The sequence below is a fragment of the Nicotiana tabacum genome, chromosome 15, assembly GCF_000715075.1.
Source record: "Nicotiana tabacum cultivar K326 chromosome 15, ASM71507v2, whole genome shotgun sequence".
NCBI lineage: Eukaryota > Viridiplantae > Streptophyta > Magnoliopsida > Solanales > Solanaceae > Nicotiana > Nicotiana tabacum.
In genome coordinates this window covers 92261227-92333315 of record NC_134094.1, presented here as the reverse complement: position 1 = coordinate 92333315, position 72089 = coordinate 92261227, and the positions used below count along the sequence as shown (strand labels likewise).

Below are 72089 nucleotides of genomic sequence, written 5' to 3'. Positions count from 1 at the left end.
GCTTAGGAACTCCCATCTCACTCTAGAGCATTTCCTCACTCAAAAATATCAAGTTTTTACCTTACAAATGGTCCTTAACATCTATATATCAAAATAGGGTCGGGTTATAAAAACCAGAAAATGGACCCTCCGAACACCGCTTTGCGGTGACAGAGTGAACCACAGGTTAGGTCTGCGTCCCACAAAATGGACCGCAAAACCGTCCCAAAAATTGGGTTGTTCTGGTCCAGTCTGCGGCCAGGTCTGTGGCCCGTATATCACCTATGCGGCCGCAGAATGGACCGCAGAATCTCCGTCCGAAAATCTTCATGTTGGTTCTGCGACAAATGTGCGGCCTGCAAAACAATTATGCGGTCATATAGTTGACCGCAAAACAACCTCCAAAATTGGCCCATTTCTCTGCTTCACTCTGCGGCGGATCTGCAGTCACATAATGAACCGCAGAATGCCATGTTCTACAATACATTAGCCTACCTAGGCACTATGAAACCCCGGATTTTAGGTGAAATTTTTACGCGGACTTACAAAAGGTATAGATTATCAGGAGACTTTCTCTCCAGTTGCAAAAATGGTGACAGTTAGGACTGTCTTAGAAATTGCAGCTTATAAAAAATGGCATGTACACCAAATGGAAGTCTATAATGCCTTCTCACAAGGTGATCTCCATGATGAAATATATATGGATCTTCCACAAGGATTTAAGAGTTGGGGGGAGTATAAACTAGTATGTAGACTCAAAAAAATCCTTTTATGGGCATAAGCAAGTACCAAGACAATGGAATGCAAAGCAGATAGAAGCCTTACTAAAGTTTTAGTTTACTCATAATCCATTTGATCATTACCTATTTGCAAAGAAAATGGATAGTAGAACTATTGTAGTGTTAGTTTATGTAGATTATATGCTTTTAGAAAGAGACAACCTAAAACTGGTGCAAGACACTAAAGAAGCTCTATAGCAGAACTTCAAAATGAAGGACCTAGGGGAACTAAAATATTTTCTTGGGATTGAATTTGCAAGATCAAAACAAGGAGTTCTGATGCATCAGAGAAATACTCCTTGAAGCTTATATCTGAACTTGGATTAGCAGCCTCTAAACCTATCAGCACACTTATTAACATAAACATAAAGCTCACTATAAGAGAGTTTGATGAACACTTCTCCAAAACTAATCTAGCAGAATATGAGGTACTAGCATACCAAGGAAGCTATCAAAGACTCATATGTAAACTGTTATACTTAACAATTACTAGGCTTGATATATCTTTCATTGTCCAGACCCTCAGTCAATATCTACAACAGCCAAAACAATCCCACATGGAAGTTGCATTAAGAATTGTTAGATATATCAAAAGTCAACCAGGATAAGGCAGTCTATCGTCCAACAACAACAATGAAACTATTACAGCCCTTTATGATGTTGATTGGGTAGCATGTCCACACACAAGGAAGTCAGTCACAGGATATCTGATCAAGGTAGGTGATTCACTATTCTCATGGAAGTCCAAGAAACAAACTACAATATCTAGAAGTTCTGCTGAAGCAGAATACAGGAGCCTAGCATCTACTATTACAGAGTTAACATGGTTATTGGGGTTAATGAAGGAGATTGATGAAAAAATTGATCAGCCAGTTACTATTTTTTTAACAGCAAAGCTGCTATAAAAATAGCAGCCAACCCAGTTTATTATGAAATAGCAAAACATATAGGAGGAGTGTTGAGGAAAATGTCACTTTACCAATAAGGGCATTTTACTCATTTCACACTAAGTTAGTTAATCTGTTATTTATATGTAGCCATGGGATCGTGTGGCACGCCGTCCACTTATATATATATATATATATATATATATATATATATATATATATATATATATATATTCACATTATACACCATATCAAACTAACTTTTCAATAATGAAGATTCATCTTTTCTCTCTCTAACTTCTCTCTATCGATCTGCTCCTACTTCTCTCCTCTTCTTCATTCTCTTGTTCTTAGTTTCATCTTCTGTACTTCAAATTTGAGAAAATTCTATTTTGGTTATTTCTTCTGCACATATTTCTTATGGTGTTTGAAGTGCCTGATCTGATTTATAAGTTTATTAGATGATCCATCGCAGGTTTCCTTTGTGTTTTCATGATATTTGATAAATGAAAAGATATAATATGGAGAACCCATTTTAATGTATGAAATATTGGTGAATTTACTTAATTTATTGATGAGTTCTCTAAAGAATTTATCATATACATGTATGAAATATATAACCTTTGAACAACTATTCTTTGACTTTCTAAAGAATTTATCATATGCAAGTACAAAATTGTAACGACCCGACCGGTCGTTTTGAGCCCTAGCGCATCGTTCAGCAGTTTGAGGCTTTGAGTAGCTTCGCTTCAGGTATTATGACTTGTACGTGTGGTCGGAATTGAATTTTGAGAAATTCGAAGTTGATTTGGAAAGAAAACTCTCATTTCGAAAGCCTTAAGTTTGAGGTTCCAATATGTTCGTATGATGATTTTGGACTTGGGCGTATGTCCGGATCGAGTTTTGGATAACCCAGGAGCGTTTCGACGCCTATTATGCAAGTTAGCATTTTGGAAGAATTTTATAAATTTGGGTTGAAGCGCATTTCAATGTTATCGATGTACGTTTGGGATTCCGAGCCTGGGAATAGCTCCGTATGGTGATTCTGGTATTGGGAGCACGTTCAGATGTGGATTTGGAGGTCCGTAGGTCATTCTGAGGTCATTTGGCGAAAGTTAGAATTTGAAGGTTTTTGAGAAGTTTAACCGGGAGTGAAATTTTTGATATCATGGTCGGATTCTGATTCCGGAAGTTGGAGTAGGTCCGTAATGTCAATTATGAATTTTGTGCAAAGTTTGAGGTCAATCGGACGTGAATTGATAGGTTTCGGCATCGAAGGTAGAAGTTTGAAGTTCTAAAGTTCATTAAGCTCGAATTGGGGCACGATTTATGATTTCAATGTTGTTGGGCATGATTTGAAGGCTCCACTAAGTCTGTATTCTGTTTTAGGACTTGTTGGTATAAGTGGTTGAGGTCCCGAGGGCCCCGGGTGGATTCCGAATGGTTAATGGATTGAATTTGGCCTTATGAAAATGCTGCAACTTCTAGCTTCTGGTGTAGCGGCACCTGCGCAGGGGCAGCCGCAGGTGCGAGCTATGAGCTGTAGAAGTGAAGGAGAGGAGGCTGGCCAGCATCTGCAGGGGCGGAACATTCGGGCGCACCTGCGATGGCGCAGGTGCGAAGTGGGCAACGCAGGAGCGGACGCGCAGATGTGCTACATGGGGCGCAGATGTGGGACTGTTGGGCCGAGCTGGATCCGCACCTGCGATTGAATTTCCGCAAGTGGGGAGCCACAAAGCGGCTATTTGACCGCAGGTGCGTAGGTCGGACCTGGGCAGTGTTCTTTTAAAGACGGGGGATGGACTCATTTCCACCCCATTTCTTCATGGGAGCCGACTTTGAGGACGGTTTTGGAGTACCATTTTCATCGTCAATCATGAGGTAAGTGATTTCTACAAGCTGTGAGTTAAATACAAGGTTTATACATGGATTTAGACATGAAAATTTGTAGAAATTTGGGATTTTGAAGAAAGACCTAGAAATTGATATTTTTGCATTTTGACCACAAATTTGGGCATTGAATTGGGAATAAATCATATATTTGAGTTCATAGTGTTATGGGTAATGATTATCTTCAAAAATTCTCGGTATTCGAGCACGTGGGCCCGAGGGTTGCTTTATCAACTTTTCAAGCGGAGTTGGAAATTGTTGTAAATTGAATTATAATGAGTATTAGAGTATATATTTATGGATTTGCACAATTATTGAATAGTTTCGGAGCGTTGGGCATCGAATTGAGACGTTTGAAAGGCTTGGGAGCCGGCTATGTAACTTCGGAGCGAGGTAAGTTTTCTTACTAACCTTGTGAGAGGGAATTAACCCCATAGGTGAATCAAATCATTATGTGCTTCTATTTGGGGGGGCTACGTACGCACGAGGTGACGAGAGTCCGTGCGTAGCTACTATTATGCTTATGCCTGGGTAGTCTAGGACCCATATCATGTTGTACTTGCGATGTTGCGCCCAACTTGTTAAATTAATTATTTAAAATAATTAGAAACTCGATTAAGGAATTGTAAAAACGTTAAACTTCATTTACTTGACCGTTAAATGGGAATTTGAAAATTTCTGAATATTTGCCCCTTAATAAATCTTGAATTGGTTGTTTAATGTGCTTTCTTTTTTGTGGAGCGGGCCGAACGCCTCGGTAGTAGATAGATGCATCTATGGTTCATGTCGTTCAACATTTGGGAGTGCACAGTTTAAATATTTATGTTGGATCTGGCCGTATGACCTCGGCATGATTTGCGCATGATTGAATTGTTTGTTTTGGAATTTATGATAATTGATATTGCTTTATTGGCCTGAGATACAAAATGATAAACGATGAAAAATAAATTTGGAAATTTCTTATTAACAAAAGAATTGTTTACTTATTTCATGATATTGAGTTTACAGTCGTTCTACATAATCCATGCTAAATTATATCATTGGTATTTTATTTATAGCCCATAGTAAGTAGGGGTGGGCATATTTCGGTCCGAACCGAAAAAACTGACCGAACCGAAAATATTTTTATTTTGGTTTCGGTTATTCGGTTTTTTCGGTCGGTTTCGGTTTAAAATTTTAAAATTTCAGTTTTTCGGTTCGGTTTTCGGTTATTAGTTTATTTGGTTCGGTTAACAGAAAAACCGAATTATTAGCAACCCAATAAATTTTCGGTTGGTTTCGGTCTAATTTACCGAAATTTTGAAGAAAACCAACAAATTCGTTAGTCTAATTATTACATAGAGAGAGCCCAATATGATAATGTTCAAACCGAAAACCGAACCGAAATAAACCGAACCGAATTTCTTAAACCGAACTGAACCGAACTTATTTCAGTTCGGTTTTGGTTACTACCTTTACAAAACCGAAAACCAAATAACCGAACCGAATTTCTTAAAACCGAACTGAACCGACCGAACGCCCACCCCTAATAGTAAGTGTCAAAGCCGACCCCTCGTCACTACTTCTTCGAGGTTACGTGGGACACTTACTGGGTACGCGTTGATTTAAGTACTCATACTACACTTGCTGCATATTTTTGTGCAGGTACATATATGTATAGTGGCCTTGTAGGCGCAGAGGTGCGGTTATAGCGGGGACTTAGTTGAGTTGCACTCTATACTATGATCTGCAGCCAGTAGAGTCTCCTTCGGAGTATTTATATTTTTCCTGTCCAAGTTTGTATTCTGGACAGATGCTGTATTTTATTTTACATTTCTAGTTGATGCTCATGCACTTGTGACACCGGTTTTTGGGGTGATTAAGGGTTGCTTTGTATTGAAATTGTTAAAAATATTATTATTTACACTGTAAATGCCATCTTTTTACTATTTAATTTAAGGAAATATGATTTTAAAAAGTATTAAAATGAGAACTAAATTAAGTATTTATTTTTGGCTTGCCTGACAGCGGGGTCCAGCGCCATCACGACCTTTTATGCCTTCATTTCCTTCCTATTTAATCTTGTGCGACCTGAAGCGCTTGTTGTAAATTCTGAATAGAGGAATTTTAATGGCACTACTGATGTGGAGAAGGATGTTTCTCCCTGCGTATTCGATTAGGCTAATGTCGTCGCCTTGTGGAAGGGTGTTCTGTCATCTTAGCTCAGTAGCTGTATTTCTGATGGTTTTGGGGCTATGCACCAATTGCTATGATGTTCATGAGTTGTTATCGCACAATATTAAAGTAATGGTAGGAGACTTGTCTACGTGTAGGGGCAATGAATGAATCGAAATGAGGTGTTTCTCAATGCATTATTCAGAGGTTCAGTGTTTTATTTCCAGCAGAGGAAAGGCAATATGACTAAGAATGTTCAAGCTGGATTGATGGAGTAACAAGACTTGGTATCTTTGAGTATGGTGGAATCTTCATCTGAGATCTGGTGTCGTCGTCCTTGATTGAATGTGTTAAGTTCACCGGTGTTATGGCCTTATTCAAATCGCCTTTGGGGTAGAGTATTGAGAATGGTGCCAGGAAAGCAGTTGTCAGATGCCGCAGTGTGCTGTGGTTCAGAATCGAATCAGTAATCCTAATGTTGATGGCTCAAAGAGGATGATCTTCGGCGAGGTTTAGAGTTGGCGGTGATCTGTTGGTTCAGGTGCTACGGAGATGAGTTTTGAGTTAAGGAAACAACTAGGCAACGAAGGATGAGGAAGGACATGAGGGAGGTGTCTGGCAATGGATAAAGGAGTGAGTTTGACCAAAGTGGGATAGTGACTCGGTCTACGGGATTAATTTGGATTATTGGCTGCTATACTAGGGAGGTCGAATACAACAGAAAGGAGTTGCTTGATATGAAGAAGGATACAACAGTACTTTGGATTGGGATGTATTGTCGCACCTTTAATTGATGTCCATGAGGGGTGAATGGACTTGTACAGCTGGTGAATGAGCAAGGGCTCAGGATAGGTTACTGATTTCGTAGTAATTGTACCCAGTGCAGCGACACTGGATGATGTCGGCATGGAATTTCCACAAGTGGGTTATCTCTTGTGAGCAGATTAGCGGTTGTGTGGTGTTGACGAAGCTCTTATGAAGAATTTCTTCTGGCTATCCGGTAAGAGGTCGGATATGTAAATGTGGCTAGTGATTCAGAATATTCATGAAGTGTTAATAGAAGTATTTCGAGGAATTTGGCGGGTTGATTATGCAAAATCATGTCAACGGGGGATAAGGAGTCTTGGTGGGTCCCAGAGTTGTGCAATGATAGCTCCAAGCTAAGTGGGAGAGCCCCACCGTCTACAATTGGATTGCATGGTTATCTACTTATGAGGTTTCTAGTTATCATCATGTTGGTGGGTTATTACGACTAAATAAAGAGAGCATCAGTGGTAATTTGAGCAAAGGATTTGAGGAATGTGTGTTGTAATTGGCCTTATCGATTCATGTTCAGGCTTTGGGAAGACTCAGAGTTTATGCTTCGTGTAGATGTAAAGTACAAGAAAAGTGATCCAGCTGGGTGCTTCTTTGAGAGAGTGTTCATGTGCTAGCAAGGCCTTGGAGTTAGTTATATTCGGGACCAAGCCAGAGTGGGTGACTCTCAACAACGGTCCTAGTGTATTCAAAAGTTAAAGTGTGGTGCCTCAGGATTTCGAGTCTGTAGTATGGTTAAGTATCAAGCTTTTGTAGTGGATTATGAAAGGGGGCAGGAGTGTTCTACATTATCTTCGGTCTGCGGTGTAGCATTGGAGGAATTAGGGAATGTAACTTAGGATTCGTAGAGGATTTATCAGAATGGGTGTACCAGTTGAAGATGCGATTATACGCACAAGGAGGGTATGAGATGGTTCGTGGGTTTTGAGACAACGTGGTCTCGTGAAATGAGGTCACTCAAGATAAGTGCGGATTCAGGTTCGTTATGTTTTGAATGGAACCATTATTATTCCTAAGGCAAGTCCAGAGTAAATTAGAAGAAGTCGGATTGGTTAGCAATGGTTGAATTGGCATGATAGTGGCAATGATCAGTTCCGTCAGCGTGTTAAGTATACATGTGACTTGTGGCGGTACGTGCGATGCTTGACGGTCGTCGTAATTGATTTTATTCGGAGGCATTCGAGTATTATGGCCCGTTATATGTAGATGGATCCCGGAAGAGTTATGGTGGTTTAGACCACTACTTGAGGTTTGTATTTTTTGCAGTTATGTGAATTCACTCACGTGTTGCAATGGTTCTCTTGAAATGAGTCAAGTGAGAGGTTCCTATATAATGAAGTGTGTATTCTATTAGTGGTTCAGGAGTTATGATGAAATTTTTGTACTTTTGCGCATTGGCATGATTAGGTGTAGTGAGTAACATGGGTATTAGAAGTTGAGGATCAAGGTTGCGGTTCGGTGTTGACAAGAATTCCACAAGCTCGGATGAGCAGGAAAAAGAATTCATATGGTTAGAGTAAGCTGGTATTGTCTTTAGCGTCACTTGAGATCGGTGTCTTGTGTAGGAGGCTTTGCGTACTGATTGCAAATTCTTGATTTGCTTTACAGCATTGTTGTCACTGCCCAAGTTTCCCTCTGTTTGGTATCGTGATGGCACCTAGTCTTAGGGACTAGGTAAGCCTAACATTAATTGAAAAAACATTATTTAAATAACATCCAACAATTTGAAATAGAAATCTCTTAAAATTTACAATTCCCAAAATCGGTAATACAAGTCATAAGCTCTACAGAGTGTTTGCTAGAAAACTTCTAAATACAACGGTCCAGAAATAAGAATAAACAGTGCAAAATGAAAACTTGAAGGTGACTCCAAAGCCTACAAACGCAGTAGCAGGTTTACCTTGAGTCTCCACAACAACGACCCACACAGCTACTATCGAACAAATACCTCAATCTGCACAAAAATGTGCAGAAGTGTAGAATGAGCACATAACAGCGGTGCCCAGTAAGTATCAAGACTAACCTCGGTGGAGTAGTGACGAGGAGCAGTCAAGACATCCACTGGTCTAATAAACTGAACAAGTATAAGTATATGAAGAGTAGAAATATGATATCTACATAAGGACTATGCAATATGGCTCACAATACAGTAATGGCAATATGTAATGACCCGACTTGTTATTTTAAGAATTTACACCCCGTACAGTAGCTTAAGGTCTCGAGCAGCCTCGCAATATGTATTATGACCTGTGTGTGTGGTAGAGTTTGATTTACGGATAATTCGGAGAGATTCGGGACACTTAGTCCCTGAGATGGAAGCTTAAGCCTTAGGATTTTTACCGTAGTCAGAACTGTGTGAAGACGACTCCGGAATAGAGTTTTGTCGGTTCCTTAGTTCTGTTGGGTGATTTTGGACTTAGGAGCGTATCCTGACTGTGAATCTGAGGTCTGTATCCAATTTAGGCTTGAAATGGCGAAAGTTGATTTTTTGGGAAGTTTGACCAGGGGGTTGACTTTTTGATATCGGGGTCGGAATGCAATTCCAAGAGTTAAAATAGCTTCATTATGTTATTTGGGACTTGCCTATAAAATTTGAAGTCATTCTATATTGATTTGATGTGTTTCGGCACAAGTTATAGAATTTGAAAGTTCAAAGTTCATAGATTTTGATTTGGGGTGTGATTCGTCGTTTTGATGTTGTTTGAGGTGATTTGAGACTTCGAATAAGTTCGTATGATATTTTAGGACTTGTTGGTGTATTTGGTTGAGGTCCTGGGGGCCTCGAGTGTGTTTCGGGGTAGTTTCAAGTTGTTTCGGAACTGCTATATCTGGTATTTGACTTCCTTCTTCGCGAACGCGAATAGAGTCACACGAACGCGAAGAAGAGTTTTGAGGCTGCTGGGATTTAGCCTTCGCGAACGCGAAGGTATGCCTAAAGAACCTAAGCAAATGTGAGGGGCCAGTCGCGAACGCGTAGAAGGAAGGAGGGGACTGGGCCTGGAGTCATCAGCCTTTGCGAATGCGAAGCTTCAACCGCGAACGCGAAGCAGTAGGACCTGAGTGCATTGCGAACGCGAGAGCTTGAATGCGAACACGATGATATGCATGGCAGGCCTTCGCGAACGCGACGCTGGTAACGCGAACGCGAAGAAGTATTTGAGGCAGCAAGCTTTTGGCCTTCGCGAACGCGAAGCAATGGTCGCGAACGGGAAGAAGGCCTATCTGGGCAGAATTAAAAGTCCCAAAAATAGGGGTTTGAGTTCATAACTCAAAATCTAATTTGGAGCTCGGTAGAAGGCCATTTTTGGAGAGATTCTTGCATGGGTGTTTGGGGTAAGTGATTCTTATCCAGTTTTGATTAATTTCCATGATTATGGCCTTGAATCCATCATTTAATTCGGATTTAATGGAGGAAAAATCAAGATTTTTGTAAAATCTTCCAAAAATAAAAATTTAAGATTTGGAAGTCGAGTTGTTATTGGAATTCGATAAATTGGTATGGTTGAACTCGTATCGGAATGGTTGTTTGGATTTCATGAAAATTATGTCGGGTTCCAAGAGGCGGGTCCCGCATTGACTTTTGTTGACTTTTTGGAATAAATTTTTAAGTCGACGTATTATTATCCGAAATTATTTCCGATGAATTTTAATGAAGTTATACAATTAATTTGGATAGATTTGAACGGCCTGGAGTTCAATTCAAGCAAGAAGACGATTTTGGAATATCGGCATAACTTCAAAGAGATAAGTGTCTTGCTTAACCTCAAGTGGGGGAAATTCCCCTTAGGCATTGAGTCTTATGTGCAACTTGGGTAATTGAAAACCATATACGCGAGGTAACGAGTACATACTTGGTTTATATATGCAAATATTTATTGAGTTAAAGTCTTGAGCATATTGTGTAGTAAATTTGATAATTGTTGGCATATATTTAATCATCTACTTGTCGTGCCTAAACCCTTGTTGTTGACTCTGTTGTTATATGACAATGTGATGTGATTGTTATTTGATTATTTATGAAATTTCGTGAATTTGCTGGTTTGATAATTATTGGAATTTAATTTTATTTTGAATTTTCCCCTCTGCAAATAATTAATTAAATGAGCTTAAGAAGAGGTGTTTATATAATTATTGAAAATTTGATCTTTTATGAAGACTTTGCTTTATGTTGAGTAATTTCTATCTCTATTGATTGTTTTTGGGTGTTGTACACATTGTGTGGAACATTTGGCTATTTGCTGTGAAATTAATTGACTTGGTTGTAGCTTTGAAATTTGGTTGTGGCCATTGGGCAAATTGTGATATGAATTGATTTTTGTTATGTAGTTGTGATAATTTCCCGTGTAAATTGTTGTGTTGTGTGAGTTGTTATTTTGGGGAGATAAGGGTGGCATTTCACCGTTGATATTATGTGGTTATAAGGGTGGCATTTCACTATTGTGTTTGTTGGCTATTGATATTGTCTGGGCGGAGCGATAAGGGTGGCTATAGGAGTGGTAAGGGTGGCTATTGATATTGTCTGGGCGGAGCGATAAGGGTGGCTATAGGAGCGATAAGGGTGGCAATAGGAGCGATAAGGGTGGCTATTGTCAGGGACGATATGTGATGATGTGGGGTTGTGGTGTTGACCATTTTCATGTGATGTTGTGATTTTCTAGTGTTTATTTTTATACCTTGTGCAACTTGTCTTGTTGTTAGTAAATTGATAATAATCTGATTTATGTTGAAATTGGGAGCCTGTGGCTATTGCCAGGCGGTTTATAAAATGAAATGTGGGCATGAGGTGCCGTGAATTGTGATATGAAATGGGAATATTGGCACATGAATTGTTCGTGCAGTTGTGATATAAAATGTGGGCACGAGGTGCTGTGATGAAATGATAATAATATTTGGCACGTGAATTGTCCGTGCAATTGTGATATGAAATGAGGGCACGAGTTGCCGGGCAAATATGATGATTTAATTATGGGCACGAGGTGCCGCGGAAATATGAAAATGGGCAGAGACCCGTATTTTGATGATTTTAAAATGAGGTGTCATATGGTGACTTTTTAATTGAAAGAATTATATTCAAAATATTTATTTGGAAGGATTTTTACTTAGAAAGTATTATATAAAAGAATTATATTTTGGAAGATATTTATTGAGGAAATTGTATTTGAAAAGATTTATTGAAAGAATTATATTTGAAAAATAATTATTTGAGAAAATTATATTTGAAAGAGAGTTATCTGGAAGAACTATGTGAAAGACATTTATTTGAAGGGCTTGATTTAATTGAGTGTAATTGTGTTTATTAATTGTTAAGTGATATTATTGGTATTCTTGTTGCATGTGGTGCATATCACTGGTTGTTTTATCTTGTCTTTATTATTATTTGTTTTCTATTATTTTGAATATTATATTGCACAGGTTATTAGACTAGTGAGTATCTTGACTGAACCCCGTCTCTACTCCATTGAGGTTAGTCTTGATACTTACTGGGCACCGCTGTGGTGTGCTCACTCTACACTTCTACACATTTTTATGCAGAGCCAGGTATTGAAGATAACGGACTTGAGTAGAGTTAAAGCGGGATCGTAAGGATTCAAGATAGAGCTGCATGGTCGTCGCAGTTCCTTGGAGTCCTTTCATTTCATTGTACTGTTAACTTGTAATCAAACAGTATTGTATATTCGGTCCTCATGATCATTCTATGTATTCAGTTAGAGTTCCTGAATCTGTACTACCAGTCTTGGGAGGTTGTATATTCATATTTGTTCCGTTGTCAGTTTTGATTATATATTTATTAAAAAAAAATGGCTTCAAAAGGTAATTGAAATCGGCTTACCTAGTCTTAGAGACTAGGTGCCATCACGACGCATGTGGTTGGATTTTGGGACGTGACAAGTTAGTATCAGAGCTCTAGGTTCATAGGTCCTACGAGTCACGAACGAGTCTAGTAAAGTATTGCGGATCGGTATGGAGACGTCTGTACTTATCTTTGAGAGGCTACAGAACTGCTAGGAAATTTCCATTTCTTTTATTCATGTCATGCGAAATTTGTTAAATTTGGAATTTGAGCCTTTGTATCTCTATTCTCTCACATATGGTGAGGACACGTGCTACCAGGTTAGCTGAGCAGGCATCCGCTCATACTGCTAGGGCTGCAAGAGGCTGGGGCCGAGATAGAGGCCGAGGTAGAGGTCGAGGAAGGGCACGTGCTGCGACTAGAGCACCTGTCAGAACAACAATTGAGGAGCCACTGGTAGCTCCAGTTAGGGGACAGGTACCAGAAGCACTTGTTGTCACCCTCGGACTTCAGGAGACCTTACCACAGTTCCTGAGTATGTTTGGTACATTAACTCATGCGAGATTGATCTCTGTTGCACCAAATATTTCGCAAATTAGGGGAGTAGCACAGACTCCTACCACAACTCTAGAGCAGCAGGTTCACGTTGGCCAGGTTCCGGGTGTAGTACTGGTACAACCTGTTATTCTGGTTCGGCCTGAGGTCAGGCCCGAGGCATCAGAAGAAGAACAAAAGAGACTTGAAAGGTTTAAGAAATATGATCCACCAACTTTCAGTGGCACAACTATAGAGGATGCCCAAGAATTTATAGAAAATTATCACCGTATTCTCCGCACCATGGGTATTGTGAAAGTGAGCGGAGTTGCCTTTACTACATTTCAACTGTCAGGCATGTTGTATCGGTGGTGGGAAATCTATGAAGAAGGTAGACCAGCCAATGCCACACCACCAACTTGGGCTTAATTTTCGGAAATATTCTTGAAAGAGTTTGTTCCCCAGACTCTCAGAGATGCATGGCGCACAGATTTTGAACGGTTGCGTCAGGGTACTATCACGATGTCAGAATATGCTATCAGATTCAGTGAGTTAGCCCGTCATGCACCTATCTTAGTTCCGACAATCAGATAATGGGTCCGCATATTCATTGAGGGTCTCGATTATGATATTAAAATATGTATGGCTCGAGAGTTGCAAACTGATGCTCCATTTCAACAAGTAGTGGAAATTGCAAGGAAGATTGAGGGCGTTTTAGGCGAGAAAAGGAAGAAAGGTCTCGAAGATCTGGGGGGTTCAGTGGATTTTACTCTTCAGCTAGAACCCATTATAGCGGAGACTCAAGGAGTCGGTCAGCTCAGTCCGCACATCATATTACTCGGAGTGCTCCAGTTTATAGTGCACCACCGACACGAGATTGTTACAGTGGTTATTTCAGTTATCCGGGACAGACTCAGTACGAGCAGCCGCAACCTCAAAGGGGTTGTTATGAGTGTTGTGATACTATGCATATCATGAGAGATTGTCCCAGACTTGGGAGGGGTGGATTTCATCATAACACTCCAGCTACAAGCTTTATTCCAGTTGATACTCCACATGCACGGTTAGCTAGAGGTGGAGGACAGGCGGGTAGTGGGTTCCTAAGAGGTGGATGCCCGACCCGTTGATTTAATCACTATGATTTGGCTGAGGCCAATACACCAGATGGTTTCGTTACAGGTACGATCCTGATTTTTATTATAAAAGGATATTTCTCTTAATTTGATTCGGTTCTGAATATTGAGGTGAGTCCTCCTATTATGCTCCACTTATGGGTGAGCTTCGTAAATTTGTAATCCACTTATATGTTTATCCCTGTTGGGAGATTTGGGGGTGTGAGCCCGTGTATGTCATTTATTTTTATACACCATTGAGGGTTATAAGTCCAAAATTAATTTTTATTATTCATTACAGTGGGTTTAATGTATTTCGGAATAATTGATTCTAATTTTTATGAATTATATGCCCTACCGGTATAAGGGTTCATTATGTGTTGTGAAAACTATCTACGAAATTTATTGAAAAGAAGAAAGAAAGGAAATTGAAATTTCAGTTGGCATAATGTGTAAAATACTTGTGATTCGGAGTTGAGGACGAAGATCCTCGCATTTTTATATGATGTGAAATATTTGAACCGGACTACAAGTCACGGTGGAAATTATATAAGGACGAGGTCCTTGTGGTGAAATATTTATGAGTTAAAAAATTTTCGTGTGTGAAATTTAATTTGTACAATAATATTAATCTGGAGTCATGCCTGTTAGGCTTATTTGATAATGCTTGTATATTTTATGTTCATATTCATCCATTTTTGTGCTGTAAATATTGAGTTTTAACCTATGAGGTGAGTGCCCAGGTGGTGTTAAATGTGACTCATTAATCCGAGTAAGTAATCATGAGGTCTTCATGTCTCACATTCTGTTGTCAGTGTTGTGAAAATTTGAAATGAGGTGATGATTAATATGAGATTAATTAATGATATTGGAATTAATTATGAACAGCTTTTAAGACCAGAGATGTGATGATGAGCATACATATGATGTGTTTCATGTCCTTATATCATTATGATCTGGCAATGCTGAGATTAATGTTATTAATATATACCCTGTGGTATTTTGTTGGGTTGTGGATATGTTGTTAGGAGTTGTTTGGGTGTTACTCTGGCAGGTGGATAGGCCCAATTATAGGAGGGAGACTGCCGAAATTTCTGAAAGATTTGGGAGTTAGTAAAATTTGAAGGATTGAGAATTGCAAAAGAAGAGACAAATTATGTTATGTGTTTGAGGGCAAATGATCCTAAGCGGGGAATAATGCAGGACCCCAAAAAAAGTTTTGAATTACTTCAACACTATCGAGAAAATTGATGTGTGCATAGGCACGAGTTGCTATAGCCAGTTGAGACTAATAATGTGCGTTGTTGTGAGAAATCAGGCCTTTTGAAAATATTGGAGCGTAAGAAAATGGCCTTAAAGTTTACAAATATGGATAAAAGTAATAATCTCAAGTGAAATGATGTTATCGGGCTTATCTCAAATGCGGTAACATAGAATCAACTGTGAGTTTATGTGTAAAAGTAAAATTACCAATTCGGTAACCTCGGAATACGTTCGAGGACGAACGTTTGTTTAAGAGGTGGAGAATGTAACGACCCGACTTGTCGTTTTAAGAATTTATGCCTCGTTTAGTGACTTAAGGTCTCGAGCAGCCTCGCAATATGCATTATGACCCCCGTGTGTGGTCGAGTTTGATTTACGGATGATTCAAAGAGATTTGAGACACTTAGTCCCTGAGATGGAAGCATAAGCCTTAGGATTTTTACCGTAGTCGGAATTGTATGAAGACAACTCCGGAATAGAGTTTTGTTGGTTCCGTTAGCTCCGTTGGGTGATTTTGGACTTAGGAGCGTGTCCGGACTATGAATCTGAGGTCTGTAGCCAATTTAGGCTTGAAATGGCGAAAGTCGAATTTTTGGAAAGTTTGACCGGGGGGTTGATTTTTTGATATCGGGGTCGGAATGCAATTCCGAGAGTTGGAACAGCTCCGTTAAGTTATTTGGGACTTTCCTGCAAAATTTGAAGTCATTCCAGATTGATTTGATGTATTTCAGCACAAGTTATAGAATTTGAAAGTTTAAAGTTCATAGATTTTGATTTGGGGTACGATTCGTCGTTTTGATGTTGTTTGAGGTGATTTGAGAATTCGACTAAGTTCAAATGATGTTTTAGGACTTGTTGGTGTATTTGGTTGAGGTCCCGGGGGCCTCGGGTGTGTTTCGGATCATTTCGGGCTGTTTCGGAACTGTTGTATCTGGTATCTGACTTCTTTCTTCGCGAACACGAAGAGAGTCACGCGAACGCGAAGAAGAGTTTTGAGGCTGTTGGGATTTAGCCTTCACGAACGCGAAGGAGGTCTCGCAAACGCGAAGGTATGCCTGAAGAACCTACGCGAACGGGAGGGGCCAGTCGCGAACGCGTAGAAGGAAGGAGGGGACTGGGCCTTGAGTCAACAGCCTTCGCGACCGCGAATGCGAAGTAGTAGGACCTGAGTGCATTGCGAACGTGAGAGCTTGAACGCGAATGCGATGATATGCATGGCAGGCCTTCACGAACACGACGCTGGCAACGCGAACACGAAGAAGAAATTGAGGCAGCGAGTTTTTGGCCTTCGCGAACGCGAAGAAGGCCTATCTGGGCAGAATTAAAAGTCCCAAAAACGGGGGTTTGAGTTCATAACTCAAAATCTAATTTGGAGCTCGGTAGAAGGCGATTTTTGGAGAGATTCTTGCATTGGTATTTGGGGTAAGTGATTCTTATCCAATTTTGATTAATTTTCATGATTATTCCCTTGAATCCATCATTTAATTCGGATTTAATGGAGGAAAAATCAAGATATTTGTAAAATCTTCCAAAAATAAACATTTAATATTTGAAAGTCGAGTTGTTATTGGAATTCGATAAAATTGGTATGGTTGAACTCGTATCGGAATGAGTGTTCAGATTTAATGAAAATTATGTCGGGTTCCGAGAGGCGGGTCCCGCGTTGAGTTTTGTTGACTTTTTGGAATAAATTTTTAAGTCGACGTATTATTATCCGAAATTATTTCCGATAAATTGTAATGAAGTTATACATTTAATTTGGATAGATTTGAATGGCCCGAAGGTCAATTCAAGAAAGAAGGTGATTTTGGAATATCGGCATAACTTCAAAGAGATAAGTGTCTTGCTTAACCTCGAGTGGGGGAAATTCCCCTTAGGCTTTGAGTCTTATGTGCAACTTGGGTAATTGAAAACCATGTACGCGAGGTGACGAGTACGTACTTAGTTTATATGTGCAAATTTTTATTGAGTTAAAGTCTTGAGCATATTGTGTAGTAAATTGGATAATTGTTGGCATATATTTAATCATCTACTTGTCGTGCCTAAACCCTTGTTGTTGACTCTGTTGTTATATGACAATGTGATGTGATTGTTATTTGATTATTTATGAAATTTTGTGAATTTGCTGGTTTGATAATTATTGGAATTTAATTTCATTTTGGATTTTTCCCTCTGTAAATAATTAATTAAATGAGCTTAAGAAGAGTTGTTTATATAATTATTGAAAATTTGATCTTTTATGAAGACTTTGCTTTATGTTGAGTAATTGCTATCTCTATTGATTATTTTTGGGTGTTGTATACATTGTGTGGAGCATTTGGCTATTTGCTGTGAAATTAATTGACTTGGTTGTAGATTTGAAATTTGGTTGTGGCCATTGGGCAAATTGTGATATGAATTGATTTTTGTTATGTTGTTGTGATAATTTCCCGTATAAATTGTTGTGTTGTGTGAGTTGTTATTTTGGGGAGATAAGGGTGGCATTTCACCGCTGATATTATGTGGTTATAAGGGTGGCATTTCACTGTTGTGATTGTTGGCTATTGATATTGTCTGGACGGAGCGATAAGGGTGGCTATAAGAGCGGTAAGGGTGTCTATTGATATTGTCTGGGCGGAGCGATAAGGGTGGCTATAGGAGCGATAAGGGTGGCTATAGGAGCGATAAGGGTGGCTATTGTCAGGGACGATATGTGATGATGTGGGGTTGTGGTGTTGATCATTTTCATGTGATATTGTTATTTTCTTGTGTTTATTTTTATACCTTGTGCAACTTGTCTTATTTTTAATAAATTGATAATAATCTGATTTATGTTGAAATTGGGAGCCTGTGGCTATTGCCAGGCGGTTTATAAAATAAAATGTGGGCACGAGGTGCCGTGAATTGTGATATGAAATGGGGATATTGGCACGTGAATTGTCCTTACAGTTGTGATATAAAATATGGGCACGAGGTGTTGTGATGAAATGATAATGATATTCGACACGTGAATTATCCGTGCAGTTGTGATATGAAATGAGGGAACGAGGTGCCGGGCAAATATGATGATTTAATTATGGGCATGAGGTGCCGTGAAAATATGAAAATGGGCTGAGACCCTTATTTACGAAAAATATGTAAATGGGCCGAGAGCCGTATTTTGATGATTTTGAAATGAGGTGTCACATGGTGACTTTTTAATTGAAAGAATTATATTCAAAATATTTATTTGGAAGAATTTTTACTTAGAAAGTATTATATAAAAGAATTGTATTTTGAAAGATATTTATTGAGGAAATGATATTAAAAGATTTATTGAAAGAATTATATTTGAAAAATAATTATTTGAGAAAATTGTATTTGAAAGAGAATTATCTGGAAGAACTATGTGAAAGACATTTATTTAAAGGACTTGATTTAATTGGGTGTAATTGTGTTTATTAATTGTTGAGTGATATTAATGGTATTCTTGTTGTCTGTGGTGCATATCACTGGTTGTTTTATCCTGCCTTTATTATTATTTGTTTCCTATTATTTTGTATATTATATTGCACAGGTTATTAAACTAGTTAGTGTCTTGACTGTACCTCGTCTCTACTCCATTGAGGTTAGTCTTGATACTTACTGGGCACCGCTGTGGTGTGCTCACTCTACACTTCTGCATATTTTGTGCAGAGCCAGGTATTGAAGATAACGGACTTGAGCAGAGTTAAAGTGGGATCGTAAGGATTCAAGGTGGAGCTGCTTGGTTGTCGCAGTCCCTTGGAGTCCTTTCATTTCATTGTACTGTTAACTTGTAATCAACAGTATTCTATATTCGGTCCTCGTGATCATTCTATGTATTTAGTTAGAATTCGTGACTCAATACTATTAGTCTTGGGAGGTTGTATATTCATATTTGTTCCGTTGTCAGTTTTGATTATTTATTTATTAAAAAAATCGCTTCAAAAGGTAATTGAAATCGACTTACCTAGTTTTAGAGACTAGGTGTCATCACGACGCCTGTGGTGGGATTTTAGGTCGTGACACGATAAGAAAGGAAACAGCAAGTATCAGCGAAATACTATAAAAATGACACAAAAAAGTGAATGGAATACAACCTAAATCTGGAATCACAAATACAGCAAGGACAAGTAATAACTCAGCAACTACAACCGCTTTTACATCAGGTTTTAGTCATCAAACTCCATGAGGTACCGAACCTCGGACAAATCACAACTCACGGGTCTCAATACCTGAACCCTAACACTTGGCATCCTGTGCCCTCATTACATTTCATAACCGCACTGGCGACTCACGTGCCAATAGAGCCATTCACATAGAAGGCAAGTAAACAAAGGTGAGCATTTATGCTCAACAATATCAAGAACACCTCTTATCCGATAAGAGTGCTTAACTACGTGTATGCTTGTGCAAGTGTCCTAACATAGTCTATACCTAAGGAAAAAGAACGGACAGCACGTAGAATATTTTCTCACAGCTTTCACAAGATAAAGCTCACATAGGTAAGTGTACCACTACACAAATATTAAACACAAGAATGCCCTCGGGCCATCACAAATCATCACAAATCAATCCCTAACACAACCCACCTTGTCTCGCCATGTGGGCAATAGTAAAGTAAATGCCCGTCTTGTCTCGCCACACGTGCATAATAATGTTCCCACCTTATCTCGTCACATGCGCAACCCACATATAAATATATATCCCGCCTTGTCACGCCGCATGTGCAAATATCAATAGTAACAATAGCATGACAGAAACCTCGTGCAACCCCATAAAAACAACCGCACGGCAGAAACCTCGTGCATCACAAAAACCACAACCGCACGGCAGAAACCTCGTGCATCACAATAACAACAGCCGCACGGCATAAACCTCATGCATCACCACAACAAGTACAACAACAACAATGACAATAATACAAAGTACGACAAGTAAATCAACTCAAGAACCTTAATTCACAAAGAAACGGTAGAACCAATTCACAAAGGATAACTACAGTAAAGGATGTTAGGCGTAAAGAGAACAGCTCCACAAGGGAAAAACTAATATGTAGAAACGATCCCACAATATATATTTCAACAACAGGGAAGCTAACACGAGTCAAATAATTCCAAATAAAACAAGTCGACTAAGATGTAGGATATCTAACTTCTTTTAAGGTTGAGAAATTATGAAGGATATTCAACAATTCAATTAAGGATAAGCAGCGAAAAGATAATCATAACCTCAATTAAGACTGAACAATTATAGGGTGAAATAATAATAATTCCAAACAAAGATAAGCAGTTATGAAAAGATAACATGACAATAGAAGAGGTAAAATCTTCAGTTAAATCAAATAAGAGTCAAATAGGCAATAAGAGTGAATCCTGAAGTAATTAATTCAAATTAAAGCATGTAGAGGTGCAACTAGTAAATAGGAACTTAATCATATCAAGAACTTCTTCATACTTAGTGAATATAAGGACCTAAGAACTCTAAAAGGCCAACGTTCCACAAATAAGTCCGAGTACGCACTTGTCACCTCGCGTACATGGACTACAATCAACATAGAAGACTCAAATCCTAAGGGAAAATCCCCCACACAAGGTTAGGCAAGATACTTACCTAAAAAAGATAAATTGATACTCAAAAATGAACTTCTCGGATGAAATGACCTCCGTACGGCTCAAATCTAACCAAAATAACTTCAAAACATAAATAAAACTCATAAGGAAATATTCCGGACCATAAAGCATCAATCTTTATCAAAATCTAAAAATCGGTCCAAAAGTTGACCCCCAGGTCCGCACCTCGGAACCCGATAATTTTTACAAAACCCGAACACCCATTCCGATACGAGTTCAACCATACTAAAATTATCAAATTTCGATACCAATTCGTCCCACAAAACATGATTTTTTTCATTTTGAAAGTTTTTTTCAAAAACCTCCATTTTCCTCAACTCAAAACACAAATTAAATGATAAAAATAAAGATACAATCATGGAATATATTAAATTCTAGGTGAAGAACACTTACCCAATCGATTTGCTTGAAAAACCCATAAAGAATCGCTCAAAACCAAGCTCTAAAACTACAATAATGGTGAAAATGGAAAACCCTCGGAATAAAGGACTTTATATTCTGGCCAGGTGTTTGTGCATCGCGAACGCGGTGAAAGGGACGCGTTCGCGAAGAAGAAAAATTAAGGCTGCCAGGAAGTGCTTCGCGAACATGAAGACACGCTCGCGAACAAGGAGAAGAAGAGACAGAAACCTACGTGAACGCGTAGGGAAACATGCGAACGCGAAGAGTAACGATTTCCAGTGCTCAGGGCCTGGTTTCTACTATGCGATTACGGAATGAAGGACGCAAACATGATGAAGGAAATATGCAGAGTTACGCGATCACGAGGCATACTACGTGAACGTGAAGAAGGAATTTGAGGGGATCAACAGAGACACTTCGCGAACGCGAAAGGAGCTTTGCGATCGCGAAGAAGGACATCAGATACCATAACCAGAAGTTCAAAAATAGAAGGAACTGACCCGTAGCCCATCCGAAACACACCCGAGGCCCCTGGAACCCCATCTAAACATACTAACAAGTTCCATAACCTAACACGGACTCGTTCGAGATCTCAAATCACATCCAACAACTCCAAAAATACAAATCGTACCACGAATCGAACTTATGAACTTCCAAAACTTCCAACTTCTAAAACTCGTGTCGAAACCTATCCAATCAACCCGAAATGACGTCAAATTTTGTAGGAAAGTCCCAAATAACATAACGGAGCTGTTCCAACTCTAGGAATTATATTCCGACTCCGATATCAAAAAGTCCACTTCCGGTCAAAATCTCCAAAAATTTAACTTTTGCTATTTCAAGCCTAAATCAGCTACAGACCTCCAATTCACAGTCTGGACACGCTTTTAAGTCCAAAATCACCCAACGGAGCTAACGGAACTAACGAAACTCCATTCCAGAGTCGTCTTCACACAGTTCCCAACTACGGTCAAAATCCTAAGACTTAAGCTTCCGTTTTAGGGACAAAGTGTTCCAAATCACTTCGAATCATCCGGTAACTGAATTCAACCACGTACGCAAGTCAATACACATAATACGAAGCTGCTCAGGGCCTTAAGCCACCAAACGGGACTTAAATTCTCAAAATGATCGGTCGGGTCATTACAATTGTATGGCCGGTGGTTTGGATACGTAGACTTTGTTACCTGGTGCGGAAGGTCATGGGAGCGTATACCACAGGGAAGGTTTCATAGGTGTGGAATGCTTTCACTTGATTGATTAAAGATTGAAAACAAGTATGGAAATTATGGTACTATCTCTAAGGTGAGGGTTTAGGCCTGGAAGGAGCTCTATTCATTTGGTTGTGAGCTGCGAAAGTTGTTTTGGATTTGACAGTTGTTCTTGTGTCTTGGAAAACAAAGGGGGGGGATTATTGTGGATCCTTGAAAGGTTATTGGCCCGGTATGGTACGATCAGAATCAGCTTGAGGTCCGTGGATGGATCTAAATGTGAATGTGGGCACTATATCAGGCCGGATGTGTTCATTTAAGCATAGCGTTGTTTTTGGAGGGTTCTTCAGGCCTTGGATGTTATTTTTGTTGTCGGCCCTTCCGTGTAGTCTCTATTGTGCCATGTGGATTGTGAGGCGGTTTGAATTTTTGCACTCGTATTGAGATCCCGTATAGTTTTTAGTGTTATATGAGCAGGATGGCTCTTGAGATGCAGGTCATTTATTGTACCTTAGATGTGCTTGAGTTTTGTAGTTTATGGAACTATCCGTCTCCCCAGGATTTCTATTATGCACTTGGCGTGCTTATGGTTGATATTCGAGCATTTCGTGAGTATAAGCTTTATGGCTCGATGTGCATTTTCTTTAGATTGTTATGTGTAGATCGAGTGGCACGCCGCCACGAGTATGTGGATGGATCGGGGCACGCCACCACGGATATGTTGTTTGGATCGGGTGGCACGCCGCCACGGGTATCATGGTTGGATCGGGTAGTACGCTGCAATGGTATCATATGTGTATCGGATTGCACGCCGCAACAGAGTGATGTTAAGTACAGTTCCCTATATCTATTCTTGTGTGTTTTGTCCCACACTTTCTAAGAAAGATTCATGACACCTTTTTAGTTGTTTAATTAGTTACGTGGGTTGAGTAGTTCTTTCCAAAGTTCGCTTCCTTATGTATCACATTCGAGTTTATAGCTTGTGGGAAAGTTATGGCATCATATGAGATTTTTGGCAGTGTTTGAGGTGGCTTATTGCCTGAGCAGCTTGTACTGGGTGAGAAGCAATTATTGGACCTAGGATCAGTGCGATCAGATTTATATGAAGCATATTAAAGAGTAGATATTGTTATTCAGTCCAGAATGAGGTAATGGTTCTTGTCGGGAGGAGAGACTCCATAAATTATAATTCGACAGGTGGCTATGAGTTCTACACATCTTTTCTGTCGTGGCATTTCAAGAATTGGAATAAGACTTATATATGTCATAAGGTGTGATGTGAGCATCAGATTCGTGGGATTTCGGCTATTGTTTCCAAATGATGTTATTATGGTCATGTGAATAATACGGTGCATGGAGTGAATTCAGTGAGAGTATACAATCATGTATTGGTGCATCGTGTAGTGATTGAAACGATGTTCGTATGTTGGAAGCAGGCCTAGTGGAGAATTTCGGATGTTGGAATTTGGCTCTAAGGCTTATTTGCCTAAATAAAGGGGAGGATCTTCAAATTTACTCGAGTTAATGTGATCAACTAAATTGTGGTAGCAAGGGTAGGTGCACAAGGTGTTAAACAGAGATTTTAGACAACTCCAAAGAAATTATTAGCACGTTCGAGGACGAACGTATGTTTAATTGAGAGAGAATATAACGACCCCACCGTTTGTTTTGTGACCTAGTGCATCGTTCAGCAGTTTGAGGCCTTGAGTACCTTCACTTCAGGTATTATGACTTATACGTGTGATCGGAATTGAATTTCGAGAAGTTCAGAGTTGATTTGGAAAGAAAACTCTTATTTTGAAAGCCTTAAGTTAGAGGAATTGACTAAAGTGTGATTTTGGAGTAAACAACCTCGGAATCGGGATTTGAAGGTTCCAACAAGTTCGTATGATGATCTTGGACTTGGGCGTATGTTCGGATCGAGTTTTGGATAACCTAGGAGCGTTTCGACGCCTATTATGGAAGTTGGCATTTTGGAAGAATTTCATAAATTTGGGTTGAAGTGCATTTCAATGATATGGATGTTCGCTTGTGATATCGAGCCTGGGAAGAGCTCTGTATGGTGATTCTGGTATTGGGAACATGTGAGGATGTGGATTTGGAGGTCTGTAGGTCATTTTGAGGTCATTTAGCGAAAGTTGGAATTTGAAAAGTTTTGAGAAGTTTGACCGGGAGTGGACTTTTTGATATCGGGGTCGGATTCTGGTTCCGAAAGTTTGAGTTGGTTTGTAATGTCAATTACTACTTGTGTGCAAAGTTTGAGGTCAATCGGGCGTAAATTGATAGGTTTCGGCATCGAAGGTAGAAGTTTGAAGTTTTAAAGTTTATTAAGCTCGAATTGGGGCACGATTCATGATTTTGATGTTGTTGGGCGTGATTTGAAGGCTCGACTAAGTCCGTATTGTGTTTTAGGACTTGTTGGTATAAGTGGTTGAGGTCCCGAGGGCCCTGGGTGGATTCCGGATGGTTAACGGATCGAATTTAGCCTTATGAAAATGTTGAAGCTTCCAGCTTCTGGTGTAACCGCACCTGCGCAAGGGCAGCCGCAGGTGCGAGCTCCCAGGTGCGAGCTACAAGCAACAGAAGCAAAGGAAAGGAGGCTGGCGAGCAACCACAGGCGGAACATTCGGGCACACCTGCGATGGCGCAGGTGCGGAGTGGACAATGCAGGAGCGGGCTATGGGCGCAGGTGCGGCGCATGGACAGCAGAAGCGGACGCGCAGATGCTCTACATGGGGCGCATATACGGGACTGTTGGGCCGAGCCAGAGCTGCACCTGCTATTGAATTTTCACAAATGCGCAGACGCAGAAGCGGCTATTTGACCGCAGGTGCGTAGGTCGGACCTGGGCAGTGTTCTTTTAAAAACGGGGGGTGGACTCATTTCCACCTCATTTCTTCATAGGAGCCGACTTTAGGGACGGTTTTGGAGTACCATTTTCATCGTCAATCATTAGGTAAGTGATTTCTACTAGTTGTGAGTTAAATACAAGGTTTATACATGGATTTAGACATGAAAATATGTATAAATTTGGGATTTTGAAGAAAGACCTAGAAATTGGTTTGTTTTTATTTTGACCACGAATTTGGGCATGGATTTGGGAATAAATCATATATTTGAGTTCATAGTGATATGGGTAATGATTATCTTCAAATATTCTAGGCATTCGAGCACGTGGCCCCAAGGGTCGCATTATCGACTTTTCGAGTGGAGTTGGAAATTGTTGTAAATTAAATTATAATGAGTATTAGAGTATATATTTATAGATTTGCACATTTATTGAATAGTTTCGGAGTGTTGGGCATCGAATTGAGTCGTTTGAAAGGCTTGAGAGCCGGCTATGGAACTCCGGAGCGAGGTAAGTCTCCTTTCTAACCTTGTAAGAGGTAATTAGCCTCATAGGTGAATCAAATCATTATGTGCTTCTATTTGTGGGGGCTACGTACGCACGAGGTGATGAGAGTCCATGCGTAGCTACTATTATGCTTATGTCCAAGTAGTCTAGGACCTATATCATGTTGTACTTGTGATGTTGTGCCTTACTTGTTAAATTAATTGTTTAAAACATTTAGAAACTCGATAAAGGAATTGTAAAAAGGTTAAACTTCATTTACTTGACCGTTAAATGAGAATTTAAATTTTTTGGAATATTTGCCTCTTAATAAATCTTGAATTAGTTGTTTAATGTGTTTTCTATTTTGTGGAGCAGGCCGAACGTCTCGGTAACAGATAAATGCATCTATGATTTGCGTCATTCGACCCTCGGCAGTGCGCAGTTTAAATATTTATGTTGGATCGGGTCGTACGACCTCGCCATGATTTGCGCATGATTGAATTGTTTGTTTTGGAATTTATGATAATTGATAATGCTTCATTGGCCTGAGATACAAAATGATGAACGATGAAAAATAAATTTGGAAATTTCTTATTAACAAAAGAATTGTTTACTTATTTCATGATATTGAGATCACAGCCGTTCTGCGTAATCAATGCTAAATTATATCATTGGTATATTATTTATAGCCCATAGTAAGTGTCGGAGCCGACCCCTCGTCACTACTTCTTCGAGGTTAGGCGGGATACTTACTGGGTACGTGTTGATTTACGTACTCATACTACACTTACTGCATATTTTTGTGCAGGTACATATATGTCTAGTAACCTTGTGGGCGCAGAGGCATGGTTATAGCGGGGACTTACATGAGTTGCACTCTATATTACGATCCGCGGCCAGCAGAGTCTCCTTCGGAGTATTTATATTTTTCCTGTCTAAGTTTGTATTTCGGGCAGATGCTGTATTTTATTTTAAATTCCTAGTTGATGCTCATGCACTTGTGACACCGGGTTTTGGGGTGATTAGGGGTTGCCGTGTATTGAAATTGTTAAAAATATTATTATTTACACTGTAAATTCCATCTTTTTACTATTTAATTGAAGGACATATGATTTCAAAAAAATATTAAAATGAGAATCAAATAAAGTATTTATTTTTGGCTTGCCTGACAGCGGGGTCCGGCTCCATCACGACCTTTAATGGATTTTGGGCCGTGACAACATGGTATCAGAGCATTAGGTTCACTTAAGTCTCACGAGTGATGAGCGAGTCTAGTAGAGTCTTGCGGATCGGTACGGAGACGTCTGTACTTATCTTTGAGAGGCTACAGATATGTTAGGAGCACTTCCCTTCTTGATTCCTCATCGTGCGATTTGATTCATTTGAGGCTTACGCCTTCATTTCCTTCCTATTCAATCTTGTGTGACATGAAGCGCTTGTTATAAATTTGGAATCGAGGAATTGTAATGGCACTACTGATGTAGAGCAGGATGTTTCTCCCTGCATATTCGATTAGGCTAATGTCGTCGCCTTGTGGAAGGGTGTTCTGTCATCTCAGCTCAGTAGCGGTATTTCTGATGGTTTTGGGGCTATGCACCAATTGCTATGATGTTCATGAGTTATTATCGCACAATATTAAAGTAATGGTATGATACTTGTCTACGTGTAGGGGCAATGAATGAATCGAAATGAGGTTTTTCTCAATGCGTGATTCAGAGGTTCAGTGTTTTATTTCCAGCGGAGGAAAGGCAATATCACTAAGAATGTTCAGGTTGGATTGATGGAGTAACGAGACTTGGTATCTTCGTGTATGGTGGAATCTTCATCCGAGAAGTGGTGTCGTCATCCTTGATTGAATGTGTTAAGTTCACTGGTGTTATGGCCTTTTTCAAATCGCCTTTGGGGTAGAGTATTGTGAATGGTGCCAAAGAAGCGGTTGTCAGATGTCTCAGTGTGCTATGGTTCAGAATCGAATCGGTAATCCTAATGTTGATGGCTCAAGGAGGATGATCTTAGGGGAGGTTTAGAGTTGGCGACGATTTGTTATTTCAGGTGATACGGAGATGAGTTTTGAGCTAAGGCAACAACTGGGTAGCGAAGGATGAGGAAGGACATGAGGGATGTGTCTGGCAGTGGATAAACTTCTAGAAGTCCAAGTGTGAGAAACAAGAGTCGAGTAGTCGAGTGAGTTTGACCAACGTAGGATAGTGACTCGGTCTACGGGCTTAATTTGGAATTTTAGTTGCTATACGAAGGGAGGTCAGATACAACATAAAGGAGTTGCTTGATATGAAGAAGGATACAACAGGACAATGGATTGGGATGTATTGTCGCACCTTTAATTTATGTCCATGAAGAGTGAACGGACTTGTACAACTGGTGAATGAGCATGGGCTCAGGACGGGTTACTGATTTTGTAGTAATTGTACCCAGTGCAGCGGTACTGGATGATGTCAGCATGGAGTTTCCACAGGTGGGTTATCTCTTGTGAGCAGGTTAGCGGTTGCGTGGTGTTGACAAAGCTCCTACGAAAAATTACTACTGGCTATCCGGTAAGAGTTCGGATATGTAAATGTGGTTAGTGATTCAGAATGTTCATGAAGTGTTAACAGAAGGATTTCGAGGAATTTGGCGGGTTGATTGTGCACAATCATGTCAATAGGGGATAAGGAGTCTTGGTGGGTCCTAGAGTTGGGCAATGGTAGCTCCAAGCTAAGTGGAAGAGCCTCACCGTCTACAATTTGATTGCATGGTTATATACTTGTGAGGTTTCTTGTTATCGTCATATTGGTGGGTTATTACGACTAAAGAAAGAGAACATCAGTGGTAATTTGAGCAAAGGATTTGAGGAATGTGTGTTGTAATTTGCCTTATCTATTCATTTTTAGTCTTTAGGAAGACTCAAAGTTTATGCTTCGTGTAGATGTGAAGTACAAGGAAAGTGATCCAGCTGGGTGCTTCTTTAAGAGAGTGTTCATGTGCTAGCAAGGCCTTGGAGTTGGTTATATTCGGGGACCAATCCAGAGTGGGGTGACTCTCAACAACGGTTTTAGTGGATTCAAAAGTTAAAGTGCGGTGCCTCAGGATTTTGAGTTCGTATTATGGTTAAGTATCGAGCTTTTGCAGTGGATTATGAAAGGGGTCGGGAGTGTTCTACGTTATCTTCGGTCTGCGGTGTAGCATTGGAGGAATGTGGGAAAGTAACTTCGGATTCATAGAGGAATTATCAGAATGGGTGTACCGGTTGAAGATGCGAATATGCGCATAAGGAGGGTATGAGATGGTTCGTGGGTTTTGAGACAATGTGGTCTCGTAAAATGAGGTCACTCAGGATAAGTGCGAATTCGGGTTCGTTATTTTTTGAATGGAACCAGTATTATTCCTAAGGCAAGTCCAAAGTAAATTAAAAGAAGTCGGATTGGTTAGCAATGGTTGAATTAGCATGATGGTGGCAATGATCAGTTCTTTCAGCGTGTTAAGTATACATGTGACTTGTGGAGGTACGTGTGAGGCTTGACGGCCACCGTAATTGATTTTATTCGGATGCATTCGAGTATTATGGTCTTTTATGTGTAGATGGATCCCGAAAGAATTATGGTGGCTTAGAACACTACTTCAGGTTTGTATTTTCTACAGTTATGTGAATCCAGTCACGTTTTGCAATGGTTCTCCTGAAATGAGTCAAGTGAGAGGTTCCTATATGATCAAGTGTGTATTCTATTAGTGGTTCAGGAGTTATGATGAAATTTTTGTACTGTTGCACATTGGCATGGTTAGGTGTAGTGAGTAGCATGGGAATTGGAAGTTGAGGATCAAGGTTGCGTTTCGGTGTTGACAAGAATGCCACAAGCTCGATGAGCAAGAAAAGGAATTCAGATGGTTAGAGTAAGCTGGTATTGTCTTTAGCGTCACCTGAGATTGGTGTCCTGTGTAGGAAGGTTTGCATACTGATTGCGGATTCTTGATTTACTTTACAGCATTGTATGGCTGGTGGTTTGGATGTGCAAACTTTGTTACCTGGTGCGGAAAGTCTTAGGAGCGTATCCCCCGGGAAGGTTGCATAAGTGTGGCATGCTGTCACTTGAATGATTAAAGATTTAAACCAAGTATGGAAATTATGGTACTATGGCTTAGGTGAGGGTTTAGGCCTAGAAGGCGCTCTATTCATTTGGTTGTGAGCTGCGAAAGTTGTTTCGGATTCGATGGTTTTTCTTGTGTGTCATGGAAAAAAAAAGGGTTGTTGTGGATCCTTGAAAGGTTATTAGCCCAATATGGTACGATCAGAATTGGCTTGAGGTCCGTGGATGGATCTAAATGTGAATGTGGGCTCTATATCAGGCCAGATGTGTTTATTTCAGCATAGCATTGTTTTCAGAGGGTTCTTCGGGCCTTGGATGTTATTTTTGTTGTCGGCCCTTCCGTGTAGTCTCTATTGTGTCATGTGGGTTGTGAGGCGGTTTGATTATTCACACTCGTATTGAGATCCCGTATAGTTTGTGGTGTTATATGAGCAGGATGGTTCTCGAGATGCAGGTCATTCATTGCACCTTAGTCATGTTTGAGTTTTGTAGCTTATAGAGCTATCTGTCTCCCCAGGATTTGTATTATGCACTTGACGTGCTTATGTTTGATAATCGGGTATTTCGTGAGTATAAGTGTTACGGCTCGATGTGCGTTTTCTTTTGATTATTATGTGTAGATCGGGTGGCACGCCACCAGGGGTATATGGTTGGATCAGGTGGCACGCTGCCATGGATATGCTGTTTGGATCGGCTGGCACTCCGCCACGGGTATCATGGTTGGATCGGGTTGCACGCCGCAACGGTATCATCTGTGGATCGGGTAGCACGCCGCAACAATGTGATGTTGAGCACAGTTCCCTATATCTATTCATGTGTGTTTTGTCCCGTATTTTCTGAGAAAGATTCATGACACCTTTTCAGTTGTTTAATTAGTTACGTCGGTTGAGTAGTTTTTTCCAGAGTTCGTTTCCTTATGTATCACATTCGAGTTTGTAGCTTGTGGGAACATTGTGGCATTATATGATATTTTTGGCAGTCTCTGAGGTGACTTATTTCCTGAGCAGCTTGTACTAGGTGAGAAGAGATTATTTGACCTGGGATCAGTGCAATCAGATTTATATGAAGCATATTAAAGAGTAGATATTGTTATTCAGTCCAGAATGAGGTAATGGTTCTTTTCGGGAGGAGAGACTCCATAAATTGTAATTCGGCAGGTGGCTATGAGTTCTACACATCTTCTCTATCGTGGCATTTCAAGAATTGCAACAAGACATATATGTGTTATGAGGTATGTTGTGAGCATCAGATTTGTGGGATTTCGGCTATTGTTGTCATAGGATGTTATTATGGTCATGTGAATAATGCGGTGCATGGTGTAAATTCAGTAAGAGTATACAATCATGTATTGGTACATCGTGAAGTGATTGATACGGTGTTCTTATGTTGGAAGCAGGCCTAGTAGAGAATTTCGGATGTTGGAATTTGGCTCTAAGGCTTATTTAACTAAAAGAATGGGGGATCTTCATATTTGCTCGAGCTAATGTGCTCAACTGAGTTGTGGTAGCATAGGTAGGTGCATGAGGTGTTAAAAAGTGATTTCTGACAACTCCAGAGCAGTTCTTAGCACGTTCGAGGACGAACATATGTTTAAGTGGGAGAGAATGTAACGACCCAACCGGTCGGTTTGAGCCCTAGCGCATCGTCCGGCGGTTTGAGGACTTGAGTAGCTTCACTTCAGGTATTATGACTTGTACGTGTGCTCGGAATTGAATTTCGAGAAGTTCAGAGTTGATTTGGAAAGAAAACTCTCATTTCGGAAGCCTTAAGTTGGAGGAATTGACTAAAATGTAATTTTGGAGTAAACGACCTCGGAATCGAGATTTGAAGGTTCCAACAGGTTCGTATGATGATCTTGGACTTGGGCATATGTCCGGATCGAGTTTTGGATAACCCAGGAGCGTTTCGATGCCTTTTATGGAAGTTGGCATTTTGGATGAATTTCATAAATTTGGGTTGATGTGAATTTCAATGTTATCGATGTTCGTTTGGGATTCCGAACCTGGGAATAGCTCTGTATGGTGATTCTGGTATTCAGAGCGTGTTCAGATGTGAATTTGGAGGTCCGTAGGTCATTTTGAGGTCATTTGGCAAAAGTTGGAATTTGAAAGTTTTTGAGAAGCTTGATCGGGAGTGGACTTTTTGATATCGTATTCCGAAAGTTGGAGTTGGTCCGTAATGTCAATTATGACTTGTGTACAAAGTTTGAGGTCAATCGGACGTGAATTGATAGGTTTCGGCATCGAAGGTAGAAGTTTGAAGTTCTAAAGTTCATTAAGCTCGAATTGGGGCACGATTCATGATTTCGATGTTGTTAGGCATGATTTGAAGGCTCGACTAAGTCCATATTGTGTTTTAGGACTTGTTGGTATAAGTGGTTTGATGTCCCCGGGTGGATTCCGGATGGTTAACGGATCGAATTTGGCCATATGAAAATGCTGAAGCTTCCAGCTTTTGGTGTAACCGCACCTGCGCAGGTGCGAGCTATGAGCCGCAGAAGCGAAGGAGAGGAGGCTGGCCAGTAACCGCAGGTGCCTAACATTCGGGTGCACCTGCGATGGCACAGGTGCGAAGTGGGCAACGCAGGAGCAGGCTATGGGCGCAGGTGCGGCGCATGGACCGCAGAAGCAGACTCGCAGATGCACTATATAGGGCGCAGATGCGGGACTGTTGGGCCGAGCTAGAGCCGTACCTGCGATTGAATTTCCGCAAGTGCGGAGCCACAGAAGCGGCTATTTGACCGCAGGTGCGTAGGTCGGACCTAGGCAGTGTTCTTTTAAAGACAGGGGGTGGACTCATTTCCGCCCCATTTCTTCATGGGAACCGACTTTGGGAAGGGTTTTGGAGTACCATTTTCATAGTCAATCATGAGGTAAGTGATTTCTACTAGTTGTGAGTTAAATACAAGGTTTATATATGGATTTAGATATGAAAAATTGTAGAAATTTAGGATTTTGAAGAAAGACATAGAAATTGGTATTTTGCATTTTAACCACGAATTTGGGCATGGAATTGGGAATAAATCATATATTTGAGTTCATAGTGTTATGGGTAATGATTATCTTCAAACATTCTCGGCATTCAAGCACGTGGGCCCGAGGGTTGCTTTATTGACTTTTCGAGCGGAGTTGAAAATTATTGTAAATTGAATTATAATGAGTATTAGAGTATATATTTATAGATTTGCACATTTATTGAATAGTTTCGGAGCGTTGGGCACCTAATTGAGTCGTTTGAAAGGCTTGGGAGCCAGCTATGGAACTTCGGAGCGAGGTAAGTCTCCTTTCTAACCTTGTAAGAGGGAATTAACCCCATAGGTGAATCAAATCATTATGTGCTTCTATTTGTGGAGGCTACGTACGCAAAAGGTGACGAGAGTCCGTGCGTAGCTACTGTTATGCTTATGTCTGGGTAGTCTAAGATCCATATCATGTTGTACTTGTAATGTTGTGTCCTACTTATTAAATTAATTATTTAAAATATTTAGAAACTCGATAAAGGAATTGTAAAAAGGTTAAACTTCATTTACTTGACCGTTAAATGGAAATTTAAAATTTTTGGAATATTTGCCCCTTAACAAATCTTGAATTGGTTGTTTAATGTGCTTTCTTTTTATGGAGCGGGTCGAACGCATCGGTAGCAGATAGATGCATCTATGGTTCGCGTCGTTCGACCCTCGGCAGTGCACAGTTTAAATATTTATGTTGGATCGGGCCGTACGACCTCGGCATGCTTTGCGCATGATTGAATTGTTTGTTTTGGAATTTATGATAATTGATATTGCTTCATTGGCCTAAGATACAAAATGATAAACGATGAAAAATAAATATGGAATTTTTTTTAACAAAAGCATTGTTTACTTATTTCATGATATTGAGGTTACAGTCGTTCTACGTAATCCATGCTAAATTATATCACTGGTATTTTATTTATAGCCTATAGTAAGTGTCAGAGCCGACCCATCGTCACTACTTCTGCGAGATTAGGCGGGATACTTACTGGGTACGCGTTAATTTACCTACTTATACTACACTTGTTGCACATTTTTGTGCAGGTACATATATGTCTAATAGCCTTGTGGGCGCAGAGGCGCGGTTATAGAGGGGACATAGGTAAGCTGCACTCTCCGCAGCCAGCAGAGTCTCCTTCAGAGTATTTATATTTTTTCTGTCCAAGTTTGTATTCCGGACAAATGCTGTATTTTATTTTACATTCCTAGTTGATGCTCATGCACTTGTGACACCTGGTTTTGGGGTGATTAGGGGTTGCCCTGTATTTAAATTGTTAAAAATATTATTATTTACACTGTAAATTCCATCTTTTTACTATTTAATTAAAGAAAATATGATTTCAAAAAAATATTAAAATAAGAACCAAATTAAGTATTTATTTTTGGCTTACCTAACAGCGAGGTCCGGCACCATCACGACCTTTAATGAATTTTGGGTCGTGACAGAAATAGTGTTTGCTGTTCATTCGATTCTATTGCGTAGGATCTTATCTGGAAAAATATTCTAATTGGGTGGTCGGAAAATTTGGTTGGCAGCATGTAAACTTTACCAGTAACAGAGGTTATAGATCTATTCCTGAAGCTTGGTGTTCCTCAAACGCATAATGTTGTTTAGTCACTACATATGTGGATTCTTTCATTCCCAAGGAAATATTTTGTAGCACTACATTCTGCTTATTTATAAAGTTTTCAACCTTCCTTTATTCGGCATTTTTCATTCTTTCTTTACTTCGTCTTTTAACTTAATTGCTTCTTCATCTTACAGGATAGAGGGATAAGAAAATTCAAGAACTGTTTGAGAAATTACAACTGCAAAAATTAAAGGGTAAGGACTTCAAAGTAGCCATATGAAAGCCTCTTTGTGGTCTTGAGAGAATTACTGATAGGGGCGGACCCACGGTGTTAGTTGCGGGTTCCGCCGAATCCAGTAGCTTTTGCTCAAACCCTGTATTAATTTATATTAAGGAATCTAATGAATATGTACAAATTATTAATTTAGAACCAAATAACTTAAAAGGATTATAGTTAGTGTTATTAATTTGATGTTTGGTTAATTTTTTAAAATATAAGTTTTTGCACCGTTGACAGGTTATAGTTGTTAAACTTGTATATTTTGGTTACGAATAAAAGCTGAAGAATTTTTTAGTTTTTCATTTGGTTATTTTTAATATCCGAGTATAAGAAATTATTTCCTAAACGAGGTACTTTATGACCGTGTGTACTAGTTGTCATTATAAATTATTTCCTGAAAAGGCAAGAGTACTATTGATAGTTGTGAATGCCTAGGTCTTAGTTGTTGGAATCATGTATCATTCTTTTGAACAAATTAGTTACTGACTCTCTATGGGTTAAAACTTTGAAGCGAAGCTCCAGATAACGGAGGCGGCATTTTTGGTTTCAGCTGCCCCAACTAACTTAGGTTTGTTTCTTTAGGACTAATGGATTTGTGATGAAAATAGGTTCGACTAGTTTGTAGTTGTGACGCTAGTGTTGTCTTGATACTGTAATAGTCATAGTCATGGTTAAAATCTTCAAAAAGATTAGTGTATACTAGCTGTTGTACCAGAAATGTGCTAATGGACTCAATTCAGTTCAGAATAATTTAGTGCATTTGGTTTATACATTTATTAATCTATTCATCATTGATGACTATAAAACTTAATACCGATGAGGTGCTGAAGAAAACAATAAATGTACAAGCACTACTTTAAAGACATCCCCTTGACACAAGTGTTTGCAGTGTCCAAAGTTTGGTCATATTACATCTGAACCATGGTCATATTTGTCAACAACCCATACAGTTTTGGTATAATTGATATATGCAAATGTCAACTCTAATATGTGACCAAGTAGTCTTTGTCAAAAAACATTGATCAAGTAGTTGGTTCATGCCTAGAGCTCCAATTGTTTCGAGTCATCATAATGTAGCTTACCCACATCTTGAATTATTTTCTTATGTGGAGTTTGGATTACCCACATTATGTTCTTATCCACTGTGCCATTCACAGGCTAGCAAACCAGAAGCTCAAGCCAAAATTTGTGATATTGCTTGCTATTATGTCATCATATTAATCTGAAAGAAGAAACAGCCTGCACAGTGGAAGAAGATTCAGACAATGGTTCAAAACGTGTTTAAGTCCAACACTTTTGGATCCACTAGAAAATAATACTTATTAGATTAGGTGACCTGCTCAGTCATTAGTGCACAAATCATCACTTAAAAAACAACCAATGATAAAGAATTCATAAGCAAAACAGGGCAATTAGAGGGCATTGCGACAGAAATATTTATGTAAGAGTTAATCACAGAAGAGCAAACTGTTTTTCCCTGGAAAGGGAAATACACTAAAAGGTTCGTGAAAATGAGAAGATAGTACATTCTCCAAAAGAGCTAACAATATCCAACATCTTGCTTTTTCTTTCAGAAGAGCTTGGGTACTGGGAAGGAAGAAACATGAATAGTAAAGTGAACTCCTGAGAAGTTATTAAGAATAGGAAAAACAAAAAGAGATGATATCAGCTGAGTGTTAAGACTAATATTAACAATTTTCTTAAGAGATCACAAAAGTTTCTACAATTTAAGGTCTTTGCATTGAGTTTTTGTGTCTTTCCTCAACGGACTTGGTGATCTAACTGAATACAGGATACTAAACAGGCTTAAAAAGGAGATGACCCAATGGTATAAACTGTGAAAATATTCCCGTCAAGCTACCCAACTTTTTGCAGAATTAGACAAATTCTGGTGAAGATTAGTTGGAATCATCCATATAAAAAGTTAAAATATGAAACGTGATTGAACTTAATTCAACATATCAGCAAATTAAAACTCTTGTCTGAAAAGCTAGCTCTCTGTTATAGTGTATAAGACATGAAGTTAACTTATTCAAAGCAGTATTGCATTGCATAAGTTTCCATCTACTAACCAGTTATACTCAGTTGATATTTAAGCTTTTACATGTCCATGCTTTACAAACATATTAATCATGAACATAAAGACCTAATATTGGGAATATAGACATTTTTGTGATGCATATCTTCACTCAAAAACTAGCATACACAAAAGCAGAAGAAAACGCTCTTAAATTACCTTCTCTACTTTGGCACCGTATTTCTCTGCCTCCTCGTCTACAAACTGCAAGATAAATTAAATCTTAAGATCAATTACAGTCTCCTGGTAAAGAAAATCTATCACACTCTTCATCATCCTCTCGTAATGGATAAATAAAAAGCCAAAGTAAGTACGTCTAATGCTGTCTTTTTGCTTCATTAAGCTGACCTGTCCAGTGAGAGTATATAGCCTATTGTAAACCCCGTTGTCTGCTATCCCAAGCACTGAAAATAGATGTCTGACACTTTCACCGGGATTTTGGAGAGTGTACTCGATGTAATACAACCCTGATTAAGAGTGACAATCAGCAGTGGCCTTAAACTCAAAATATCGAACGTCCTCACACAATGTGCAAGTATAAAGCACTTTGACTCAGTTCATCACTTTATAAACAGAGTGTGTTCGATTTATAAGTAAAGCTCAAGACGACAGTTTGTAGTGTTTGAAGTCCATACTTTACTAGTTTAAGAAGCTCCAAATTTCAACTTTGACCAAAAACACTGTTACACCAAATGTTCTAAGATCTATTCACCAAAGTGCTTTTCTGTATAAATGAAACAGATTAAATAGCGTTTTTACTCAATCAAATGCGATTCCTCAATCGGAAGCACCCCTAAATAACATCGCGACCAGTCAAGTTTTATCGAATGTTTTAGATTGTGTCGTATACCTTTAGAAGCTTTGCTATCTATGAGTTTTGCTTTCACTCCTGCTGGCCTTTGCCAGCTTCTGTCTAATCCACTAACCTGTAACAAATCATTGAGGACTGAAGTAAGAATGCAAACTGAAGCAAAAATAAAAAAGAAAAGGAGAGTCTTTCAAAAGTAAAGATGGATTAAAGCCCACCAGATTCTCGGCAAAAGCATCAACTTTCCCAAAAGATTCCAATTTGGTGAAATCAGCACCAAGGCTTGTGATTACAATGCTGACTGAAGCAACAGATGATCAAGTTTTATATACAACAATATATTAAGTCTCAAACAACCGATCCATCACAATGTCCAACTAATACCATTTGTGTTAGAAGCTTCTTGAGGATAGAAAGCTATGAGCGACCTCACTCCATCACCTTCTCCTGCGCCTATTTGCCAATCTGCAAGTAATTCTTCAGCTCGTTACCATCATGCTTTTCCCCAAGAACTATGAAATTTAAAGTTATACATCTCAATATCTAAGCCAAAAAGATCCTATTTTTGTTCCTACATACTCCCTCCGTTCCAATTTATGTGAACCTGTTTGACTGGGCAACGAGTTTAAGAAAAAATGAAGACTTTTGGAATTTGTGGTTCTAAACAAATCAAAAGGAGGTCTAGAGTATTTGAGAGTAGAATTGGAAGTTTAAGCTAAATTGTTTCCAAATTTAGAAATGGGTTATTCTTTTTGAAACGGACCAAAAAGGAAATAGGTTCGCGTAAACTGAAACGGAGTGAGTATTACATACCAATTCTCTATATTATTACGGAATTAACAATCATTAGCAAAAGCTGAAATCGTAATTATCCCTCTTCTGCACATGGTTGCATTGATGAAGAGCAACTACAATACTTGCATTCAAGAAGTAAAAATGAAATGTAAAACGGTACCACGAGGTATCATTATCTTAAACTTGTTGACATCATCTGAATAAACACGATAATCCTCAGCGACATCTGAAATAACATTACCCTTTTTAGCAAGTAGACATTATGAAGGATACTGGGCATGTCAAAGCAGTAAAATTATTCAAAGCGTACCGTTCTCTGCCAAAGCAATAGAAGTAAAGGCGGACAGAGAAAATGCAACAGAGCCTGCCTGTAGCAGGAGCTCTCTTCTCTTGGTTAGACATTCTTCTTTAACTTGCACACTATCCAATTATTTAAATTCAGAATCAAATAAGGTAAAACAAATCAACAAATAAACAAATGTGCTTTGATCATTGATCTAGCAAATCGAAAACTGACAACAGTTAATTGTAACTGAATAAAATAATAAAAGTCCATAAAAAAAAAGATTAGTTTTACATATGATCGCCAAACTTTACTCCCTATAACAATAAACTCACAAAACTATTATGTCATATTAAAGTAACTGAGTTTTACCTACTATAATAATAAAATCACGAATGTATTTTGTCAATTAAAGTAACTCATCTTTATCCAATATAGCAATAAAGTCACACAATATTACCGAGAAAAGGCCCAAAATAGTCCAGTATTTTTGGACTTTAACTCAAACTAGTTCTATTTCTTTCGCATGGAGCACTAATAGTCCATATTTTTTAATAAAGTGGTACACTTTTAGTCTTCATATTTGATATGAAAAAAAGGAAAATATTTTCCTAGAAAATGAGTGGTTATCATTTATTTTTCCTTGTTTGGTTAGTGAATGAAAAACTTTTTTCGGAAAGTTTTTTCTACTGTTTGTTTAGAGATTAAAAAATATTTTTTAGAAATTTTTTATGCTACTTTTCTTATCCCCTCCCCCTTTTCACAAATCCCCATGTTTCCCTTGCACCCCTTCCCCCTTCCCTCCCCTCTTCCCAAACCCAATTATACAACGTTTTCAAAACTCTATTTTCTTCAACAATTTAATTATTCTTTTAAAAATTTACACAAAACCAAAGGGACTAATGTGTTGCTTTACCTTTTCTTGCAAAAACAACGTTGAAATTTGTGTTACACAACTAAAAAGAAAATACTCTTTTTTGGTTGAAAAAGAAAGTACTCTTTCTACAACATGAAAAAAGTACTTATTTTATTAAAATGAAAGAAAATGCTTTTTCTATATCATGAAAAGAAAATACTTTTTGCTACATCATTTTGTTGAAATGAAAGAAAATATTTTTTCTACATCATAAAAAGAAGAAGAATTAACCCAAATAGCCGCATACCTAACTACTTAAACTAAAAATAGCCGGCGGAGGTATAATATATGTATAATTTATGTATTCTATGTATATAATTATGTATAATAAATGTATAATCTTGTATATGGCTAGAAAATATAAGCAATGAAGAAAAGTTTGAAAAAAATGGTGGGGAAGGTTGAAAAGGAGTTTTGGATAGGGAAAACATTTTCTTCCAATTCATGAGGAAAATATTTTTCCAAAACATGTAAGCCAACCAAACATGAGAAAATTGAAAAATATTTTTTTTCATATCAAAGATGGAGACTAAAAGTGTACCACTTTATTAAAGAATGTGGACTATTAGTGCTTCATGCGAAAGAAATAGGACTAGTTTGAGTTAAAGTCCAAAAATACTAGACTATTTTGGGCCTTTTCTCGAATATTACCCACTATAACAGTAAAGTTAAAAACTTTGTGGTCAAATTAAAGTTACTTTTTTTTTCATAATTAAAGTTACTGGCTTTATTCATTTTAATACTAAATAATTAAACTTTATCTATTTTATCAACAAAATCTATCCATCAAGTTCACTTTACTGCTACTTTTGGTACAATTTAGTACAATTTAGTGACTTTGCTAGTACAGTGAGTAAAGTTCAATAACCCGAAAAAGATAAGAAAGGAAATGAAAGATACGCTCTTTTTGTATCAGGCACGGGATTCTTGCAGCAGAAGATATATGGGTTTCCGTTTTTCCTGGGACCTGAACAAGTAAAAAAGAGAAAATTAGTGGAGTTAAATGTCATACTTTCAAAGAAGATAAAGAAGGAGAATGAAGTAAAAATGAACCGTTGAAAAGATTGCAAGAGTAGGAGGGGACACGTGGCAAGCGGGAGGAGCGAAGAAGCAGAGCTTGAGGCTGGTTATTCAAAGAAGGAGATGAGCATGAAAATGAAAGCGTCGCCATTTTTTTTTTTTTTTTTTTTTTGAAGGAGTAGAGATTTTCTGTATCCAATTCCCAACCAACCAGTTTTCTGCTCTTCCTTAAAGAGACAGTTGGAAATTCCACTTTGGCAGTCTTTCTTCTTTTTTTTTTTTGTGGAAAAAATAAATTTCTTTCACCCCTATTTATTAAGCTTTTAAATTTTTTTTAAAAGAAACTACAGATACAAAGTACTTACAATAAAAATTGCCATAACCATGTTCAATTCATATACTTCATTGTTTAGATTTTTATGCCACTCTTTCTATATTTGGGTATTCAATGTTTAATACCATCCCATTTCTATCTTCCTTTACTTTTATAAATTCAAATCCATTAAATGATTTGAATTTTAAACTTCAATAGATGTTTTTCGGATAAATTTCACAAATGGTCATATAACTATGATTGTTTTTTCGCCAAAGTCATATAACTTTGTTTTCTCACACAACAATCATAAAAACATTCACTAACTCACACAAAAATTATAGTGATTGAAAAACATAATTTTTCGATAGTATTTTCTTATTCCACTTTTTTTATTTTTTATTTTCAATCTAATAAATAATAATTTAATTAAAATAAGAGAAATATATATTTTTAGTCGTTTCAAAAAACAATAGTAGCTGAAAAAATATACTCCCTCTGTTTCAATTTATGTGAACTTATTTGACGGGCACGGAGTATAAGAAAAGAGAGAAGACTTTTGAACTTGCGGTGTAAAATGAGGTACATTTATTTTGTGTGACTATAAATCATTGCATAAAGGTAAATTATTTCCAAATAAGAAAATGGGTCATTCTTTTTGGCACGGACTAAAAAGAAAATAGGTTCACATAAATTGAAACGAAGGAAGTATTAGTATGGGACTTATTGGAATTTGAGATATATATATATCTATATATATATATATATATATATATATATATATATATATATATATATATATATATATATATATTATTTTATTTTATTTTATTTGAAATAGTGCAACTATCTAAAGCTGATCGGTAATTTTATATTTTTTTTCTTAAAATAGGAATGACCCAACCCGACCCTATACCCATATTCATATATTAAAATAATAGTAAAAATGAATCCCTTCTCCACAAAAACCTTAGTTTAGAATGCATGAGATTCTAACCAAAAAATAAAAGGTATAATTAGAGAGCACTTAAAATAAAAATGCTATAAATTTGAATGAAAATCTTAAAAAGAAAAATAAAAGATAGATGCATCGTATTTTGAAAGATTCACTTTTAGTATTATTTTAATTTATATATATTGGTATTAGATCGAGTGGGTCGAGTCAGGTTAAATCATTCCTATTTTAATTTGATTATTATTTATTAGACAGAAAATAAAAATTGTGACATAAAAAAATAATACTGAAAAGTTGTATTTTTTGATGACTATGATTTTTGTATGAGTTCGTAAAAGTTTTATAATTTTTGTGTGAGAAAATAAAGTTACGTGACTTTGGTGAAAATAAGTCATAATTATATGACAATTTGTGAAATTTAGCTATTTTTTCTATCAAGCTAACTTTTCAATCATTACTTTACTATTTTCTTCAACAATTACTAGTAATAAATTACGTAAGTCAAAACTTGCCTATTCGAGTAGCGATACACTGTCATATTCCTATTTTCCTACTATTTAGCAGCGGGAGTGAAGCGCCTCTTCGTCGCCCTGCTTTCAGGTGAAATTATATTTATACCCTTAGTGTATAGGGTGAAATATGATATGATACGTGGTCGTCTAAAGGGAGGACACGTGGAACCCAAGATGGGGATGGCCGAAGACCGAACGCAATTATTTCGTTTGTCACCGGAAAGGATAACGTTTATAAAGGTGTGTTAAATATTCTGCGCCCGATATCATTTAATAGGGAATAATATTCTGCAGCATTAAGAGCGACGGTCCATTGCATAGGATTTGACATTTATGCTCACCATTACGTCATCATCAATGACCCTTATAATTGACATTAAAGGAGGGCACGATCCTAGGACCTCCTTCCCTAGACATAACTACAAATAGTGAGCTCAGTTATCATTGTAAGGGAGCCGAATTTCCTGGCTAAACATATACTATATTCTATACAAAGCTTAATACAATCTTACTTTCTTGCTTTTTGATCTCATCATTGTTGTGCCTGGAAACTTTGTTCCCAAAACTGTCATATATCATGTTTTATCTAAATTTCAAGGCTAAGTATTGTACATTTCTTCAAATATTGCATTATTTCCGGATCAAATTAGTTCACTTATCTAGAAATCACGTATAAATTCAACTGTACCGTTTTACGGATAAACAATTTGGCGCCCATCGTGGGGCCTAGACAACCGTGCAATTAAATTGATTCTTGCCTTTTTTACTAACACAATTTGATTATTTTTTCTTAGAAAAATTCATAAAAAATGGCAGATAACACTGTTAATAAGACGCACAACCCTGAAATTAGATGGGATCAGCCTCATTTCGAGGATTCAATCAGTGACATCCGCAATAAGGGAAATGATGCCATGTCGATGCATGACAGGCAGAACCCTCGACAGGTTCGAAAGGCAACTCCAAATAATGTTGATGAGGAGCATGTCGTGGATGCAGTAAGGATCATGCGAGAGCAACATGCAATCATTCTAGGCCATCTCACGCGGCAGGATCATATTATGACCGAACTGAAGCAGGCGCTATCGGGGGTTTCGAATAACGCAAATAGACGAGATCAAATTCCTCCTGGTGTTCCCGCAAACCAAATGACGCAGAGAGTCAACAACAACACTCCTAGGGGCAAAGTTGGCTCCGACGAGGCTGGGGGGAGCGGATTCGGCCTCAACAACGAGAGCGACCTATTCAAGAATGAACTTTTACGATTTATGAGGGAAGTAAATGCCCGCATGGACCAAATCCCGAGCGCACCGCCAATATTGAAATGCCCGGACTCAAAGAAGTATACTCAATTGTCGTACAAGCCAAGCGAGACACCAGAACTAATCCCGAAGCAGTTCAGAATGCCTAAAATACCCAAGTATGACGGGACTTCAGACCCACAGGAGCATATTATCACCTACACAAACGACGGTAAAAGGAAATGATCTTGCTCCTCATGAAATTGAATTTGTGCTGCTAAAGAAATTTGGAGAAACTCTCACGAGGGGAGCCCTAACGTGGTATTCATTATTACCCGAGCATTTCATAGATTCCTTTGAGATGCTCGCAGATTCTTTTATCAAGACTCATGTCGGGGCTAGAAAAGTACAATCCCGGAAGGCCGACATATTCAGGATCGCACAGGGAGAATCCGAATTATTAAGAGAGTTCATTACCCGATTCCAAAAAGAAAGAATGTTGCTCCCAGTTGTCCTGGATGAATGGGCTGCTGAAACATTCCCCAAAGGATTAAACCCGAGAAGCTCAGACGCTTCCCGGAAGCTGAAAAAGAGCATGCTTAAGTTCCAAGCAACAACTTGGGCAGAAGTCCATAATTAGTACGAGTCAAAGATAAGGATCGCAGATGACCAGGTCGATTCCACATCATCAGCCAAAGGACGGGAGAAGAGCAGATAATAATCAAAGGATGACTACGACGCGGACAGACGGACTTCGAGGTGCCGGTTTTTGCCCTATGTGCGGATCGAAGGCCGTGGCAGAAACTTCCGGGCAGCAAACAAGTTCATCGCTGATAGAGGGACCGATCGTGGTTGAAACAATAGATCACTCCAGGATAAGGAGACATCGGGGTCTTGGGATCCTTCTTACCCCAAGTTATCGGAATATAACTTCAACATCAGTATAGTGGAGCTGGTGTCAGCCATGAGAAACATTAAAGATGCATGATTCCCGAGACCTATGAGATTCGACATGGTATCGAAATCGACAACGGGGGTCTGGACTAGGAATAGTCTTAATCACGCCTTCGGGGAAACCCTAAGGCAAGCCATCAAAATGATCTCTTTAACTAACAATGAAGCAGAGTATGAAGCTTTGATTTCAGGGCTCGAATTGGCCCGGGGACTTGATTCTGAGGTTATAGAAATTAAATATGACTCGCAGATGATGGTAAATCAGGTCTACGGGATCTTTGAAACCAAAGAAGAACGTATGCAATAATACGTGGTAATGGTCCAGGCTTTTTTGGCGTGATTTTGGGAGTGGTCAATCACTCACATCCCGATGGAGGATAACGCAGAAGCGGATGCATTAGCAAACTTGGGATCATCGACGGAATTAAAGGAATCAGAATCTGGGACGGTAGTACAACTGATGAGCTCGGTCTTAGATACAAATGGTTACTATGAGGTAAATTCGACTAGTCTGGTCTGGGACTGGAGAAATGAAATAATCAACTATCTCGAGCACGGGAAGTTGCTCGAAGACCCCAAAGCATCACGAGCGTTACGCGCCAAAGCTACACGATATAGCTTCAAGAGAGGCCAATTGTATAAAAATCCTTCCAAGGCCTGCTGGATCGATGCTTATGAGCATCAGAAGCTAATTATGTCATGAGAGATGTCCACGAAAGGATATGCTGCAATCACTCAGGTGCAGATTCTTTGGTGCTGAAGTTGGTACGGGTAGGATATTACTGGCCTCACATGGAACAAGACGCCAAAGACTTCGAACAAAAAAGTGATAAGTACCAACGCTATGCACCACTAGTACACCAACCGACTGAACCCTTACATTCGATTATGTCCTCAAGGACGTTCATGAAATGGGGTATGTACATCGTCGGACCGCTGCCATCGGCTCTCGGAAAGGTAAGGTTTCTTTTAATTTTAACTGATTATTTTTCTAAATGGGTGGAGGTAGGTCCTTATCAGAAGATCGAAGAACGCGGGGTGGTCAATTTCTTGTGGAAAAATATAATTTGTAGATTCGAAATTCCAAAAGAAATAGCATGCGACAATGGGCCGCAATTTATCGGTGCAAAAGTTACAAAGTTCCTCGAAGATTTGAAGATAAAGAGTATCCCCTTATCATCCGAGCACAAACGATCAAGTGGAGTCAACAAACAAAGTGATTATTCAAAACCTCAAGAAAAGGTTGGAAGCGGCAAAAGGAAAATGGCCCGAAGAATTGCCCGGAGTTCTATGGGCCTACCGAACAACGACCAAATTGAGTATAGGAGAAACTCTTTTTTCCCTTGTGTACGGTGCTGAAGCCCTAATCCCAGTAGAAGTAGGTGAACCTACTTTGAGATATTTTCGGGCAGATGAAGAATCGAACAACGAGGTGATGTTAATCAACTTGGAACTGCTCGAGGAACGCCGAGACTTGGCGCATGTAAGAATGGTAGCTCAAAAGCAGCGAATGGAGTGATATTATAATCGAAGAGCCAACTTCCGTTATTTCAAAGTAGGGGACTTGGTTCTGAGGAAAGTAACCAAAAACACCAGAGAGCTCAACATGGGAAAGCTAGGTCCAACGTGGAAAGGTCCCTACCGAATTTCAGCTATCACTGGGAAAGGATCATACAAGTTGGAGAACTAGAATGGAGACAAGTTGCCTAGCAACTAGAACGTGGCATACCTCAAAAGATATTATTGCTGATGAACATTATTCAAGCGGAAAGTATGTGCTGCACTCTTTTTCCCTTCGTTCAGTTTTTGTCCCAATTGGGTTTTTCTGGCAAGGTTTTTAACGAGACAGTAACAGAAAGCATACTACGAAGACAACAGCAATAAGACCTTTGATAGCAAGGCAAACAAGCAAGCTTACACTCGAGGATGGTTAGATAATCTTTGGTTCGATAGAAAATTCTCACTAAGAAGTTAAGTTTGCTACTGAACAAAGGTTACCCAACCGTTCACGAGCACAAACCACTAGAGGGTTGTTAGATATTCCTTCACTCAATAGCATAAATTCCTGAGGGGAAGTAAAGTTGTTTTACCAAATTGAGGATTATCTAGAAACTCATTAGTGGAATCTTCGAAGATATAAGACTTACAGAGTTCCAATTCACACTCTTCGCATTCGAACACTGGGGAGGATGATATGAGAATACGGCAACAAAGACTGCCACGTCAACCGGGGAACGGAAATCCGAAAACTAAATGCGTCATCAAGATCGGGTACGGCGCAGCCAGCCCCGTAGAAATAAGGTGTACAAGATAGCCACAAGTAATGTCAATTTCTTTTCAACATAGCAAGTGCTTATGTATTATTTGAAAATATAAGGAATAAAATAAAACCCTTTTGTTTTTATCTTGTTTCTTGTCTAAACAATGAATATACTTTGCCATTTGAAAGTTTAACAAGTACTTCAAATGTTAGTGACGTAAGGAACATGAGACGTCTTCTTTAAAAGCATCGTAAACATAAGAGGGCTCTCTCTTATAAAAACCCTCACGTTAAAGTGTTGGTTCCGAAAGAATCTATGCCCGGAATCAAAAATACCTTCGGGGAAAAATACACCCAAAGCCACGCATGAAAAGGACGCAAAAAGTAAACTTACGCAAATACTTATAGAAAACCTCACATAAAAGGGATAATGCTCGAAACCAAAGTGCTTCGAGGAAAACACATTCGAGACTACACATATTAAAGCACGAACAGGAAAACATGCACCGAACTCTTAAGTAAATGCAAAGATCAAAGACTTGCATGGATATTCAAACGAAAGTAAGACTCAAACGATACTTGAGCAAAAATATGTCTTTATTTACAAGAACATGCCAAAACAGTAAAAGTTTAAAATGGGAAAAAGAAAAGAAAAGCTAAACTACAGCGCCTCCGGAACCAGGAGGAAGAGAAGTATCTGCATTCCAGGGAGAAGTAGGTGGGTCCACCGATGGCTCGACATTTTTCCCAGTTTGATCTTCAGTATCATCACCTTCTGATCCTTCTACAGTTTTCAAAAACTCTGAATTGGAACTAGAAGAACCAGGAGCATCAGACTGCGCTGGGAGTCCATTTTTAGCAGCTAACTCAGGCTCGAGCCTAAGCAATTTCGGCATCAAAGTTAATGATACCAGCTTTGGCCTCTTCCAAGGTTTTTATCCTCATGTTGTACATGGCGTAAGTTTTTTCAACAATGAGGGAAGCCGCTCGGCGCTTAACTTCTTCTTTGAGTCGGGTAACCTCGGCAGAAAGGCTTTCCCAGGAGGACCTAGCATATTTGAAGTTGACTTCAAGGTCACGGACAATTGAACTAAAGAGTCTATTATGATCGATAGTTTTCTTGTGCTTCTCTTCTAGCTGGGAGAATTTCCCCCCACAGCAGCAAGCTCTTCATGTTTGGAGTTCAGGGTTGCTTCTAAGTTAGTTATATATTCGGCATTAGCAGCCTCGCGCTCGATTGCAACAAGAACGGTGTCCTGGACTTCAACCCATTTGGCCTTAGCTTCATCAAAACTAACCCTCAGTGGGACAATTTCTTGGCTAAGGTTTACCACTTCTTGCTTGCTTTGCTACAAGCGAGCCTCCAAAACAACGACCTCAGTAGCTTTGCTTTCCAGTTCCGAGAGGCGAAGAACAGTTTGGTCTCGTTCCACTAAAAGCTAATTCCGTTAAGAAGTAAGTTCTTCCTTTTCACGAATCAACCTTTGAAGGCCCTCAGAAGCAAGAAAGTTGGTCTACCAAATAAGAAGAAGTAAAACTTAGAATACATTCATACAAAAGTAGAAGAAGTAATGAAGGAAGAAAAGAACGTATCGCTATGGCGTTGTGCATGGCATTGTTCCACAAGCACTCTCCCGAGAGTGCCTGAATCTTTTCCCAGTCTTTTTCTGAAGCCAAAGGCTTCAGATAATTATCAAGCTCCACCAGCCGGGATAGCAAGTTGCATCCGGTAGAGACCGAAAGAATAACGTTCCGCCTCCTTTGTGGATCTTCAGAATGGGCAACATAATTTTGCCCTAAATTCACATGAACTGGGGATTCTGGAAGTGGAACACCTTCTTCATGGCCAGATACGTCCGATAGAAGTGATCTAACAGTTGTTGGTGTTGGTGAAGGTGGAGATGAAGCTGATGGAGTTGAAGAGTGAGAAATAGCTGCATCAAATACAGTTTTGGATGTTGGATGCTCACCAACCAAATATGGCAAGGACCCGGTACTCAGCCCCGCAACACCGGTTACAACAATTGGGGCCCGAAAATGGGAGTTGGCATTTTCTACGAAATCATATTCTCCCCAAAGTGCCAAGACATTGTCTCCAGTTAGTGTAACTATATCAACAGGTCGAGCATCCTGTTGAGATGATGAGGATCGTCGCCCCCTACGTAAAGAAGCTCCCTCATCGCTAGCTTATTCCTTTTCATCAATCATCACGGTGTCTATGACTGACCCGGAAGGAGGACCAGTCATCATCACCATCGGAGATGGCTCGGGGGCATCAGTCTTTACCCTTTTATTCTTCTCCCCGGCCGTGGAGGAACGTATTCTCTTTGGTTGCTTATCATCCCGATGGGGACTCCGAAAAGAAGTGTTTGCGCCCGATACAGGTCCGGAGACACCTGTTTGAGTAAGTTCCTCCTGAAACAGCCTCGCTGCATCAAAGGGATCAGCCAAAACATCCTCCTCGGGGACAACAATAGAGCTCACAGGTTGTCACGACCCAAAATTTTCCACCGACGGGACCGTGATGGCGCCTAACATTTCACTTACTAGGCAAGCCAACATTAGAGAATCATTTACCAATTCCTTATTTCCGTTCAGTAATTAACATTTAATTAACTACAATGAAATATAACAAGTGCGGAATATCATAAATCTGTATTAAGTACTACCACCCGGATCTGGAGTCACAATTCACGAGCATTCTAAAACTTACTACAAGTAATAGTCTGAAAGAAATACAACTGTCTGAATGAAAGAAAACAGTAGGACATAAAAAGATAGACGGGGACTTCAAGGTCTGTGAACGCCGACAGATCTACCTTGAGTCTCCGGACAGCGGACCAATAGCAAATCTCGATCAACCTGAGCCGGTATCAAAATCTGCACAGAAAGTGTAGAGTGTAGCATCAGTACAACCGACCTCATGTACTGGTAAGTGTCGAGCCTAACCTCGACGAAGTAGTGACGAGGCTAAGGCAAGGCACCTACAATCAGCCTGTACAATTTAACAGTGTATACGCAAATAACATGAATGAAGAACTAAACAGGAAATGTCGGGAGGGGAGACATACTGAGGGTAATACAAGATAAAGAACTACAACAGAATGATCATCAGAGCAGTCAATATATTATGAATCAACAGGAATAGTGAATACAGTAAAGAAGAATGCACGGCATCACCCTTCGTGCTTTTACTCTCAATCTCAGCATAAAATTAATAGAAACGGCACGGCATCACCCTTCGTGCTTTTACTCTCATATCATGGCACGGCATCATCCTTCGTGCATTAACACTCACAATATGGCACGGCATCACCCTTCGTGCATTAGAACTCACAATATGGCACGACATCACCCTTCGTGCATTAATACTCACAATACGGCACGACATCACCCTCCGTGCATTAATACTCACAATACGGCACGACATCACCCTTCGTGCATTAACACTCTCCCTTACCATAATGCAATGCATAAATAACAACAGGGAGATAGAATAACAAGTACAAACCTTACTTCAACATTTGGTTCCATAATATCAATCTTAACTTTGAAATAAAAACTCAATTATCACCAGAAAATTCCGTAAAAATGATAAGAACGATAATTTGAACAACACTAGTATAACACGTAGCAATTTGGCATAGGAATAGGACAATATCAGAAAAATCAAGAAACATGAAAACAAAACAGGTAAATTGGCGGCGCATAGGTACTCGTCACCTCACATATACGCCGCTCACATGAATTTCACTTAGCAAATAATCTATGGTTCCTAATTACCTCGAGTCAGGGTTAGACACAACACTTACCTCGCTCCGAGGCCACTTAATTCTCAATCACAACTTTTTCTTTGGAATTCACCTCCAAACCACTCGTATCTATTCAAAAATGACTCAATAATATTAAATATTGCTAAAAGAATCAATTATATTGCATAAATTAAATTTCCCAAATTTTCCTCCAAAAAGTCAAAAAATCGACCCTGGGCCCGCTTGGTCAAAACCCGAGGTTCGGACCAAAATTCATTTACCCATTCACCCCTGAGCCCGAATATGTAATTAGTTTTGGAATCCGACCTCATATTGAGGTCTAAATCCCCAAATTCCCGAAATCCCTATTTTCTACCCTAACCTCTAATTCTACCATGAAAACTCAAGATTTTAGGTTGAAAATTCAAGAAATGTAATGGGTAATTGAACGAAACGAGTTAAGGAACACTTACCTATGATTTGGGGAAGAAACTATCTAAAAATCGCCCTAGGCCTCCTATCCTTTTGAAAATGAGAAGAAAAATGGCTGGAGTCCGAATTAAATGCTCACTGCCTAACGACCTTCGCACCTGCGGTGTTTTGGTCGCACCTGCACATCCGCATGTGCGGACGAAGTGTGCGCTTCTGCGGAAAAGGGCTGGGCTAACTGGGGGCGCACCTGCGGACAGGGTTCCGCTTCTGCGGTCCCACTCCTGCGGAGAAAAGTCCGCATCTGCGGAAAAACGAAGTCCACGCCTGGGTCGCATCTGCGGGGCTTTCGCTCGCACCTTCGACCAAAGGCTCGCATGTGCGGGCACACTAGATTTGATGCACCAGCAGCCTTGTTGAGGTTTGAACTCAACTCGCGCATCGCCTGAATGGCACCCGAGCCCTCGGGGCTCCAAACCAAACATGCACACAAATCTAAAAACATCATACGGACCTGCTCGCGCGATCAAATCGCCAAAATAACACCTAGAACTCTAAATTTAGCACCAAATCAAATGAAATTCTCAAGAACACTTTAAAATTTCTATTTTCTCAATTGGACGTCCGAATCACGTCAAATCAACTCCGTTTCTCACCAGATTTCATAGACATGTCTTAAATATCATAATGAACCTATACCGGGCTCCGGAACAAAAATGCGGACCCGGTACTAACAATGCCAAACATCAATCAATTCCTAAAAATAATTAATTTTCAAACTTTTAATTTTCATCAAAAATTCGTAACTTGAGCTAGGGACCTCCGAATTCGATTCCGAGCATGCGCCCAGGTCCCATAATTCTATACGGACCTACCGGGACCATCAAAGCACGGATCCAGGCCCGTTTACCAAAAATGTTGACTGAAGTCAACTAAAATTAATTTTTAAGGCAAAACTTCTTATTTTTATCAGTTTTAACATAAAAGCTTTCCGGAAACCTTCCCTGACTGCGCACGCAAATCGAGGAGGGTAAAATGAGATTTTTAGGCTTAAAAGCGTATATTCGAGTTCTAAAACATAAGATTACCTTTTGGGTCATCATATTCTCCACCTCTAAAACAATCATTCGTCCTCGAACGGACATAGAAAAGTACCTGGGCCGGTGAAAAGGTGGGAATATCTACTCCGCATATCGGACTCGGACTCCCAAGTAGCTACCTTAATAGGCTGACCGCTCCATTGCACTTGAACTAAAGGGTAACTCTTTGATCTCAACTGGTGAACTTGCCAGGCTAGAATTGCCACCGGCTCCTCCTCGTAAGTCAAATCCTTGCCCAACTGGACAGAGCTGAAATATAACACACGGGACGGATCACCGTGATACTTTCGAAGCATGGACACATGGAATACCAGATGAACAACTGATAAACTAGGTGGCAACGCAAGCCTATAAGCCACCTCTCCCACTCTCTCTAGAATCTCAAAAGGTCCGATAAACCTAGGGCTCAACTTGCCTTTCTTTTCGAACCTCATTACACCCTTCATGGGTGATACCCGAAGTAACACTCTCTCTCCGACCATGAGTGCAACATCACGAACTCTACGGTCGGCATAACTCTTCTGCCTGGACTAAGCTGTGCGAAGCTGAATAATCTTGACCTTATCCAAGGCATCCTGTACTAAATCTGTACCCAATAACCGAGCCTCCCCTGGCTCGAACCACCCAACTGGCGACCTGCACTATCTACCATATAATGCCTCATAGGGAGCCATCTAAATGCTCGACTGGTAGCTGTTATTGTAGGAAAACTCCGCTAACGGCAAGAACTGATCCCAAGAACCTCCAAAGTCAATAACACAGGCGCGGAGCATATCCTCCAATATCTGAATAGTACGCTCGGACTGCCCGTCCGTCTGAGGATGAAATGTTATGCTCAACTCAACCCGCATACCCAACTCACGCAGAATTGCCCTCCAAAAGTGCGAGGTAAACTGCGTACCTTAATCAGAAATGATAGACACAGGCACACCGTGAAGACGGACGATCTCACGAATATAAATCTCTGCCAACCACTCTGAGGAATAAGTAACTGCCACAGGAATGAAATGCGATGACTTAGTCAGCTTGTCCACAATGACCCAAACTGCATCGAACTTCCTCTGAGTCTGTGGGAGTCCAATAACAAAGTCCATAGTGATACGCTCCCACTTCCACTCAGGAATATCTAACCTCTGAAGTAAACCATCAGGTCTCTGATGCTCACACTTTACCTGCTGGCAATTTAGGCACCGAGCTACATAGGCAACTATGTCCTTCTTTATTCGCCTCCACCAATAATGTTGCCTCAAGTCCTGATACATCTTGGCGGTGCCCGGATGAATAGAATACCGGGAACTGTGGGACTCCTCAAGGATCAACTCACGAAGTCCATCCACATTAGGCACACAAATACGACCCTGCATCCTCAAAACTCCATCATCTCCAACAGTAACCTGCTTGGCACCACTGTGCCACATTGTGTCTCTAAGGACAAGTAAATGAGGGTCGTCGTCCTGCCGATCTCTGATGCGCTCAAATAAAGAAAACCGAGCAACTGTACAAGCTAAAACACGGCTGGGCTTAGAAACATCTAACCTCACGAACTGGTTGTCCAAGGCCTGAACATCTAATGCAAGCGGTCTCTCACCAACTGGAATATATGTAAGGCTACCCATACTAACTGACTTTCTACTCAAAGCATCGGCCACCACATTGGCCTTCCCGGAATGATACAATATGGTGATATCATAGTCTTTCAATAGCTCCAACCACCTCCTCTGCCTCAAATTGAGTTCCTTTTTCTTGAACAAATACTAAATGCTCCGATGATCAGTGAATACCTCACATGGCATGCCGTAAAGATAGTGCCTCCAAATCTTCAGCGCGTGAACGATGGCTGCCAGCTCTAGATCATGAACAGGGTAATTCTTCTCGTGAACCTTCAACTGCCGTGAAGCATATGCAATAACCTTGCCACCCTGCATCAATACCATACCCAGACCAATACGAGATGCGTCATAATATACGGTATAAGATCCTGAACCTGTGGGTAACATCAATACTGGTGCCGTGGTCAAGGCAGTCTTGAGCTTCTGAAAGCTTGCTTCACACTCGTCTGACAACCTGAACGGGGCACCCTTCTGGGTCAATCTGCTCAACGAGGCTGCTATGGATGAAAACCCCTCCACAAATCGATGGTAATAGCCCTTCAAACCCAGGAAACTACAGATCTCTGTAGCTGATGTGGGTCTAGGTCAATTCTGGACTGCCTCAATCTTCTTAGGATCCACCTGAATACCCTCTGCTAATACAACGTGATCCAAGAAAGCAACTGAACTCAACCAAAACTCGCATTTTGAGAACTTAGCATATAACTGGCTGTCTTTTAGAGTCTGAAGAATGATCCGAAAGTGCTGCTCATGCTCCTCTCGACTGTGGGAGTAGGTCAAGATATCATTAATAAACACAACCACAAAGGAATCCATGTAGGTTTTGAACACTCGGTTCATCAAATCCATGAATGTTGCCGGGGCATTTGTCAGCCCAAATGATATCACTAGAAACTCATAATGCCCATACCGAGTCCAAAAAGTTGTCTTAGGAACATCGAATGCCCTAATCCTCAACTGATGGTAGCCAGATCTCAAATCAATCTTTGAAAATACCTTGGCACCCTGAAGCTGATCAAATAAATCATCAATCCTCGGCAATGGATACTTGTTCTTGATGGTGACTTTGTTCAACTGCCGATAGTCTATACACATCCTCATCGATCCATCTTTCTTCTTCACAAACAACACAGGTGCACCCCAGGGCGAGACACTAGGTCTAATGAAGCCCTTATCAAGCAAATCTTGAAACTGCTCCTTCAATTCTTTCAACTATGGCGGGGCTATGCAGTATGGCGGAATGGAAATGGGCTGAGTGCCCGGAGCCAAATCAATGTAGAAATCAATATCCCTATTGGGTGGCATCCCGTACAGGTCTGCAGGAAACACCTCTGGAAACTCAAGAACAACCGGCACTGAATCCATGGAAGGAACCTCCGCACTAGAATTGCCGACATAAGCCAAATAAGCTAGACACCCCTTCTCGACCATATGCCTAGCCTTCACATACGAGATAACCCTGCTGGTAGAATGGCCAAGATTCCCTCTCTACTCTAATCGAGGCAACCCCTGCAAGGCTAAGGTCACCGTCTTGGCGTGATAATCTAATATAGCATGATAAGGTGACAGCCAATCCATACCCAGTATGACATCAAAATCAACCATGTCGAGAAGTAGAAGATCTACACAAGTCTCAAGACTCCCAATGGTGACCACACACGAACGATAAACACGATCTACAACAATAGCATCTCCCACTGGCATGGACACATACAAAAGAGCACTCAAAGAATCATGGGGCACAACCAAATAAGAAGCAAAATAGGATGACACATAGGAGTAAGTAGATCCCAGATCAAATAGAACTGAAGCATCTCTACTGCCAACTGAAACAGTACCTGTGATAACAGCGTCAGATGACTCAGCCTCAGGCCTGGCTGGGAAAGCATAACACCGGGGCTGGGCCCCACCACCTTGAACTACGTCCCTGGGATGGCCTCTAGCTGGCTGGTCTCCACCTCTAACGGCCTGACCTCCACCTCTAACTGTCTGGCCCCTACCTCTGGCTACCTGACCCCTGCCTCTGGCTGGCTGAGCAGGTGGTGCAGCAACTGGTGCCGGAACCATGGCACGAGAACTCTGATGATGTGAGCTGCCCGTTGCCCGAGAGCAAAATCTAGCAATGTGCCTCGGATCACCACAAGTATAACATAATCTCGGCTGCTGTGACTGCTGACCCTGAAATTGACCTTGTCAACCTGAATGACCACCATGATAACTCTGGAGTGGAGGTGCAGTAATAGGAGCTGGTGGTGCATTGTAGGTTAGCTGGTCGGAATAATGCATCTGAGGGCCACGACCACCTGAGGCACCGTGGGATGCCTAGAGTGCTGAATGAAATGGCCTAGGAGGATGGCCTCTACCAAAAGTACTCCTGCCTCTAGATGAGGTGCCACTGAACTCACTGGAATGACGAGGCCTCTTGTCAGACCCCTGACCTCCCTAAGTAAGAACTATCTCGACTCGTTTGGCGACATTAGCAGCCGCCTGAAAAGAAATCTCACTCCCAGTCTCCTTAGCCATCTGCAATCTGATAGGCTGAGCAAGTCCATTAATAAACCTCCTCACCCTCTCTTTCTCGGCGGGAAGCAGAAGAATGGCATGACGGGCCAAATCCACAAAACGGGTCTCATACTGAGTAATAGTCATACCGCCCTGCTGGAGACGCTCAAACTGACAGCGACACTCCTCTCTCAATGTGATAGGCAGAAACTTCTCTATGAAGAACTGAGAGAACTGGTCCCAAGTAAGAGCAGGCGACCCAGCTAGTCTGGTCAACAAGTAATCTCTCCACTATTTCTTGGCGGAACCAGTCATCTGAAATGCAACAAAATCGACCCCATTGGTCTCCACTATACCCATGTTCCGTAGAACCTCGTGACAGCTGTCAAGATACTCCTGGGGTCCTCTGAAGGAGTACCACTAAAGTGAACAGGAAAGAGCTTGGTAAACCTGTCCAATCTCCATAAAGCCTCATAAGACATAGCTGGCCCATCTTCGACCTGCGCCACAATAACCGGCTGAACTAATCCGATTGGCTGAGCTACTCGAGCCTGATACTGGGGAGCTATCTGCTCCGGAGTGGGAGTGGTAGGAGTCTGGGCTCCTCCTCCAGCCTGAGAGACTGCTAGTTCCATGGGAAATGCACTAGTCTGGGCCACACTCTCCATAAGGCCCACAAAACGGACCAAAGCGTCCTAAAGTACTGGGGTAGCAATGAACCCCTCAGGAACCTGAGCTGGTCCGACAGGAACAATCTAGGCTGGAACCTCCTCGTCAATCTCTAATCTGAGGCTCCACTGCTGGGGCTGCTGCTCGGGCCCTAGGCTGAGCCCTGCCCCTGCTTCGGCCTTTGGCACGGCCTCGGCCTCGACCTCTGCCCCGCGTAGTAGCTATCACTGGAGGCTCTGGCTGCTGCTCAGCTGAGGAAGCGGTACGTGTTCTCGCCATCTGTGAGAGAATAAGAATAGAAGAGTTCAATCCGTATTGAGAAAGCAAAATTACATGACAAAGAAGAATAGAAGTGAAACTTGTTCCTAAACTTCATAGCCTCTGGAAGATAAGTACAGACGTCTCCGTACCGATCCTCCAGACTCTACTAAGCTTGCTCTTGAATTGTGAGACCTAGGCAACCTAATGCTTTGATACCAACTGTCACGACCCGAAATTTCCCACCGACGGGACCGTGATGACGCCTAACATTTTACTTACTAGGCAAGCCAACGTTAGAGAATCATTTACCAATTCCTTATTTTCGTTCAGTAATTAACATTTAATTAACTACGATGAAATATAACAAGTGCGGAATATCATAAATCTTTATTAACTACTACCACCCGGATCTGGAGTCACAATTCACGAGCATTCTAAAACTAACTACAAGTAATAGTCTGAAAGAAATACAACTGTCTGAATGAAAGAAAACAGTAGGACATAAAAAGATAGACGGGGACTTCAAGGTCTGTGAACGCCGACAGATCTACCTTGAGTCTCCGGACAGCGGACCAATAGCAAATCTCGATCAACCTGAGCCGGTATCAAAATCTGCACAGAAAGTGTAGAGTGTAGCATCAGTACAACCGACCTCATGTACTGGTAAGTGTCGAGCCTAACCTCGACGAAGTAGTGACGAGGCTAAGGCAAGGCACCTACAATCAACTTGTACAATTTAACAGTGTATACGCAAATAACAGGAATAATGAACTAAACAGGAAATGTCGGGAGGGGAGACATACTAAGGGTAATACAAGATAAAGAGCTACAACAGAATGATCATCAGAGCAGTCAATATACTATGAATCAACAGGAATAGTGAATACAGTAAAGAAGAATGCACGGCATCACCCTTCGTACTTTTACTCTTAATCTCACCATAAAATTAATAGAAACGGCACGGCATCACCCTTCATGCTTTTACTCTCATATCATGGCACGGCATCATCCTTCGTGCATTAACACTCACAATATGGCACGGCATCACCCTTCGTGCATTAGAACTCACAATATGGCACGACATCACCCTTCGTGCATTAATACTCACAATACGGCACGACATTACCCTCCGTGCATTAATACTCACAATACGGCACGACATCACCCTTCGTGCATTAACACTCTCCCTTACCATAATGCAATGCATAAATAACAACAGGGAGATAGAATAACAAGTACAAACCTTACTTCAACATTTGGTTCCATAATATCAATCTTAACTTTGAAATAAAAACTCAATTATCACCAGAAAATTCCGTAAAAATGATAAGAATGATAATTTGAACAACACTAGTATAACACGTAGCAATTTGGCATAGGAATGAGACAATATCAGAAAAACAGAGAAACATGGAAAAACAGGTAAATTTGGCGGCGCATAGGTACTCGTCACCTCACATATATGCCGCTCACATGAATTTCACTTAGCAAATAATCTATGGTTCCTAATTACCTCGAGTCAGGGTTAGACACAATACTTACCTCGCTCCGAGGCCACTTAATTCTCAATCGCAACTTTTTCTTTGGAATTCACCTCCAAACCACTCGTATCTATTAGAAAATGACTCAATAATATTAAATATTGCTATAAGAATCAATTATATTGCATAAATTAAATTTCTCAATTTTTCCTCCAAAAAATCGAAAAATCGACCCCGGGCCCGCTTGGTCAAATCCCGAGGTTTGGACCAAAATCCTTTTACCCATTTACCCCGAGCCCGAATATGTAATTAGTTTTGTAATCCGACCTCAAATTGAGGTCTAAATCCCCAAATTCCCGAAATCCCTATTTTCTACCCTAACCCCTAATTCTACCATGAAAAATCTAGATTTTAGGTTGAAAATTCAAGAAATGTAATGGGTAATTGAAAGAAACGAGTTAAGGAACACTTACCTATGATTTGGGGAAGAAAATGTCTTTGAAATATCGCCCTAGGCCTCCTATCATTTTGAAAACGAGAAGAAAAATGGCTGGAGTCCGAAATAAATGCTCACTGCCTAGCGACCTTCGCACTTGCAGTGTTTTGGTCGCACCTGCGCATCCGCATGTGTGGACGGAGTGTGCGCTTCTGCGGAAAAGGGCTGGGCCAACTGGAGCCGCACCTGCGGACAGGGTTCCGCTTCTGCGGAGAAAAGTCCGTATATGCGGAAAAACGAAGTCTAGGCCTGGGTCGCATCTGCGGGGCTTTCGCTCGCACCTGCGACCAAAGGATCGCAGGTGCGGGCATACCGGATTTGGTGCACCAACGGCCTTGTTGAGGTTTGAACTCAACTCGCGCATCGCCTGAATGGCACCCGAGCCCTCGGGGCTCCAAACCAAACATGCACACAAATCTAAAAACATCATACGGACCTGCTCGCGCGATCAAATCGCCAAAATAACACCTAGAACTCTAAATTTAGCACCAAATCAAATGAAATTCTCAAGAACACTTTAAAATTTCTATTTTCTCAATTGGACGTCCGAATCACGTCAAATCAACTCCGTTTCTCACCAGATTTCATAGACATGTCTTAAATATCATAATGAACCTATACTGGGCTCCGGAACCAAAATGCGGACCCGGTACTAACAATGCCAAACATCAATCAATTCCTAAAAATAATTAATTTTCACACTTTTAATTTTTATAAAAAATTCATAACTTGAGTTACGGACCTCCGAATTCGATTCCGGGCATGCGCCGAGATCCTATAATTCGATACAGACCTACCGGGACCGTCAAAGCATGGATTCGGGCCTGTTTACTAAAAATATTGACCGAAGTCAAATAAAATCAACTTTGAAGGCAAAAATTCTTATTTTCATCAATTTTCAACATAAAAGCTTTCGGGAAACCTACCCGGAATATGCACGCAAATCGAGGAGGGTAAAAATGAGTTTTTAAGGCTTAAGAGCACATATTCGAATTCTAAAATATAAGATGACCTTTTGGGTCATCACACAGGTAGACCTAAGTTTGTGAACAAGTTAGAAGGATTCAACCTAGTTCTCCATATACAAAAAAATGAAAGCAAGGTAAATTAAAATTACTATAATATTTTGCCTTCCACCCATATTTATGGGCTAGTTCTTTCCACAAACGAGTTTCGGGCGGGGTGACGTCAAAGATCATTTGAAACCACCGGTCCAAACCTTCCACCACCGGCGGGGATCTATGGAGTTGCTTAAACATGCGAAGGGTGAGGAGTTGGTACGGCCATAAAGGAATATATAGTGAAAAGAAATACTAAACATAGAGCTTACGAGTGCGGTTCCAAGAAACCGGAAAAGATGAACCCGTTGTCGGAATGATGTCGATGGTGGCGATTATAACGAACTATTCCATCCTCCCACAGTCAATGTCGTCATCCATGCTGGACAACAAAGCATGGTGTCCACGCTTGCAGAGGTTTATCATTCCCCTGCAGAAGAGTTTTGGAGAATAGAGATTCATCGTATGAGCTAAGGTTATCTCTTCTCTAGTCTGCTACCACAAGCGTCGAAGATAGCCGACCGTCCTCCACACTGAAGGACTTACCTATGCCAAACACACTCGGTAGCAAAGGAAAAACTCCACAATCACAGAATCAAGCTCTCCGCTCAAAGAAAACACACCCAAAGTAAAGGGATACGTGTAAAAGTATGTAAAACCTTCCTTGGGAAGGATCACTCGCTCCAATAGATCAGGAGCAATGATATCCAACTCATGGGAGCGGCAGTCTTCCTTCACAGCAGTAATACTGGAAGGACGAATAGAAGAAGGGTACCTGCTAACAGCCCATGTACGAGGGTTAGCAGTAGGAAATTTCTCTTCAAAATCTTTTTGTGATACTGAGTTTTCTTGGGATGATGGAACCCAACGTTGGAGGAGCAAAGTCCTCGGCTTTGTTCTTGTTCTTTGAAGAACCAGCACGCTTGGAGGAAGAAACCATTGAAAAAGAAGAATGAAAAGGTTTTGTGCTTGAAGAGAATTGGAGAAAGGATGAAAAACAAATATGCAAATCGAAAGCTCGAGAAATTATGAAACGCAAAGGAAACGAGTGTTGCGTATAAGTAAAATTTTGGCGGCTAAATTCATGGCCATGATTACCTCGATAATCGACAAAAGCTGTGCTAAATCATGGGATGACGCGTGCTTGGGGCGTTAAATACGGAGAGACATGCATCTAATCAACTGTTAGGAACCTTCAGAGGGAGTTGTAGTAATTTCCCCTAAAAAGGTATTTCTACCAACTTCCCGGTAACACAAAGTTATGTCATTGAAAAATAGGGGGACTATCTGTATAGGGTGAAATATGATATAACACGTAGTTGTCTAAAGGAAGAACACGTGGAACCCAAGATGGGGATGGCCGAAGACCGAACACAGCCATTTCGCTTGTCACCGAAAAGGATAACGTTCATAAAGATGTGTTAAATGCTCTGCACCCGGTAGCACTTAATAGGGAATATTCTACATCATTAAGAGCGACAATCCATTACAGAGGATTTGACATTTATGCTCACCGTTATGTCTTCATCAATGACCCTCATAATTGACATTAAAGGAGGGCACGATCCTAAGACCTCCTTTCCTAGACATAGCTACAAATAATGAGCTCAGTTATCATTGTAAGGGAGACGAATTTTCTTGCTAAACATATACTACATTCTATACAAAACTTAATACAATCTTACTTTCTTGGTTTTTGATCTCATCATTGCTGTGCCCGGAAACCTTGTTCCTAGAACTGTCATCTCTGTTGTTTCATCTACATTTCAAGGCTAAGTATTATATATTTTTTCAAGTATTGTATTATTTCAGGATCAAATTAGTTCACTTGTCTAGAAACCACGTATAAATTCAATTGTACTATTTTACGGGTAAACAATTTGACACCCACATCTTCTTAATTATTTCTTTGGATAATTTCAGATTAGAGTGATATCTGGAGGTTAAAAAGATTGATTTATGATCATCCTGAAGTATGGCAGTGCTAATGCTATAATCTGAGATAAAGGTTTCTTATTTTTTTCAATTGGACAGGTTAATAGGTGAAAGCATGAAAATTGTCAAATTTTTAAAGAAGCATACTTATGTCCTTCAAGTAAGGAGGTGTTGACTGAGGCATCACAGTTTTGTATACATTTTGTAGCTCTGTGACTAATCAGAAATTCATTTTTGGTCTATCCCTGATCTCTTTAACATGTGAATATTAAAGAAATCAACAGTTCATAGTGTAATATTCTGAAATCTTTTTCTTTATCAAAGATGAGTATGATAATATGTAAGCATTCCGTCCAAAATCCTTCTCTCACAGTATAAACAACCTCAAGTGTTGGCTAGTAATTATCAGGTAGAAGTTCTTGCAAAGAAGAATTTTTACTCTCTATATATTTACTTTCGAACTTTCCTGCTATATGCGTCATGTATATACAAAACACAAAATATAAATACTTCTACGTATATATAGTAACATTTCTTTCCCAATTAGATGTGTCTGCAAAGAAAAAGCAATAGAACATATGGTAAATAGGTTGCGTGCTCTAAACTACCAACAACCTTAAATCATCTTCTCAGTACGTTATTTATCTACATCATCGCAATAGAATAAATTGATACACCCATAAAAGACAAATCTCTCATCTAATATTATAATCTATGTTGATTATATGTTGAAATTTAATGTCCATTTCCACTTCAGTTCCAAGCTAAACCCAGTTTTCTTTCCACACTACAAATTAAACAGAAGGAAAAGTTAACTTAAAACAGTTCGGAACTACACAATTAGCTCAGAAAACATAGGTAGAGACATCAAAAATTATGATGCGAAAACAAATTTAACCTAGGATAGATAGTTCTAATCCAATAGAACTTGTGATGAGAAAAGGAATTAAAAAACACCAGATCTAAATATATATGAAAGGCGATAAAAAAGAAAGGAAAAACAGGAGCGCAGAACAAAACTCATCGAAATACATGAGGTGACGAGTGTGTAAACGGGCTTTATGTGGTATTTTGACCGGTTAGGATTTTAGACTTCTTCTATGCATTTAATTAAATTTTCTATAACATGTAACATCTTTCATTGTTAAATTCACTCTCACATGCTCTAATTGACATTGTTAGCATTTGTCCTGTCCTTGTTTTTGTAATTGATGTTATATGGTTTAGTTAAAGTTGATAGCTCTCTTATTGTCTTGTTACCCCTTTATTGTTGAATTAATCTTACTTGAAGTTATTATTTCGTGGAATATCTTGTTGCTGGGTTATTGATGTTGAAGTTGTGAAAGTTATTATCACATTGAGGTTGAAGTTGATAATTGTTGAGATATCTTTTCTTATTGAGTATTCCTCATTCATTTTGTTGTTATTGAGATTCTTGTACACATTGTGATTGAGCCATGAGCTATATGTTGTGGTGATACTGGTATTGTTGTTTTTGGCAAGTGTTGTGACATATGGGCACACATGGTGCGAGTTGATTATTGTGTTGTGATATTGATACGCATGTGGTGGTATAAGGATAGGGGTTGATACGTATGTGGTGAGATAAGGTGGGATTTATACGCGTGTTTCTAGTAGGGGAACTACTTAAAGCCAAGCGGTGAGATAAGAGGGATAAAACACGTGTAGCTAGTTCGAAAAAATATTTTTAAAAATAAATGCAAGGCTCACACGATGATATAAGGAAAGATTGTGATTGTAATTGTGAAATGAGGTCTTGAGATATGGTATCTCGGTTGTGATTCTTGTTGTACATCCTATGTTATAAAGGCATGTTGGTTGAGTAGTTCTTGTTGTTTTTCTCCATTGTCTTACTTATAATTGTCCGTATTTGACTACTTATTTTTTCATTATGTACTTACTATTTGTTTCCTTCACCGTTTAATTTCTGTTGTTAGTTTATATTATTGAACTGCTTATCTGTCATTTACTTCCTTGTTTTTCCATTATTAGACTATATTATACCCTGTTCAGTTTTTCTTATCCTAGTAGGTGTCTTGACCTGGCCGCGTCACTACTCTACCGAGCCTAGGCTTGATACTTACTGGGTACTGTTGTGGTGCACTCATACTACGCTTTTACACATTTTTGTGCAGATCTAGGTACATCAGCCCGTGCCAGACATTAGTGATCATTCAGTCATTCTGGAGACTTCAAGGTATATCGACGCTCGCAGGTCTCGGAGTCACCTCCCTCCATTTCTTTATTATTGTTTATCCTACTATCAGATAGTGTTGTATTGGAGATTTTAGCACATATCTATAGAGCTTATGACTCAGCTTCACCAGATTTTAGGAGTATTGTAGCTGTGATTCAGTATTGAGATTATTATGCGACTTATTAGTTTATATCATATTTTCCATCTTTATTTCTGTTATATACTCTTGTTTGTTAGACTTACCTAGTCTTATAGATTAGGTACCATCACGACATCCTAATGTGGAAAATTGGGGTTTGACAAAATGGCTATGCTACAAGGACTTCTTGAAATCTTGCGACTAAGTGAACGCGATGCTTCTAATATTGGGAAATAAAATTTCCTTCCAAGTTCTTTTATTGAAGGGCTCTGGGATATGCATTAACGGTACATGGATGCTATTTCGTTAGTGCAACACTTCGGTAAAACTGATTTATTTATAACTATGACATATAATCCCTCTTGGTAGGAAACAAAGGAACATTTAGCCTCAACTGATGAGGCACATAATAGGCCTGATTTGACAAGCCGAGTATTTAGAGCCAAAATAAATGAATTCAAAAAGGATATACTAAAGTGAAATATGGTGTTCATCGACTTAAAAAAGGCGTACGATAAAATTGCGAGGGAGGTTTTGTGGAGATGTTTGGAGGCTAGAGGTGTACCAGTTGCGTACGTTAGGTTGATTAAGTACATGTATGATAGAGTAAAGACCTGAGTGAGGACGGTGGGTGGGGACTGAGACCATTTTTCGGTGATGATGGGGTTGCATCAGGGGTCGGCACTCAGCCCTTTTTTGTTTACTCTGGTGATGGATGTACTGACGCGCCAAATTCAAGGGGAGGTGCCGTGGTGCATTCTATTTGCAGATGATATTATATTGATTGATGAGACGCGAGACAGTGTGAATGCTCAATTAGAGTTATGGAGGCAGACCCTGAAATCTAAAGGTTTCAAGTTGAGTAGGACCAAGACAGAATACTTGGAGTGTATGTTCAGTGGCGAGACTCAAGGATGGGAAGGAGAGGTGAGGCTGGACTCCCAGGTCATCCTTGAGAGAGGGAGTTTTAAGTACCTTGGGTCTATAATTCAGGGGGATAGGGAGATTGATAAAAATGTCACACATCGTATTGGGGCAGGATGGATGAAATGGAGACTTGCTTCCGGTGTTTTGTGTGAGAAGAAGGTGCCACCGAAACTTAAGGGTAAGTTATGCAGAGTGGTAGTCAGAACAATGATGTTATATGGGGCTGAATATTAGCCAGTGAAGATCGCTCATGTCTAGAAGATGAAGGTAGAAGAGGTGAGGATGTTGAGATAGATGTGTAAGCACACCAGGTTAGATAGGATCAGAAATGAGGTTATTCGCAACAAGGTGGGTGTGGCCCCTATTGAGGACAAGATGCGAGAAGCGCGACTTAGGTGGTTTGGTCATGTGAGGAGGAGGAGCACAGGCATTCTGATGAGAAGGTGTGAGAGGTTGACATTGGATGGCCTACAAAGAGGTATAGGTACGCCAAAGAAGAGGCGAAGAGAGGTGATTAGGCAAGACATGGCAAAACTTCAGCTGACCGAGGACATGACCCTTGATAGGAAGGTATGGAGATCAAGGATTAGGGTAGTCGAGTAGGTAGTCTAGAGTGTTCATAACAGTAGTATTGGCACGCAGTTTCGCTTTTTATTGATAATAATTTTATTATGACTAACCGTTATTTTCTTTCATTGTTGATAACCTTACTATCTGGTTATTTTTATTCTGCTTTTTTATGGCTTCTTGGTACTATCCCTTCTTGTCTATATTTTCATTAATGCAGTGCTTATGCTTTCGTAAGCCGAGGGTCTATTGAAAACAACCTCTTTATCCTCACAAGGTAGGGGTAAGGTCTGCGTACACACTACCCTCCCCATACCCCACAGTGTGGGATATTACTGGGTATGTTGTTGAGTTCCAAAAACGAAGTTTACCTCTTGCTCATTTTCTTATAATATTAACTAATAAATACAAGTTTCTTACCCCAGAGGCCTACGATAATATTATTAGTGTTGAAACACCCGATGAAAACACAGAACCAGATTTATATTCACTTGTTCTCAAAAACATTATGCATGGTCCATGCGGTAATCTAAATACAACAAATTCTTGTATGAAGAAATAAGATTGTTGTAAATTCAAATATCCAAAATCTATTTTTGAAGGTTGATTTGACCTATGTAACGATCCGAACGGTTGTTTTGAGCTCTAGCACGTCGTTTAGCAGTTTGAGGCCTTGAGTAGCTTCACTTAAGGTTTTATGACTTGTACATATGGTCGGAATTGAATTTTGGAAAGTTCGGAGTTGATTTAGAAGAAAAATTCTCAATTCAGAAGCTTTAAGTTGGAAGAGTTGACCGGGGTTTGACTTTTGAGTAAAAAGCCTCAGAATCAGGATTTGAAGGTTCTAATAGGTTTGTATGATGATTTCGGACATGGGCGTATATTCGGGTTGAGTATCGGGTGGCCCTGGAGCGTTTCAACGCTTATTTTGGGAAGCTGGCATTTTGAAAGTTTTAGAATTTCCTAAGTTTGATTTGAAGTGGAATTTAATGCTATCGATGTCCGTTTGGAGTTTCAAGCCTTGGAATAGGTTCGTATCGTGATTCGTGACTTGTATATAAAGTTTGGTGTCATTAAGAAATGTTTAAGTATGATTCGGACGCGTTCGTTGAAGTTTCAATATTTGAAAGTTGAAAGAAGAATTTTGATCGTCGATTCATAATTTCAATGTTATTCGTGGTGTTTAGAGCCTTTGGATAAGTTTGGATAAGGTATTGGGACTTGTTGGTGAGATCGGACAGGGTCCCGGGGGCCTCGGGTGAGTTTTAGGGTGGTTTCAGATCATTTCTCCATGTTTTGCTGGTGCTGGTGTCTAGTTTTGTTCTTCGCGAACGCGAAGGGATTCACGCATTCACGATGAAGGATTATTGGCTGCTGAGATTTAATGCTTCGTGTTCGCGACTGATGCCTCGCGTTAGCGAAGGCTTGGACGGCAATGCTAAGCGTTCGCGATGAAGAAGTTGGCCTGGGGAAAATTGTCCTTCGCGTCCGCAATGGAGTGGACGTGTTCATAATAGTGCAGCCTAGTGAAGCATCGCGTTCGCAAAGAAAAGTTTTGGGTCCAGAGTTTATTGAGCTTCGCGAACGCGAGGGCAGTGCCATGTTCGCGACGAAGGGTTGCCTGGCAGTGTAGAAGTTTGGAATTCGGGCTTGGGTTCATTTTTTATCTTATTTCCTCCATTGGAGCCGATCTTGGGGCGATCTTGAAGGAGCTTTTTCATCATCCATCATAAGGTAAGTGGTTTCTATACATTGTGTGTTAAATACATGAATTATTTATGGATTTGAACACACATATTGGTGAAAATTGTGAGATTTTGAAGAAAAAACTTGAAATTGTATTTTTGGATTTCCACAACAAAATTGGACATGGAACTGGGGATAAATTATATATTTGAATTTGTGGTATTACTGGTAATGTTTATCTTAAAACATATTGGGAATCCGGGCACGTGAGCCCGAGGGTTGACTTTGTCGAATTTTTGACCGGAGTTGGAAATTGTTATAAATTGATTAATTATGAGCGTTGGAGTATATTTTTATTGGTTTTTGCATGTTGTTTGACTTTTGGATTTTTGGGCATCGGTTTGAGGTGTTAGAGAGGCGTTGGAGTCGGCTATGTAACTTCAGAGCGAGGTAAGTCTCATGTCTAACCTTGTAAGGGGGAAACCACCCCGTAGGTATGTATTTGTTATGTGCTACTTGTTATGGGGGACACGTACGCACGAGGTGACGAGAGTCCGTACGTAGCTATTATCATGTTATGTCCGGGTAGACTTAGGACTTTATCATGCAACATTTGTATTATCTGAATTCAACTTGTTAGTTTAATTTACCTAAGACTTATAAATGAAATGTGATTAGAGATCATGTTAGATCGAATTTAATTACCTTGAGTTGTTGGCAAGATTTTCAAAAATTGGTAGAAAGTCATGATTATTTTACGTTCCCGTTTTTATATTGCAAACACGTAGCCTGTAATTCGATAACTTTCCTCTCTTCCCGGGTATCGGGCCGAGCGCCTCGACAATATATGTATATATGAGATGCATCCATGGATCGGGCCGTAGGACCTCGACAATGTATGTACACGACTATATAGATCGGGCTGAATGACCTCTGCATAATTCGTGTGTAAAATCGCTAGGAGTCCAAATACCCACGAGATTACCCTCTTGATTGGGGACTTAGAAATTGCATGATATTCCCTTGTGACCGGAGATCGGATATTTACTTGACGATTCTTATTTGTTGAGATGGCATGTGCTATATAGAAATTTTAAATTGATTACTATTTCTTGTTCTATTGATCCTATTATATTTCATGCCTGGTTATGGTTCTTGCATCTTATTTATTGGACCACTAGTAAGTGTCTATGTCGACCTCTCGTCACTACTTCTCCGGGGTTAACCTAGATACTTACTAGGTATGCGTTGATTTACGTGCTCATGCTATACTTCTGTACTAAATATGCAGGATCTGACAGGTTCCTTTGATGGTCATCTTGGCGCGTAGGCGTAACTGCTGAGGGGACTTTATGGTGAGCTGCATTCTATGATACACACCACAGCCCTCAGAGTCTCCATCTTATTTATTTACTTTATCCTGTCTCTTTCATTTTCAAGATAGTTGTTGTATTATTATTGCATTCCTTAGCAGACGCTCATGCACTTGTGACACCGGGTTTTGGGGGTGTTTCTAGAATTAATTTATGGTTTTGCTTATCATCGACACACTTTTACCTGGTATTTTATTTAAATTGTATGTATCTATGATTTTTAATGCATTAATTTATTTATCTAATAAGATTCACAATTTCAAAATTAATAAAATAAATAATTAAATTGGTAGTTCACCATTGGCTTGCCTAACAGCGATGTCGTGCGCCATCATGACCTATAATGGGTTTTGGGTAATGACAGCTTGGCATCAGAGCTCTAGGTTCACTTGGGTCTCATGAGTCATTAGCGAGTCAAGAAGAGTCTTGCGGATCGGTACAGAGACATCTGTACTTATCTTCGAGAGGCTACATGGCTGTTAGGAGCACTTCCCTTCTTGATTCCTCATCGTGCGATTTGATTCCATTGAATCTTATGCCTTCATTTCCTTCCTACTCATTCCTATATGATGGTGAGCATTTTTTATCAATTGGGCTTCAAGGAGTTGTAGTGGTACTGCAGATATGGTGCAGGATGTTTCTCTCTGCGTTTTCGGGCAGGCTATTATCGTAGCCTTGTGGAAGGGTGTTCAGTTGTTTCAGCCCAGTGTTAGTGTTGCCTACAGTTTCGAGGCTATGCACAATGTATTATGATGCTCATGCGTTGTTATCGCACAATAGTGATGTAAGTGGTAGAGTGCTTATATATGTGTCGCAACAGTGAATGTCTTGAAAGGAGAATTACTCGGTTCAGGGATTAGAGGTTCGACATTTAATTCCAGTGGAGGAAAGGTAATCAGACTATGGGTGTTCAGGCCTTGGTTGACGGAGTAGCGAGACTTGATATTTTCAAGTGTGGTAGAATTCTCATTTGTGGTGTGGTGTCGTCGTCCTTATTGGAATGCATTAATGCTCATCAGTGTTATGGTCTCCTTTTATTTGCCTTCGGGGTAGGGTGTTGTGAATGGTGTTTAATTAGCAGTTGTCAGAGATGGCGATGCATGGCGGCTTCAGAGTCGAATTAGTGTTTCAAATATTGATGGCTCGAGAGAGACGAAACTTATGGAGACTCAGAGTTGGTAGCAATTTATCCGTTCGGGTGCTATAAATATGGATTATGATTTGAGGCAGTATTTTGGCGGCGAAGGAGAAGGAAGGACATGGTGGAAGTGGCAGGGCAACGTATGAATTCTGTGGTAGGATAGTCACATGCTTCGAGAAAGTTTAGAGAAATTTAGGGATCATGGTGGACAATGACTAAGTCTATGAATTTTATTTAGAATGGTGGCTACTGTGCTGATGGAGCTTGAATATGGTGAAAAGGAGTTTGCTTGGAATGGAGAGAGGTGTGAAAGCTTGATTATCGTTTTGAGATGAAACATGACTTCGAGTTTTGGAACGTATAGTTGGACCTTCAGTTGATGCAAGATGGAAATAAACAGACCCTTACAGCTGGTGGACGAGCATGGGCTCAGGAGGGTTTACTGATTTCGTGGTAGTTGTAACTGGGGCAATATCGTTGGAAGATGTCGATATGGAATTACACGGGCGGGATATCTCCAGTGAGCAGGCTAGTGGTTGCGTGATTTTTGATAAAGTTCCTACGAAGAGTTCTACTTTCTCCCCAGCAGGAAGCATGTACTGCGATGTGAGCTCGGACTGCTTGAAGAAGATAGTACGAGTGTCTGAGGTTGGATGTGTGATTATATAATTCGGAATGTTTTATGAAACGTTTAATAAGAGATTATGAGAAATTCGGTGGTTTAACGGTGCGAGATCATGGAAACTGAGAAGGAGGAGTTATTGTCGGTTATGGATTTATGTGATTGTAGCTTGAAGCTAAGTGGGGGAGACCACTGTCTATGATAGGGTCATGTGGCTGTATGCCTTGGTAGTATCGGGTTATCAGTGCATTTGTAGATTAGTTATGACCAAAGGGAGAAAACATCAAGGGTATATGGGCAAGGAATTTGATGTATGTGTGCTACATTTCACCTAATCAATTCGTGCGCAGATGTTGGGATGACTTAGAGTCTATGCTTCTTATGGATGTGATGTTAAAGGAAAAGAATTCATCCAATTGTTTCTTTGGCAGTGTTTATGTGCTAGCAGAGCACTAGGGTTTGGATATATAATTGTGACAAGGTCAGAGTGGTTACTCCCAATAATGGTTCTAGTGGGTTCAAGAATTAAAGTGTGGTGACTAAGGATTTTTGGGTTCATTATGTGTTGAAGGATCAAATTTGTGCAGCAGAGTGTGAAGGATACTTGGAGAATTTCTATATTATCATTGGGTCTGCGGTGTAGTGATGGAGAGATAGAAGGAAACAACTTCGAATTCATAAAAGATCTTTCAAAATGAGTGTATCAGTTGGAGATACTACTGAGTGCATGAGGAGGGTATGAGATGGCTGATGGGTATTGAGACGATGTGATCTCGTGATTTGGGTCACTCGGGATGAGTGTTGTTTGGGGTCCGTAATATGTTTGGATAGAATTATTATTTCAAAGGAAAGTCAAGAGTAAATTGGAAGAAGTTGAGTCAGTTAGTAATGGTTTGAATCAACATGGTTGTGGAAAAGATCAGTTCCTTCGGTGTGTTAAGGCTATATGAGTGATTAGTGGTTGTACGTGAGGGCTTGACAACCACTATAATTTGATTGATTTGGAGGTATTTGATTCTTATGGCCTTGTCATGAGTAAATGGATCTCAAAAGAGTTATGGCAGTTAGACTACGACTTGAGGTTTACATTTTTCGCAGTTATGGGAATTTGGTTGTGGGTTGCAATTGTTCTTCTGAAATGAGTTGAGTGAAAGGGATTCTAGCCGATAAAATGTTTATTCTATCAGTGGTTCAGGGGTTATGATGAAATTCTTGTACACTCGCGTAGCGGCATGACAGGTGTAGTGAGCGGTATAGAAATTGGAAGTTGAGGATCAAGGTTGCG

General features: G+C 39.9%; 1 protein-coding gene across 2 annotated transcripts; it reads right to left on the bottom strand.

Annotated features, from left to right (window-relative positions):
* Positions 1 to 35529: 35529 nt before the first annotated feature.
* On the bottom strand, positions 35530 to 40882 carry LOC107786300 (psbP domain-containing protein 3, chloroplastic). 2 transcript variants are annotated; one of them, XM_016607758.2, is made up of 10 exons: positions 40637 to 40882; positions 40484 to 40550; positions 38695 to 38804; positions 38545 to 38610; positions 37974 to 38054; positions 37808 to 37890; positions 37632 to 37707; positions 37130 to 37248; positions 36941 to 36985; positions 35530 to 35943 (listed from the first exon to the last, which is right to left on the bottom strand). In XM_016607758.2, the coding sequence occupies exons 1-10, from the start codon at positions 40752 to 40754 to the stop codon at positions 35917 to 35919; spliced, it is 792 nt and encodes a 263-aa protein (XP_016463244.1). In that variant the 5' UTR covers positions 40755 to 40882; the 3' UTR covers positions 35530 to 35916. The 2 variants fall into 2 exon arrangements, with proteins under 2 accessions (XP_016463244.1, XP_075087109.1); XM_075231008.1 differs by lacking the exons at positions 35530 to 35943; positions 36941 to 36985 and adding an exon at positions 35999 to 36327 and having other exon boundaries at positions 37096 to 37248; positions 40637 to 40854.
* Positions 40883 to 72089: the final 31207 nt, after the last annotated feature.

Excerpts from the sequence above, each read along its gene's own strand:
- LOC107786300 (XM_075231008.1), bottom strand. The coding sequence starts at position 40,754 with ATGGCGACGCTTTCATTTTCATGCTCATCTCCTTCTTTGAATAACCAG. Across the intron at positions 38,055-38,544 it reads TAAGATAATGATACCTCGTG|ATTGGCAAATAGGCGCAGGA; the intron begins GTACCGTTTTAC and ends AATTACTTGCAG. Across the intron at positions 37,249-37,631 it reads AGATAGCAAAGCTTCTAAAG|GGTTGTATTACATCGAGTAC; the intron begins GTATACGACACA and ends ACTCTTAATCAG.